This window comes from Lacerta agilis, chromosome 17 (assembly GCF_009819535.1).
Source record: "Lacerta agilis isolate rLacAgi1 chromosome 17, rLacAgi1.pri, whole genome shotgun sequence".
In the NCBI taxonomy this organism is placed as follows: domain Eukaryota; kingdom Metazoa; phylum Chordata; class Lepidosauria; order Squamata; family Lacertidae; genus Lacerta; species Lacerta agilis.
The window spans coordinates 37,180,668-37,241,615 of NC_046328.1; the positions used below are offsets into that span (position 1 = coordinate 37,180,668).

At 46.7% G+C, this 60,948-nt stretch overlaps 2 protein-coding genes across 3 annotated transcripts; one reads left to right on the plus strand and one right to left on the minus strand.

The window, feature by feature from the left end:
* Window positions 1-5,452: 5,452 nt before the first annotated feature.
* POGZ (pogo transposable element derived with ZNF domain) lies at window positions 5,453-46,373 on the plus strand. 2 transcript variants are annotated; one of them, XM_033136421.1, is made up of 19 exons: window positions 5,453-5,473; window positions 20,859-20,983; window positions 24,286-24,444; window positions 24,862-25,037; window positions 29,605-29,713; window positions 31,153-31,458; window positions 32,837-33,031; window positions 33,641-33,750; window positions 34,205-34,539; window positions 35,101-35,255; window positions 36,146-36,246; window positions 36,865-37,011; window positions 37,763-37,897; window positions 38,629-38,801; window positions 39,433-39,573; window positions 39,803-39,862; window positions 40,834-40,946; window positions 42,748-42,772; window positions 43,211-46,373. In XM_033136421.1, the coding sequence occupies exons 2-19, from the start codon at window positions 20,860-20,862 to the stop codon at window positions 44,832-44,834; spliced, it is 4,188 nt and encodes a 1,395-aa protein (XP_032992312.1). In that variant the 5' UTR covers window positions 5,453-5,473; window position 20,859; the 3' UTR covers window positions 44,835-46,373. The 2 variants fall into 2 exon arrangements, with proteins under 2 accessions (XP_032992312.1, XP_032992313.1); XM_033136422.1 differs by lacking the exon at window positions 5,453-5,473 and having other exon boundaries at window positions 20,860-20,983; window positions 31,153-31,332.
* Window positions 46,374-48,449: 2,076 nt separating this feature from the next.
* On the minus strand, window positions 48,450-54,023 carry PSMB4 (proteasome 20S subunit beta 4). Its single transcript, XM_033135765.1, has 7 exons — window positions 53,869-54,023; window positions 52,642-52,848; window positions 51,344-51,490; window positions 50,383-50,464; window positions 50,075-50,191; window positions 49,784-49,872; window positions 48,450-48,607 (listed from the first exon to the last, which is right to left on the minus strand). The coding sequence occupies exons 1-7, from the start codon at window positions 53,994-53,996 to the stop codon at window positions 48,595-48,597; spliced, it is 783 nt and encodes a 260-aa protein (XP_032991656.1). The 5' UTR covers window positions 53,997-54,023; the 3' UTR covers window positions 48,450-48,594.
* Window positions 54,024-60,948: the final 6,925 nt, after the last annotated feature.

Consider the following 60,948-nt stretch of genomic DNA (forward strand, 5'->3'; position numbering starts at 1 on the left):
AAATGTCAGGGCACAAATAAATAAATATTGCTACAATTCATCATCATCATCACAACAACAACAAGCAATACCATGAAGAAGGTCTACCAGGCTTGCATGTTGAGCACGCTGCATTATGGAAGTGAGTCATGGAACAACCCACATTAACCCCGCCGTATGGGAATCCCTTGCAGGTGATTGCAGTGCCTGGAGACAGGCAGATAGGTTGTGTAGCCACAGCAGTGACCAGAGGGGGAATGAGCACTGGGAGGCAGAGAGAAGTAACGCCAAGGTGCATCTGCAGCAGCAGCAGCAGAAGAAGAGTTTGGATTTGATATCCCACTTTTCACTACCCGAAGGAGTCTCAAAGCAGCTAACATTCTCCTTTCCCTTCCTCCCCCACAACAAACACTCTGTGAGGTGAGTGGGGCTGAGAGATTTCAGAGAAGTGTGACTAGCCCAAGGTCACCCAGCAGCTGCATGTGGAGGAGCGGAGACGTGAACCCGGTTCCCCAGATTACGAGTCTGCCGCTCTTAACCACTACACCACACTGGCTCTCAGCACAACTGGGCCCGTTCATCTGCCCTATTGGCAATAAAACATCTCTCCCCTGCATTGGTCTCTACAGCCACAGCAGGCGCTGCAACTATCCAGTTTGACTTGCCTCTTGCATTGTCTCCCACAACAGACGGATATCAGAAACAATATCACTTTCATAAATATTGTTATCTCACCTGAAGCATTCAGGAACAAAGCTGTTGTTGTTGTTGTTGTTGTTGTTGTTGTTGTTGTTTTTAAACTAAATAAATGTGTTACCCACTACAGGATATACAAATTTGGGGAACCATTTCAATAGTCAAAGCCTTCAGCTATGGGTAGCTTATTTTAATTAATTAAATAAATTTAAAATTAATTGGCTAAAAAGGTTTTCAAATTCTCTCAACCCCCAGAAGTCCTGTTACTGAAGGACAGTTTGCAACTTAAGCAAATAAATAAATATAAATTAATTGTAAAATTCTGTATAATTTATTCTGATTGTGCGTTGTTAACAATGATTTCAATTGAAGCACATTACAGGATACTGTTTCCTCTGAATTATTTTTTAGTGGCCTGTCAGGCAAAATGTTGTTTAAAATAAATTTATTATGCGTGTATCAGGGGACATATTTTGCATAACTAGCACAATGCTATCATTTTGATGGATGTGGTATGTGAGGCGGCTTATGCAACACCATCTATTGAGAGTCAAGATTGCCCCTTCATTTGAATTCATCTTGAATTCAGTTGGTCACATGACAGCAAGACAGGAGGTTGGAAACTGGCTTTTGAACTACTGTAGTATGTTTTTAAGGAACCAATATTTACCTGTTCTGATGAATACTTATTGCCTCTCCTAAAGCTGCCAATAACTTCTTGCCATTTTCATAAAGGGCTACACATATTGCAGTCAATATGATAAATAATGTTGTAATCCTGCTGCCAGCTGGCATTACCTTTGGCTGCAGTTCAGGTCTTGGCAATGCAACATCTTTATCAAAACGAGTTGTGATTCTGATCTATCTACCGGTAGTTTGAGGGGAAACCAAAGAAGCATTTCCAGATACAGTGTAACTTCTGCTTGAAACATGCTGGGAAGTTGTTGCTTTTAAATAAAACTTTGGGTATCCACTGGAATTTGCTGACTTGTTGACTTTGTTGCATTGCCCACTGGCTGTGGAAACATAATAAAACACCTTTAACACCTTTATAGTACCCAGAGCTACAGAAATTTGTTGGCCCTTCATTCATAATTTCGAACTAACAGAATCTGTTGTGGCAGAGCAGCCCAAGTAATATTGCACTAGGGGACCATTAAGTCGTTATGAGACACGGGTGTTAAGCCAGCACACTTTGCCACCTACATATCCAGCTGTAATTAGCTACTAGCTAAAGACCTTCGGCGTTAAAATGCTTAGTGAAGTAGGAGCCTCTGGGCACTTGCTCTATGTATACAACAGGAACAACTGCGTTCAGTGTCTAGTCAACAAGACAGTGGAAATTATAGGCATTAATTCAGAGGAAGAATCCCAGGAGCCACAAACTATTTACAAAGGGATGTTCCTCATTTCGATTTCTACCATCAAGTCCTATCATAAAGCATAGTGACCCCAGTTATAAGAAGACAGATTCTGGAAAAAGTCAGCCAATCGTCAACTACAGTATTTCATTTATTATATATATTCTTACTGTAGCCAGTGGCAGAACTTGGGAGTCTCAAATTTCTGAGGCACCCTGTACAATGCCAAAATTCAGTGCCCCCCCCTTGCACCTTCCATTCTACCTCATAGTTGAGGTGCCCCCAACACTCCATGCCCAGGGTGACCCTAAGTCCACCTCTGCTGTAGCAGAGGGTGCCATTTTGATTTTTTAACCAAGTAACTGGGAAGTCTTAGACCTCGGTCCATTTTGATGGCTTTAAAAATTTGGGTCAGTCCCAATGATGAAGTAAACTAATGACTGATAATTTTTTTAATCCCCCAAAACCCCACATAATCCTTCATTATAGTCAATGTTTACGTAGACATCAACTTTTTTGGCTTGATTTGATGGAGCATGGTTTTTTTCCCCTGACCACATTGTATCAAATGCTGTTCTCTTTGATAACTATGCTATTAGCATCTTCTTTTTGACTTTTAGAACACTTTTGTCTCCACCGGGCCTTTTGGACATTTAATTTATTTTTATTTTGGGGTAGGGGTGGGGGGCTGTCCAACACATGCTTTGTTTGACCCTGGTTTCAACCGGAATGATGATTTTATTGTGATCTGCAGTTTTTTTAGGCGATCCTGTTATGAAAATTTATGGATGTGAGCTGTCTTTATAAGTTCATTGAATGCAAAGGCATTATTGGAACATTATTAAATAATTATTAAATAATTAATTAAATGTCCCAATAAACAACTAGTCATCTAGAGGGGAAAACTGCCCACATAATGGGTTGAAATCCATGGAGACTTTGGTGTAGTTGAGTAATCTCAAATGCTTATATATATATATATATATATATCTGTATGTATGCATTATTTAAATAATCAGTCTTCAAAATCCCAGTGGCAGGATTATTTCTGATGGCTCGCTTCTTTTTAACGCCGGTTTGTTGGATGGAATTGTGCGGCCTTCCATGCTTCTACTTGAGTACCAATGAGTTCCCAACAGCGGAGCGAAATCAAACCGCCAGAACTTTTGCATCTGTTGGAAAAGAGAAAAAATGAAAATAAAAATCAGTAACATATTTCAGAGTAACTGCAACAATAGCTGAATATTTGGTGTCATGCGCTAACACCACAATGTCTGCTTCAATGGGGAATGGCCAACCTTGATCCCATGTTTTCCCCACCACCTGTTAAATACCTTTTAAAAAAAGGACACCCCCAAAAAACACACTGGGAGGAACCAGAGGGGAGGGGGGAAATCACCCAAAATAATTTATGCCTCAGACAAACTTCACCAGGTTGTGTTAGGGTGAGCCAGCCTGCCAGTGACGTCACTCCCCCAGCCAATCAGCCTCTCGGTTTGCGGGACGGAGGAAATGACGTCACCGTATCCATCCGCCAGCCAGGACCCCTTTTTTGTGTGTGTATGTGTGTGTGTGTTGTTCCTTCTGTATCAACCCGCAACCATTTTTTAAATTTTTTTTTTAAACCAAAAAAATAAATAAATCAGAGGTTGAGGGAGGGGTGTGTGGAAGCTCATGCAAGCCCGCTCGCGTCGCTCTTCTCTGAGGCGCCGGAGGAGGAGGAGGAGGAGGAGGAGGGGTGTGTGTGTCACTTTAAGAGAGTGTACGCGCCAAGCCTCCGAGGCTGAGGAGGGGAGACAGTAAGCACAGCAGCGGCGGCGGCGGCGGCGGCGGTAGCCGCGGCCAGAGACGGGAAGGTGAGTTGGCGCCATTCCGTTATGTAGGGGAGAGGCGGACGCAACAGAAGTCAACCCCGCTTGCGGTGGGGGAGGGGAGAGGCAGCGCAAGAGGGAAGAGAATGTGTGTGTGGTGTGTGGGGAGCGCGCGTGCGCCATGACGGCGGCGGCGCGCGGGCGCCAGCCAACGGAACGCAGGTGGCGGTTGGAAACCGTTGGAAACCGGTTCGAACCGCCCGGGTCTTTTTTTTCCCTAATTCGTCTCCCCCCACACACCGGCCCGCTTTTTTTTTTTTTTTTTTTTACCTCAGCCGCGTATTGGGGGGCGGGGGCCCAACGAGTGAGAATAGAGCGCGAGCGAGTGCGCGCGCGCCGTACACAAAGCGAGACGTTCCGTGGGGGGGAGGGGTCGCGGAGGGGGGAGGGCAGGCGAGGCGGCGCGAGGGGCGAAGCGAAAGCCGGCGATTGGAGGAGAGGTGGGGAGGGGGAGGGGCCTCGCTACCGGAGGGGGAGGAAAGGGGGCGGGGCTTCGCTCTTTCCCCTTCCCCCCCGCTAGGCGGCGGCATACCTCGGCTCTTGTTACTTTTCCCCTCCTGTCCCTCCGCCCTCCTTCGCTCTTCTCTGTGAGTGGAGCACGCGGAGTGATATCGGACTATTTCGTCCTGAGGGGCGGGACGAGAAAGAGAGGAAAAAAAGGAGTGAGGTGGCTTTGGTTCCCTCCGCCCATTCCCAGTCTTCTTTTCCCCCCTTCGTCCCTCAAACAGAACCCGTTTCTTCCTCCCTGCTAGCCTCCCTCCCCGGTCTCGTTTGAGGTGCTAAGTAAAAGCATAAATACACAGTACGCGATGTAAAATCAGAATAAACCTATGGACTCCGTGTATCTTCACACCATCCACACATACACATATATAGTACAAATTTATTAATATATTAATCTAATGCACCCATCCTTCCCAAGCTGCAACTCAGTTGCTGGGTGGGCGGCCATGTTGGGCAAAGGGATTATTTTTCTTCTCCCCCACCACTAAAGCATGAGGTGTGCTTTCTAAGGTGATTTTTAAATTCATATTGGGAGGAATAATGCTATTTTGTTGGGGTCCTCTTGAGTGGGAACTAGCTGGTTTTGAATTTCCCTCACTTTGAGGGTGGAAAAAAGAGAGAGTAAGGGAGATGCTTCACTTCAGAAATCCCTTCCCTCCGCCTCACATACACACATAATTATAATAGAGTATAAGAATATGTTCGCTTGGGGGGGGGCTTTTACTATTCTGACAACCCCCTCCATCCCCCACCCCATCAGAATTAAGAAAGGAAGCTTCATCCCTTGACCTGACTTTGTTGTCATGTCAACCACCTCAAGGCAACACAGCTCCTTTTATTCTGCATTAAATAGAATTCCGCTTAAATAGAGAGCCGTTGCCGATGTGAGTTCTGTGAGAGTTGCTGGGGGGGAACCCACCCTTTCCATACTAATTCACACTGAGGGCTGTTTTTGTTCACTGCCAAAGTCTTATGCAGGGAGTTTGCTGCCATGTGACAGTCGTGGCCGGGGCTTCCCACTTGCCCTGTGCTAACGTTCAGCTGTTGGGCTAGGAGCTACAGGTGAGGTTCCCATTAATTTTTCTCTGTGCATAATGATCGTCTGCGCAACGTAGGTAGGGAAGCCACCGTTTCCCAACTCTGCATCCTTGCAGCAAGGAAGCTGGTGGGTTGAGACCTTTATGGCTTCAGGGATATGTCACATTTGTATACAGTGGCCTGGTTTTAATAAATGGCAGGAGCATGGGGGATTAGGATATCAGTGGCTACAAGGCATGATGGCTGTGTTCTCCACTGTCAGAAGCAGTATGCCTCTTTATGCCAGAAGTGGGAAGAGTGCTGTTGTGCCCAGGTCCAGCGTGTGGGCTTTCCAGGGGCATCTGGTTGACCCCTGCATGAGTGGCATGCCTTGCTGGACAGGCCTTTGCAGGGACCTTACGTGCCTAAACTATGGTTTGTTAAACCATGGCTTAGCCTTGCATGCAAAGGCCACTTGCTTAACTGTGGTTTGTTTACTGCCCAACAGGCAGTGATCTGAAACCCTGATTTGTTGTTGGCTTGCAAAACTCGGTTTGCTTTAACCACATCTTGGGTATTATGTGTTGATTCTCTGTGAACTGCCCCTAAGGTCTTTTGATGAAGGACGGTGTATAAATTTAATAAATAATAATAATGGTTTGTTTGGCCACCCCATCCTCAGATGCTCAGTAACCCACAAAGGCACTAGGCAAGAGCAGCTGGGAAACAAACCAAACGCTGGAGAAAAGTCATGGCTTCTTTGATTGTCTGTGGGACAACTCATCACTTGTTAAACTGTGGCTTAAACGAACCAAGTTAAGTGTGAACCGGGCCATTATCTCCATGTGCTTATAACAAGACAGTAAGTTGGCCTATTTTTCTTAACTCCAAATTACAGTTACAGGTGGGTAGCCGTGTTGGTCTGCCATAGTCAAAACAAAATAAAAATAAAATATTCTTTCCAGTAGCACCTTAGAGACCAACTAAGTTTGTTCTTGGTATGAGCTTTCGTGTGCATGCTTGGTATCTGAAGAAGTGTGCATGCATACGAAAGCTCATACCAAGAACAAATTTAGTTGGTCTCTAAGGTGCTACTGGAAAGAATTTTTTTATTTTATTTTGTTCCAAATTACAGGTGAGCATTGAGACAGACATATTTGTTGCTGTTATGGCATCCAGTGAATTCATGGCAGGTGGTATAAACTTATAGCTCACAGACCACAGTGCAAATTGGCACCTGTATACATGGTGGCAAATTCTGTGAAGGAATTACCTGCTGTGTAGGGATTTTGTAAAGTGTCAAACAGTTGACCTTTTAACTTGATTGTGACGTGTAAGTCCTATTGTGGAAAGGTGATGAACGTCCCCAGATTTGATATACTAGAAGGCTCCTGTATTTCTAAGCGTTTTCCTTTTGAAGTAAATCCTAGTGTATTCTGTGGGATTTGTTCCCTAATAAGTGAGTTCAGGAGTCTTAGAAACACAGGATTTGGGCATCCTTTGTTAGTTACAAGGTCTGGGGGAGAAATCCAAGCAGTCCACTATATGAAAAATAAATAAATTTGGTGATAAATTTAGAATAATAGGTTGCATAAATTTAGGACACAATCTCTCAGTGCTCCTACCTTTATGTGCCTAGAACAAAATACTGTAGTCATTTAAGAAGGGTGTTTTTATTTTATTGCCATATATCACTGTTCCTCTAGAACTTGTTCCTGTTGTAATATCAGACACCAGCATGAGCACCATAATGGATTAAATTATCTACATGTTCAGCGGAGTTTTCAATGTCAAGGCTGTATTTTTTTTTTTTTATAAGAATTTATTGGTTTTACAACAAACAACATACAAATATAACACCCACATTAACCCACCCCCAACTAGAAATAAACAAATACACTAATACCAATAATTCTTCTTCTTATGCTGTAAAAAAAAAATTTTATTGATCGAATCTTGGTACAGACTTCCCCTGCCTTTTCACCTTCGGTTCCAATCCCAAATATTACTTTAATAACATCTTATACCATCTTGATCTTAAAGAATCCAAATATCTAAAAATTAAAATCAAAAGCTTCTTTTTAACAAATCTTGTTTCATAATAAACAATATTTTCCCATTCTTAACTTAACATAGATCAGGTCATGTTATAACTTAATATTAATTCCACACAAGATTCTGGTTCTTATCCCCTTATTTTCAAAATAAATCATAACAAATATCTTCATTCACTATAACTGCTGTTAGTAACAAAAATTTGGAGTACCTCTTTTCTTTCTCTAAAAACTTAAAGTCTTGACACACCGGTTTCAGGTTACCATAATACATTCTTTTCCTTTATACCTTAATATCATTCACCCTATCCCCCTTCTGTCCATTTTCTTTGGTCGTCTTGCTCCAGAGCTGCTCCTCGAAGTATCCTTTTTCCTTACATAACCACAGATCCAGACTAAGTCCAAAGTAGTCCTTGCATAGAACATCAGGGTGCGCACCTTTTCCCCCAGCCTCTCCGGTTCATCATCACATTCTTCTTTTATTTGTAGATATAAACATAAAGTTCTCACCTTCGCTCCCAAGCTCTCACCTCGGGAGTTAGTTATAACAATTTTCTCCGTCCTGGGTCTGCCACCCCCAAAGGACGATCCATTACTCCGGAGTAGCCATACCTTTTCATCCTGTTGTTCAATCAGCCCCTTCAGTTCTGTGCCAAGGCTCTCCTCCAATGCAGCCATTTCCTGTACAGTCTCCTCTGTGGGATATAACTTTTTTGACATATGACAGTTCAATATCTCCAATTTTCGGTTGAGCAGTTCCAGTCTCAATAAAATAGTCCTTTCTTCATGGGTCATTTCACAGTTCGTAACCAAGTCAAAAACAAAGCCGAGCATGGCAGAAGCGGGCATAGGTGTCAAATTGCAGTTTCGGTTCTCAGACTTCTCCATCTTGCCAGTAACTTTCCATTCAGTCAAAGTCTTTCACGGCCATTTTCCCCGAATCCAGGGCGCAAGAACCAAAAATTTTAAAAAGAGATACTGTCCACCAGTTTAATCCCCAAAGGGGAAAACCATAAGTCTCACTTATCAAATTTTAAATACTTTGTTGCCATCGCTGTAACAGCAGTCTCTTAAGCTGGTTATTTTCTGTCTCCCGAAGGGAAAGAGACAGGCTCCCTTTCCAAATGTCCCCCAGGTCGTCAACAAGGCACAAAAACAGATCCAATCCAATACTCACGACGCCGGGATTCTTAAACTCCAACTTTGACAGGTAGAACGTTAACGCACATCGCGGGGGCAACCGCCGCTTCGCGTCCCGGTTGGGGCTTGTCCCCTGAAGCCCGGCTCCGTTTTCCCTTCACCCCCACTCCCCCTTTACAGGGGGAGCGAGGGAAGGGTTCGGAGCCATAGTGGGCATAGCCGGGGAGCCCAGGGTGCGGGACGCTCTTCCCGCACCCTATCGGGGCCCCGCTTAGCGGTAGCGGGGCTCCAACCCCCGGGACGGGCTGGGTCGCCTCGCAGCCGAGGCAACCCACGACCGCTCCGCCATTGCGTCGCCGCCGGAAGTCGTCAAGGCTGTATTTTTTAAAAACAAACAAACAAAGCACTGTGCATAGGAAACTCATTGAGATTAGTGTTAATGTACTTGCTGCTATCTGCAGCTCCAACTGCTACTGAGGTTGTAGATTCATGGGCTCTTTCAAAAGTTGGCAATCCTACTTCCGTGTCTTCTTCAGTGACTCTGCCACATTGTTTAACAACAACAACAACAAATGAATCAATAAATAAACTGTTGAATTGGTTGGCTGGTTCTAATATACCATGCTCTGAACTATCACTTAAATTAGTCAGCATTTAATTTTGACACATTTTAAATATACCATTTCCCAAAGTGCTTAGGAAAGTGTGCACAGAGTTTACCTACTTAGTGTTCGCAACAACCCTGTAAAGAGATACTGAGAGTAGCCCAACATCACCCAGTGAATTTCTTCACTAAGCTGGGATTTGAACATCCTTTGAAGGGTGACCAACCTTCTTCAGTTCTATCTATCTATCTATCTATCTATCCATTCTATCTGAAAACACAAACAGTAAGCCCTGTTTTTCTTCCTTAATTTATGCTAAATGCACCCCATGTCTTCAGACTTTCCTCAGACTCTCTCCCTGAATATTTTCCAACTTCTTTGGGTTGCCCAAGAGATGCTTTACTGGTCCTAATAGACCAGTTCCATTGCTTCCAGAATCTTGACTATGATATTTCATTGATGCAACATCCTTCTGTATATATCATCCTATTGTTGGCTTATCTCATGTCCACTTTGTCACACTGTAATTCCTGAATCTTCTTTTCGAAGTGCGAGTAGCTAGTGAGTTTTGCCCCGCCACAAAGTTAATATATTCAGTAACCTTCTGTGTGACACTTAACTTCTACTTCCATTCAATTGCAGCTTCATTTCTCCTTAGTTTCAGATCATTTTGAATTTTTCATGTATCCTCAGAAATGGTTGCACTTCCTCCTACTTTTGTCTCATTTTCATAAGCATATATGTCAGGGGCGGGGAACCTCAAACACAGGAGGTGAAAGTGGCCCTCCAGTCCTCTCTTTCTGGCCCTCATAACCCTTCTTGAGACGCAACACCCCTCAGTAGCCCTGCTTTACACCCCCAGTGCTTTTGCTTGGCTGGAATGTGTTGTTGAAGACTGATAATGCCTCTTGCTTGTCTGGATAGAGGATACAGAATGGTGTGTTAGTGTGTGTAGAAACTTAATTTATATAGGTAAAATTGGTGTTAGTTGCTCCTCTTATTTTTACCTCTGGCCCTGCCCACTGCAGACATGTCACCCTCAAAAGCTTGCCTGAAAGGGAATGCTCGTCTCAAGCTGAAAAAGTCTCTACCCCTAGTTTATGTAATTAAGGTGGATTTTGAATAGTGCATGACCCTAGGTCTGACCTCTGCAGAATCCTGTTCTGTTTAAGGTTGCAATCTGACTGAATTTCTCTGTAAACATGCATGTAATTGAACCACGTGTAGTATCTTGTCAGTTCCTTCAAGACTAACCTTTGAGTGTGTGTTTTAAACCAGTTCTACTGTCTGTCAGGTGACTGTTTCTTCTACCCCCCTCTTCCCAGGAGTTCACCCAGGTGCCATGCTTCTTGTTGAATCAGAATCTCCTGCTAGGAAAATGGACCTTTTGAGTTGGAAAGCTTCTCTTCTCTTAACAGTACTTTGAGGAAGTCGTAGACTCTTTGGCCTGAAAAATGTGTCACGAGAAATTGGATCTGGGGCTGCTTTGTTGCATTCCAGAACCATCATGCCTTAATCCCTCTGGCCAGTATGACATTATTAACATACCCTTTAAAAAAATAATAATAATGTGTTGATGAAAATGTGAGGGGAGGAACTGCAGCTCAGTGGTAGAGCAGCTGCTTTGCATGCTGGAGATATTGTGTTCAATCCCCAGCATCTCCACCAAGGGCTGTGAAGAACTCCTGCCTAAAATCTTGGGAGAACTGCTTCCAGTCAGTGAAGATAATACTGTCTGACTCAGTATGGCAGCTTCCTATGCCCCTGTTCAAATCAGCCGATCATTCAGAATCACGAGGACTGGAACCTTGCTTTATTTTTGAGGCAAGGACCACAGCTCTGTTTTAGAACACATAGTTTGCATGTAAAAGGTCCTAGGTTCAACTGCCTGCACTTCCACAAAAGCTACTGCCAGTCAGTGTGGACAGTACTGAGCTAGATGAATCAAGGATCTGATTCAATAAGGCAGCTTTCTATGCCATGTACACCTTCAATATTCCAAGTTGCTGCTGGAGTGAGGGGAGGAAATCTTACATGTTCTTAGGTGCCATTTGTAAATTGTTGGAACCACACCATGGGACCTGCTGGTGAAGAGTAGGCAATAAATTTAACGATCACTTAATTGATTTTGGGAGCACTATAACCAAATTTGGCCACCTCATGAGAAGAGAAGACTCCCTGGAAAAGACCCTGATGTTGGGAAAGATGGAGGGCAAAAGGAGAAGGGGACGACAGAGGATGAGATGGTTGGACAGTGTTCTCGAAGCGACTAGCATGAGTTTGGCCAAACTGTGGGAGGCAGTGGAGGATAGGGGTGCCTGGCGTGCTCTGGTCCATGGGGTCACGAAGAGTTGGACACGACTGAACAGCAGGACCAGTGGCCAGGGATGATGGGACTTGTAGGCCAATTAACATTTCTTAGTGATTGCTGATCTTATGCTACTTGAGGTACCTGTTAGACCATTCATCCTTTACTGTTGACCATGCTTTCTGGGGCTGATGGGAGTTGGAGTCCAATAATACCGTATACTGGAAGGACAGATCCTGAAGCTGAGGCTCTAATACTTTGGCCACCTCGTGAGAAGAGAAGACTCCCTGGAAAAGACCCTGATGTTGGGAAAGATGGAGGGCACAAGGAGAAGGGGACGACAGAGGATGAGATGGTTGGACAGTGTTCTCGAAGTTACTAACATGAGTTTGGCCAAACTGCGGGAGGCAGTGAAGGATAGGCGTGCCTGGCATGCTCTGGTCCATGGGGTCACGAAGAGTTGGACACGACTGAACGACTGAACAACAACATAACCAAATCTGTCAGTGATGTGCAGCCTGGAAATTCCACACACCTGCCAATCCCAGGACAATACCTTCTTTTCTTCTTCTTCTGCTAAAAATTAGCTCCCTCTTTAAACACCCTGTAGCTTCAAACAGCTGAGTCCTGTGGCATCTTAAAAGACTGTCACTTCAGAAGACCACAGACCACTTGGTCAGATTTGGGAAAGTGGTCTCTAGCCCAAGAAACCTTATAGCATGAGAAACATGATAATCTTTCAGGTGACACTGGATCCTTGTTTTCTATTCTTACAAAATGTGGTCAGCCCTCTGGAATTGTAAGCCTAATTCTGTTTCAGGGATGAGTAACCTGTGGATCTCCAGATGTTGCTGAGCTACAGTTCCCACTGTCCCTGATTATTGGCCATGATGGTTAGGGCTGATGGAAGTTTGAACCAGACAGCATCGGGGGGGGGGGCAGCAAAGTTTTCCCAGCCCTGGTCTAATTCAGGCATCTCCAAACTCGCCCCTCCAGATGTTTTAGGACTACAGTCCCCATCATCCCTGACCACTGGTCCTGTTAGCTAGGGATGATGGGAGTTGTAGTCCCAAAACATTTGGAGGGCCGAGTTTGGTGATGCCTGGTCTAATTAATTGTTGGATTTCAACTAGTGGGCTAGAATGCACAACTGTGACATTACTTTCTTTTCTTCTTGGAATTTTTTTTTTAAGAGAAGGGGAAATATTGAGAAAAAGGCAGGAAGTAGAGAGAAAAGCAGGGGGAAGCAATAATAATAATGAGTGTGTGCAGGTTTTTTTTAAAAAAATGAAGCGGATTGGTCCTGTGTTGTGTGTTGGGGTTAAAGGCCTGAAAGGTTTGGTGATTGCTGCAATGCAGGTGTCTTTGGGCCCTCCAGATATCTCTAGACTCGAGTTCCCATCCTCCCTGACCATTGGCTGGCCATGCTAGGTGGGGACTGATAGCAGTTGGAGTCCAACAACTCCTGGGGGGGGGGCGGGCCCAAAGCTTTATCCACCTTTTCTGTAAACAAATTCCTTCTATCCATTGTTCTCAGGCTACCTTGCAGCATCTAGGGTTTTTACACACTTTGTATCTTTTACATACTGCTTTTCTGTCAAAATATCAGCCGTTGACTCTGTGGTTATGGCCGTGGTACCCCTTGATAACAACCTTCAGTAAACAAGCCACTCGCTGTGTTTCACCCAGGCACAATCTGTTTTCATCATCCTAACTTTTAATATGCTAAAAGCAGATTGGCACTATGTGCTCCTGGTTGGAAGAGGAAGACCAGTTTCCTAGACAGACTGGCTGGCTGGCTGGCTGCTCCTGAGTTGTTTCTTATTGGAGCACAGTCCCTGTGCACCCCCCCCCCCCATGCTTCTGTTACTGTTGATCAAGTGTGTATCCTTGCCAACCTGCGTGGGTGTTGTGAGGTCTCGGTTAAATACTGGCTGTTGAGTGCACTGGGTTTCTGAGAGATGTGACACTGTAGCAATCTCTGGGTATTTGCTTGCTAGTAGCATTGTCAATATGCATGATGATTTATGATGTACAAGAGGTCCAGTGTGAAATTTAACATGGGAGATAGTGTTGGCTCCAGGTTTCAGAGAACCCCCTCCCCATAGCGAATCTACCTGCACTCCACCATCATCACCATCTCCTTCTCTTCCTCTTCATGGCAACAGAGCTGCTTGCTTGACAAGCAGAGAATGAACAAGATACCTGAGAGTCTCATTTCTGATGCACTTTCTCACCACTTACACTTTCTCGACCAGAGTGAAGAGGCTGATAAACAAGCAAGCAGGTTGCAATGGTGGAGAGGAGGAGGAGCAGGTCTTGGGGTGTGTGGTGCTGTTGCTATTGACACACACACACACACACACACACACACGTGCGTGCGTGCGTGCTCCACCAGATTGTGGGCTCCCAGCAAATTCTCAACCATTCCAACCACTGGGGCCAACCCTGGTGGAAGAGGCAACAGAAGGAGGAGAGGAATAAAAGGAAGGGGGGGCAGAGTAACTACAGGAAGAATATGCATTTCTTTCTAGATAAAAGGCGATGTGCCTGTCCCAAGGGGACTTATATTCTAAAATTAGTCAAATGGGAAGTGTGTGTGTGTGTGTGTGTGGTGGCAAGGAGCAAAATAATATGTGTTTATTCCAGTTGCAATCATTACAATGTAATTGTAATTCTACACAGGCTTTTAAATAGCCACACATCTGATCGCCCATGGTGAAGGAGATTCACCTCCATGTGAACCTTGCTTTAAAAAAAAAAAGTTCAGGACCAAATCAATAACCTAAATATGAGTATGATGGTTTTAACCTCTCATTTTCCTCAGCAATTTTTCAGCCATTCTTTTTTTGGAGGGGTGGGGGGGAGGGCGCATTGTAACACTTGGGTATATTTCTTATATTATGTGGGCATATTAACTCTGTTAATCTTGTATGACTTGCTAACAGTGGCACACAGGGTTTGATGCTGCTGGTTGGAAAATAAAATGGAAACGCAGTTAATGAGCTTCACCTAATAGTGTAGGTGTGAAAGAAACAAGGGAGCATCAGTCAGCGTTAGATGCTTCAGGGATACGGCCCCCCCCCCCATACACACACATCCCTGACAGTTGTAAGGTGAACTGAGTCAGCCTGTGTGTCCTTCCTCTTTCAGGGTCATAGCGCCTGCCTATATTAGCAGAGTGAGATTAAGAACACATTAAAAGCCTGCTGGATCAGGCCAGTAGCCCATTTAGTCCAGGATCCCATACTCACAGGAGTAGCCAACCAGATGCCTGTGGGAAACCTGCAAGAGGGAGCTGAGCAGAACCCTCTCCCCCTCTGTGGTTTTCTAGCAACTGGTATTTGGAAGCATTACTGCCTCCAGCTGTGGAGGCAAAGCATAGCCACCAGGGCTAGTATCCATTGATAGCCTGCTCCATGGATTTGTCCAATCCATTTTGATCAACACTCCATGGCCTCCCTCCTTCAAGGGGTATAGATTAGCAGAAACCTCACCAATGTGCTATCCTCTAGATGTTTTGAACTATAACTTCCATCACCTGCAGCCGGTCCAGATCTGGAGGGTTCCAGATTGGTGAAGGCTTGGTTAGTGGGTATATCCGTCTTATCCTTTGTATTTGGGCTATAATATTATACCGTTGTGTATGAGTGCTTTATGTATGAGTGGTTGGTTGAGGTAGTGAAGGAGTGCGGTGGTTGCATGGAAGGTGAGTGGACCAAGTGAGTGGGTGTATGGACAATGTGTCTTAGCTGGTTGAAATGTTACGTTGTGCTGCCTTGTAGTGCTCCCTGATTTCATTTACATGAGTACTGTGTTTATGGATATTGTTTATATATTTGTTTTGTTTTACAAATCACTTGATAAAGGTTTTATTGTACTTACTTACTGTGCTCATATCTATCCATTGTAAATCACTTTGAGATCTCAGACAGCAACCAGTCTGTATATGTAAATAATAAACACTGTTTTCATTTTTCATGGCCCTCAGTTTGAAAATAATGGAATGATTCCTTTCCTTGTTGTAAGAAAATTTAAAACTGGTCTGGCTGCTTAAGTTAAGGAAGTGGTCTGCATTTATTATTATTATTATTATTATTATTATTATTATTTGTGCCAGGTTGTTAATCAATTAAGTACACTAAGTAACTTAATTACTTAGTGCCCACAAAGGTCTATTTTAATAGAACAAACCTCCAATATGTTCGAATCTGGTTTGGGGGGGGGGAAATATCTCGTGATATATTTAGCACATTCTGGGTCCATGTTTGCGAATGAGCATCTGCCTGTGAGGTGGCAGAAAGCAAAATGCTAGCATTATTTATCACGTGGATTAAATCATTGGATTGAATCAGGGAAGTCTTAGGGTCTCAAAATTATGTACAGCAAAGGCTTTGGGAGGAAGACTGAATGGAAGAAGAAATGGGGAAGATTTCTACTTAGTTGAACTGGTGCGTGGAAGTGGTACAAATTTGTGCTTGAGACTGGACACAGTGGCCTGCTTAGAATTTGTCTCTTTACAGTTCTTGAAGAGTTCTGGAGGTTTAAAATAATCTGCTGGGGTTTGTAGGTACCGGTAGATCAGTGAATCTTGATGCCAGGCTATGTTTGTTCTCAATCTTCAAAGATGTTGATGCAGACAACCAAGAAAATTATCAGAGCTCAATGGGACATCCCTACCAAGCAAAAAAACTCAAGTAGGCTATGAAGTGGGCGGGGTGATGCTGTGGTCTAAACCACAGAGCCTAGGGCTTGCCGATCAGAAGGTTACTGATTCAAATCCCCACGACTGGGTGAGCTCCCATTGCTCAGTCCCTACCCCTGCCAACCTAGTAGTTCAAAAGCACGTCAAAGTGCAAGTAGATAAATAGGTACCGCTCTGGCGGGAAGGTAAACGGTGTTTCTGTGCGCTGTTCTGGTTTGCCAGAAGCGGCTTAGTCATGCTGGCCACATGACCCGGAAGCTGTACATCGGCTCCCTCGGCCAGTAAAGCGAGATGAGTGCCACAACCCCAGAGTCGTCCGCGACTTGACCTAATAGTCAGGGGTCCCCTTACCCTTTACCTTTTTAGGCTATGAAGTAAGGCTGGTGGAGGTGTGTGGCCTGGAGAGAATATCGAGGGTCAGACAGAGACGCTTGGAGAGCTGTATTTGGTTTCCAGGCCTGTGGCTCCCTGCCTTTGATCAATGTGGACCCAAGGGGTTTGAAAACAGGTGTATAGCTTGAGCAGCATCCAGCTTTCCGCTCAGTGCAGACGCACTGAAATGAATGGACCTCAGTTTTTCATGGCCATTAATTTTAGTTGTACTAAGAGTGGACTGGATGCAAACCCCGGTAACAGAGGACCCACAGGGGTTGTGAGGAAAAGAGGATCAGTCATGATGGGAAGTCAAAGGGAGTAGACTTCAGTAGGTGACCAAGAAGTTGATGGCAAATAGCACAATGGACAGAGAGTAAAAGTTTAATGAGGCAGGAAATGGAATCATCCACAAGAAGGTGGAATTTAAGCCAAGAGGTGTTATCTGAATGAAGGGTTGAAAGGCAGGAGGCCGAATGGCAAAAGTCTCTGTATTCACTTTTAGTTGCTTGCTACAACATCTTTCCAACCAAGCAGCATCTGCAGTGGCGACTTCCATGTCAGTTTTGAGCTGGTTAAAAGCACATAGGAATAATAAAATGAATCATGCAAACTAACACAACCAGCTAAAATGGAACCAGTCCATTCAAATTCTCTTGCATGTTGCTTAGAGATGACTGTGATTAAGTGGTATGCAAATTGTTGAAATAATATAACAATAGAGTAGTAGACACACTGAAATTAATGGACATGACTAACTTAGGTCCATTAATTTCAGTAGGTCTATTTTAGGTGAAATTTGGTTGCAGACAGCCCATTAAAATTGAAACTACTAGGGTTACCATATTTCAAAAACAAACCAGGACGCCCCAAAAGTTGTTGAGCTTTAAAGTCTTTACTTAGAGCAGGGGTAGGCAACCTAAGGCCCGGGGGCCGCATGCGGCCCAATTGCCTTCTCGATCCGGCCCACGGACGGTCCAGGAATCAGCGTGTTTTTACATGAGTAGAATGTGTCCTTTTATTTAAAATGCGTCTCTGGGTTATTTGTGGGGCATAGGAATTCATTCATTTTTATTTCCCCCCCCCCAAAATATAGTCCGGCCCACCACATGGTCTGAGGGATGGTGGACCAGCCCCCTACTGAAAAAGCTTGCTGACCCCTGACTTCTCCAGGGCTTTGTCAAGGAGCTCGTTCAGCCAGTTCACTATCGGCCAGGGGGTCATCATTCAGGCCTGCTGCTATCATGGCATTGTCGTAGATCTGGCCAAGCAGCATATGGGTCAGATCAGGCTGGCTGGCTGGAGCAGAGCTAGTTGAGCTTCTTGATCAAAAAAACAAACAAACCCAGGAGTAAACATAAACTTTGTTTTGTAAGTGTAATGCTACGTATATGGAAGAATAGCAATAAGTGTGGCAAAACTGATCCCTTAAGAGGACATTTTTAGCTGCCTTGTGAATATAATTTTTTGTTGAAGGGTGAATGAATTACGTAATAATAATTAATAAAGCCGCCTCCTCTAGAATGGTTAGAATTGTAGCATTTGGAGAAGCTGGACATTTAACCAGTCAAATAACTCTCAAGCATTAAATTAGAGCAGCAACAACATAACATTGAATTATCAATAGGTTTAGGCTTTAGTGTTAATTACAAAAAACCCCAACAAATCTAATAACTGTTTATTGTGAAATTTTGCTTCAAACAGGCAAAATACAATTGCAGCGAATCGTTTATAACTTGGAACCATGTCAGCAAGCTTTGAATGCAGAGAGAGTTAACGAAATGGTTCTTCTTTGGCACTTTCTCTCTCTACCAATGAGAGCACCTTTTTGGATGTGGCACCTTGGTTGGGTCATTCCATATCAAGCGATCGCTTGTCATCCAATTTTCTTAATATTTTGTACACTTGTTGAATGATCAAAACAAAGTTTAAAAGCTAAAATTTTAGCTTTTTATCTCATCCCGTTTGTGAGTTATGAGGGTTTGAGATTTCAAAAAATTGACAATTTTGGACTTGTTGGAGTACACAAAAATCTTAAAAGCTCAACCCAGCGTTGAGATAAGTCAAAACTAAAACACCAATCTCTTCAGAATTTCATGGGCTTTAATATGATATGTCAAAAGATGGACTTACTTTAAATTTTAGATTTAAGTTACAAACACAAAGTAGTGTGATAGCTTGCTGTCGCGTTATAGAATCGCTTTGAAAGAATTATTGTTAGTACTTCATTTCATGAACATTACAACAAAACGCATATCAAACAAAATTGGAGTGTGTGTGTGTGTGTGTGGAAACTTTACACATGAAACGGGTCTGAAAACATTTATTCTTCCATTATTTATACTTCACACCAAATGCTTTTCAAGCATTTGTTGCACACGTTTCATTTTTTGTCAAAGTGTAAGTGCGGCCAGCTGCAGTTCTTGGTTTGACCCTTGTTAGAACTTGTGCTCACCCTACCTTAAGAGCATCCCGATTAGATGGATAAACAAATGATGATACTGGGCCTGGCAGGTGAAAGGAGGTCACAGTTCCTTCTTCACTTTCATAGCCTACCAACAGCACATAGGTCAACCACCATTTTTTATTGTATTCACAGGTCACATACCTAGTTATCTCGGCCATATCCAGAGATTTTGTACCTCCTTCAGTGTCAAACTTCTCACTCTCATTGCTAAAGGAGTACACTTCTGTCACAATTTCTGTTGGACTTGATATACAGTAGATGGAAAAAAGCAGTGAAATCCTTTTGTTTCCTTGATCACCTTCGCTCTTTCAAAGTGTCGTTTTAGGAACATTTCTTCTTTTCTGTACTGTATTTGTTGAAAATAAGAACTAGATAGAAGGAATGTTATCTTGGCACCAGTTAAAGAGTTCCCGCAGTGTCATAATTTGGTTCGATGGGTATTTTGTTGTAATATTCATGAAATGTACTAATAATAATTCTTTCAAAGCAATATAAATATGATAGTATGTATCACAGCCGACGTATAGTTACAATTTAAATGACTGAAGAAAAGCAAAGTAGCAGCAAGTGTTTAAAAAAAACAAACCAAAGCCAGTTTTTAAACTTTCAATTTAGCAGTTGTTCTAAATAGGAAGTGGGCAAATTCCTCAAGCACATTCAGCATCATGGCTTTGTGGAAGATCTGACAATATTTACTCTTTACTTTAGTTATTAAATAATATTTATAATCTGTGCTCTCATCTGTTCTCAGGTGGGGCACAGATAAAAGCAAACAAATAATAAACAACATGCTGAAATGTGCCATTGAACAATAGAGCAGGTTAAAACAACCATCAACTTTACAAAACTTGAAATGCCTGGGTGAAATGATAATGCTCTTGGAACTGGCTGTACCTGTAAGGGAAGGGCTGTCCCCATTTGGGAAGCCACCACATTGAAGGCCCTGCCATGCACTACCGCATAGCCACGTTCCCCCAGCAGTGAAATACAGAGAAGAGATCCTTCCAACAATCTTGGTACACAGGCAGGGCTGGTATTTGACCAGCCTTAGGCAGGTGTTGAACACTTCCCAGCATGATCAAGAATTGGGGGCCACTAGAATGCTAGGATGCGGGTGTAAACCACTGAGCCTTGGGCTGGCTGATCAGAAGGTTGGCAGTTTGAATCCCTGTGACAGGGTGAGCTCCCGTTGCTCGGTCCCAGCTCCTGCCCACCTAGCAGTTCGAAAGCACGCCAAAAGTGCAAGTAGATAAATAGGTACCGCTCCGGCGGGAAAGTAAACGGCGTTTCCGTGCACTGCTCTAGTTTTGCCAGAAGTGGCTTAGTCATGCTGGCCACATGACCCAGAAAAGCTGTCTACAGGCAAACGTCAGCTCTCTTGGCCAGTAAAGCAAGATGAGCATTGTAACCCCAGAGTCGTTCGCGACTGGACTTAACTGTCAGGGGTCCTTTACCTTTACTTTAGAATGCGTAAGGAATTCTGAAACCACTACTGTCAGAGGCATTATGCCTCTCAGTTGCTGGAAACGGCCCCCGTGGAAGGGGGTGGAGGGAAGAGTGTCCACCTTGCAGGCTTCTTATGTGCATCTGTTGGGCCACTGTGATGATCCAGTAGGGCTCTTATATTCATTGAATGTGGAGAATGTTCCCAGAGGGGAAGAAGTTTGAGAACCATTCCACTGGACTGATAGCATATGTTTTCCTGGCTTAGGCCTCAGTTCTTCATTTCCCCACAAAAGACAGATTGACAAATTCTCTTTTCTTCTCCCCCACCCCCAGGATGGCGGACACAGATTTATTTATGGAATGTGAGGAGGAGGAGCTGGAGCCGTGGCAGAAAATCAGCGATGTGATCGAGGACTCTGTGGTTGAAGATTACAATTTGGTTGACAAAACCGCTACAGGTAATGATCCTCTTCCTTTCCTTCTTTAAAAACAAAAACAAAACAAAACTCGTGTAAGATGATACACAAATTCTACATTACGTTGCTTGGCAGTTTTCATTTCGGGTGGTATGCCATCCATACCCAGTTTAAATAATTCACCTGCCTTCCAGTCTGATGTACTGCAGCATTCATTTTCCAAATGCTTAAAAAAATACCTTGCTTTTGGTTTTGTTTCTGTGTCTCACCCTTTTCATAATGCATGAATTGAGCCTTTATGTATGTCCCTTCCAGGTGGTTCCAAGAGTTTTCTGTGAATTTGACAATTAATTCATAAGAGAAACATGGGCAGCTGCCTTATACCCAGTCAGACAGAACTGATCCGTATAACTCAGACTCCACACTGACTCTAGTCGCTCTGCAGAGTTTCAGACGGGACATTCCCAGCCCTACCTGGAGATGCTGGGGTGGGGGTGGGGGTAGGGGGGATTGAACCTTGGGCCTTCTGCATGCAAAGCAGATGCCCTACCACTAAGCTGTGGTCCTCCCCAAATTATCCTTATTACTAGCAAAAGGTTTGTCAAGTCTTGACGGAGCAGAGAGTTCCAGTACTCCTCTCTGACCGTACTTCCTGGCAAGTAAGCTCCCTCGCTTTTTACTAAATGTTAGCAGTTCTATTAATTTCAACAGTGATGTGGTTTTTGGGGTTTGGGGAGTTATCATCTTTCTACTGCTGACAGATTTTAATGTTGTTTATGAGAACCCCTTTTCGCACAGCTTTGTAAAATGGCTGTTGATATTCCTATGTGGTTGTATTTATGGATTTTTAAATTGAATTTCCTATTTTGTATCTTGTAAGTCACCTTAAAGACTTTGGTGGGAGCAACACACACAGTTAATAAATACCGTAATAACCATAGCCAGGTGCCCTTGAGAAGCCCACAAGCAGCACCTGAATGTGACAGCACCTCTGCTCACTTCCAACAGCTGGTATTCAAAGGCATCCTGTCTTCCAGCAGTGGAGGGTAGTTGTACAAAGCTGTTGTGGTTAGCGGGCTTTTGATAGCATTATTCTTCCATGAATTTGGCCAGTCCCCTTTTAAAGCTGTCTAAGTTGGTGGCCATCATGCCTTCTTGTGGTAGTGAGCGCCACTATGCGCTGTTTGAAGAAGTCGTTCCTTTTGTCTGTCCTTAATCTCCCCCAATGCGGCTTCCTTGCATGGCCCTGAGTTTCAGTATTATGAGATAGCAAGAAAAACTCACCCTTATCCACTTTCTCCAGAGCATGTATCATTTTGTGCAGCTCTGTCACGCCCCCTATTCACCCTTTCTCTCAAAAAGCCTTAAATGTTGTAAACTTTCCTTGAAAGAGAGTTGGTCCAGTATTGCACACATATTCTTGGTCATTTTGCTTGCCCTTTTCTGGCTCTACAATATCCTTTTGGAGGTGCTGTAACTAACCAGAACTGTTTCACAGTGTTCCCAGTGTGGTTCCACTATAGATTTGTATAAGAATGCTATGATATTGGTAGTTTTATTTTTTACCAATGATCCCTAACATAGAATTCAGTCTTGGTTCTTTAGTCTTACATGCAGAGATACAGGGGAAAAACCCATTATTCCTTCCCTAGCTATTAATATCCTTGTGGGTGTAACAGATTGGCACATTTAATAGCTTCCCTTCTTGTCTGGCTGTTCTGATTTGCTCCTTCCCTGCCTTCTGGCTGATATAAAGAATAGCTTCAATTTGAGATTGATATGTGAGACTTGGGTCTTAGATTCTGAGAAGCAGCTGATAAGGTGTTCGATCTTTTTCTGGGCTGTATGATTGCAGGTACATAAGAACAGTCCTGCTGGATCAGGCCAATGGCCCATCTAGGCCAGCATCCTGGTCTCACGGTGCCTAACCGGATTCCTGTGGGAAACCCACAAGCAAGACTCAAACACAAGAGTCCTCTCCCCTCCTGTGGCTTCCAGGAACTGGTATTCAGAAGCATTGCTGCTTCCGTCTGTGGAGGCAGAGCCTAGCCATTGTGGCTGGTAACCATTGATGTCCTTTTCCTTCAAAAATTTGTCCAGACTTCTCTTAAAGCCATCCAAGTTGGTGGCCATCACTGCCTCCTTTGGGAGTGAGTTCCATAGTCTATGCACTGCATGACGAAGTACTTTCTTTTATCTGTCCTGAACCTTCCGGTGTTCAAATTTATTGGATATCCCCAAGTTCTAAGGTTATGAGAGAGAGAGAGAGAGAGAGAGAGAGAGAGAAGAGCTAAGCTATTCTCTAAACCTTTGGGCTCATCTATCATCTACACTGACTGTTTCAGTTCTCCAGAGTTTCAGACAATATGTTTTTCCCAGCCCTACCTGAACATGCTGAAGTTTGAACTTTCTGCATGCAAAGCAGATGACCCACCACCAAGCTATGGACCGTCCCTTAAAAATAATAGCAAACTTGCAATCCCCATGGTTCTGGAGAGGTCAATAGGAAGCTGCCCTAAACCAAGCCAGACCATTTGTCCATCTAGCTTAGCATTATCTACGCCAACTGGCAACAGCTCTCCAGAGTTTCAGGTAAGGACATTCCCAGCCTGCTTCTACACAGGAAACCAAATACGTTCCTGCATGTAGAAAGCTATCACTTTTCACCCTCAGCCATGACATGTTAATTTTCTCTGCGCTGGGATTATTAGTTTGTTTATTTTCAGTGGAGGATCACTCTTCATGCTGAAGGTGGGAATTCATTCATCTGATTGGATTCTCCTCTAATAAAGAATGAATCCTTGCATATAGACAACTAGTATAGCAGGGTGAGATAAGGCTCCATCACATACTGATTTTCTGTCTGCAGGGATTTTTATTTTATTTTCAGTAAATTTATTTATTTATTTATTTAGGTGTGGAGGACCATTCTATCCTGTTAGTTCCCTTGCAGTGCTGCTGCACTGATTTTTCAGATCCAGAGCCTTTCATTGTTGGCAAATACTTACTCTTTTCACAAAATTTATGTACTGCTTCATTGTAAGAAAGAACAAAAAATCTCAAAGTGGTTTACAGAAATAATAAAACAATGAAATTATCAGTAATAATAGTTAAAGGGAACTGTTTAAAACAATGATTAGAATCAATGACGAGCTAAATACCAGATGTCTAGATAGGCTTTGCCTAAGCAAAAAAATTTTTTTAGTAGGTGCGGTGCTGAAAGGAATAGAGTGAAGGTGCCTTCCTGGTGTCAGTTAGTCACTGCATGAGGAGCTAAGCCATGTGGATGTCCTCTCTGTTCGTGCCTGCAGGCAGTAAACCATTTTGAATTTCCTTCCCGGCAGTTTCGGTGAGCGTGCAGCCAGTTGCCACCCCAATGCCAATCGTCGCTCACGCATCCATTGGTGGCGGCCTCACAACCTCCACATCTGTCAGCGGCAGCGGTGGACCCAATAGTGACAGCACAAAGAAGACGCTGGTGACGCTCTTTGCAAACAACAGCGGTAAGGGGAGAGGCTTTGGATGGGAGGATCTTGGTTTGGGGGCGAGTGTTAGGATCTGCAGGCCACACACTTCACATATTTCACTCACTCAAATACTTTGCCAAGGAAAATGGGATTCTGTGGCCAGTACGAATCCCGTCAATTAAGTAAATGACCCACTTCCCCATTTGCCACATTCATGCTACGATGCCACCTTAAGCAGTTGCATTTCCCCTCAAATAATCCTGGGAATCCCGGTGTATATGCAGTAGATAATTTGCCCCACCCTGCTGGAGCGCCATTTTGCATCTGACTCCACCACCAGTCCTCCAAGCCTCTGTTTGGCCCTGAAGTGACAAAGTTGATCCCGCAAGAGTTGGAAGTTGTAGGGCAGGTGACAGTGATGATTTTGCCCCCTTGTCCTTCTCTTTTGTCCAGCTGGGACTCCTCTCGTTCAGCAAGGCGGGCAGCCTCTGATCCTCACGCAGAACCCAGGCTCTGGCCTCAGCACGGTGGTGACCCAACCAGTCCTCCGGCCTGTGCAGGTCATGCAGAATGCCAACCACGTGACCAATTCCCCAGTGACCAGTCAACCCATCTTCATCACGACTCAGGTGAGGGAGGGGCAGCACCTCTTCTACCTCTGGATACCAGTTGCTGGGGAGAGGGCAGTCAACAGGGTATGCCCCCCCTTCTTGCCCAGCTTATGGGTTTTCTGAAGGCATCTCATTGGCCCTTGCAGGAAATACAGGGAGGCCTCAAAGTAGGTGTCAGGGAACTGTCCCTGGCGCAGTGCAAGGTGGTGGAAAGGCTCTCAGGATGCTACAGAGAGCCCCGGCCCCACCTGACCAGCAGCACCTCCTCTGGCAATAGAGGAAGCAGCGAGGCTTCCAGCAGGGAGGGGCATGCAATTCAGGGTATGGAGGGAAGAGGCTCTGAGGATGCTGGAGAGACCCTGCACTTCCCTAGTTCAAGGGGCAATAAAGGAGACATGCAGCTTCCAGCGCCCCAAAGGTGTTGAGGGGTGAAACGAAAGGATGGGAGGCAGAGTTTCTTTATACCAAAACTCTTTTGTTGGGGTCAGACCCAGAAGGGGCCATTCCCGGATTCTGTCGACGCTTGATACAGACATGAACTTATTAGCTCTGCACTGTACATAGTTTGCACAATAAAACTATTAAAGGAAACTTGGAGTTTTGCCTGCTTACTCATGAGCAACTAACCGAGGACCTTACAGTAGGTATACAGTGAATCAGTGAAATTCATCACAAAAGATTATATGGGTACACATCACTGACTCACAACAAAATGGCAGTTAAATTTCAGGCTGCCGCTGGAAGGAATAGTGGAGTCAGATAAAATAATTATTATACTGATATTGTGAATGATGACAGCGAACTTGAGTCAACAACAAAGAAAGTGGATTCTAAAGCAGTATCCCTTCATGGATCACTGCCTTGTCGTGGCGAAGGGGCTTGAATTACTCAGGAAGCTATGGACAGGTCAAGATGGACAGGTCATAGTGGAGAGTTTGGACCAAACGTGATCCACCTGGAGTAGGAACTGGCAAGCCACTCCAGTATCCCTGCCAAGAAAACTCCATGGACAAAGACAACAGGCATATAAAAGATATGACGCTGGAAGATGAGCCCCTCAGGTCGGAAGGCGTCCAACATGCTACTGGGGAAGAGCGGAGGACAAGTACAAGTAGATCCAGAGCTGATGAAGCGGCTGGGCCAAAGCCGAAAGGACGCACAGTTGCTGATATGCCTGGAAGCGAAAGGAAAGTCCAATGCTGTAAAGAAAAGTATTGCATAGGAACCTGGAATGTAAGAACCATGAACCTTGGAAAGCTGGATGTGGTAAAAAATGAGATGGCAAGAATAAACATTGACATCCTAGGCATCAGTGAACTAAAATGGACAGGAATGGGCGAATTCAGTTCGGATGACTATCATATCTACTACTGTGGGCAGGAATCCCGTAAAAGAAATGGAGTGGCCCTCATAGTCAACAAAAGAGTGGCGAAAGCTGTACTGGGATGCAATTTCAAAAATGATAGAATGATCTCGATACGAATCCAAGGCAGACCTTTTAACATCACAGTAATCCAAGTTTATGCACCAACTACCAGTGCTGAAGAAACTGAAATTGATCAATTCTATGAAGACTTACAACACCTTATAGAAATGACACCAAAGAAGGATGTTCTTCTCATTATAGGGGATTGGAATGCTAAAGTAGGGAGTCAAGAGATAAAAGGAACAACTGGCAAGTTTGGCCTTGGAGTTCAAAATGAAGCAGGGCAAAGGCTAATAGAGTTCTGTCAAGAGAACAAGCTGGTCATCACAAACACTCTTTTCCAACAACACAAGAGACGACTCTACACATGGACATCACCAGATGGGCAACATCGAAATCAGATTGATTATATTCTCTGCAGCCAAAGATGGAGAAGCTCTATACACTCAGCAAAAACAAGACCTGGAGCTGACTGTGGCTCAGATCATCAGCTTCTTATAGCAAAATTCCAGCTTAAACTGAAGAAAGTAGGAAAAACCACTGGGCCAGTAAGATACAATCTAAATCAAATTCCTTATGAATACACAGTTGAAGTGAAGAACAGGTTTAAGGATTTAGATTTGGTGGATAGAGTGCCTGAAGAACTGTGGATGGAGGCTCGTAACATTATACAGGAGACAGCAACGAAAACCATCCCAATGAAAAAGAAATGCAAGAAAGCAAAGTGGCTGTCCAATGAGGCCTTACAAATAGCGGGGGAGAGAAGGCAAGCAAAATGCGAGGGAGATCGTGAAAGATACAGGAAATTGAATGCAGATTTCCAAAGAATAGCAAGGAGAGACAAGAGGGCCTTTCTAAACGAGCAATGCAAAGAAATCGAGGAAAATAACAGAATGGGAAAAACCAGAGATTTGTTCAAGAAAATTGGAGATATGAAAGGAAGATTTCGTACAAAGATTACCACAATTAAGGACAAAAGTGGAAAGGACCTAACAGAAGCAGAAGACATCAAGAAGAGGTGGCAAGAATACACAGAGGAATTATACCAGAAAGATATGGAGGTCTCATACACCCCAGGTAATGTGGTTGCTGACCTTGAGCCAGACATCCTGGAGAGTGAAGTCAAATGGGCCTTAGAAAGCCTCGCTAACAACAAGGCCAGTGGAAGTGATGATATTCCAGCTGAACTATTTAAAATTTTAAAAGATGATGCTGTTAAGGTGCTACACTCAATATGCCAGCAAATTTGGAAAACTCAGCAGTGGCCAGAGGATTGGAGAAGATCAGTCTACATCCCAATCCCAAAGAAGGGCAGTGCCAAAGAATGCTCCAACCACCGCACAATTGCACTCATTTCACACGCTAGCAAGGTTATGCTTAAAATTCTACAAGGCAGGCTTAAGCAGTATGTGGACCGAGAACTCCCAGAAGTGCAAGCTGGATTTCGAAGGGGCAGAGGAACCAGAGACCAAATTGCAAACATGCGCTGGATTATGGAGAAAGCTAGAGAGTTCCAGAAAAACATCTACTTCTGCTTCATTGACTACGCAAAAGCATTTGACTGTGTCGACCACAGCAAACTATGGCAAGTTCTTAAAGAAATGGGAGTGCCGGATCACCTCATTTGTCTCCTGAGAAATCTCTATGTGGGACAAGAAGCTACAGTTAGAACTGGATATGGAACAACTGATTGGTTCAAAATTGGGAAAGGAGTACGACAAGGCTGTATATTGTCTCCCTGCTTATTTAACTTATATGCAGAATTCATCATGCGAAAGGCTGGACTGGATGAATCCCCAACCGGAATTAAGATTGCCGGAAAAAATATCAACAACCTCAGATATGCTGATGATACTACCCTGATGGCAGAAAGTGAGGAGGAATTAAAGAACCTTTTAATGAGGGTGAAAGAGGAGAGCGCTAAATATGGTCTGAAGCTCAACATCAAAAAAACTAAGATCATGGCCACTGGTCCCATCACCTCCTGGCAAATAGAAGGGGAAGAAATGGAGGCAGTGAGAGATTTCACTTTCTTGGGTTCCATGATCACTGCAGATGGTGACAGCAGTCACGAAATTAGAAGACGCCTGCTTCTTGGGAGAAAAGCAATGACAAACCTAGACAACATCTTAAAAAGCAAAGACATCACCTTGCCGACAAAGGTCCGTATAGTTAAAGCTATGGTTTTCCCAGTAGTAATGTACGGAAGTGAGAGCTGGACCATAAAGAAGGCTGATCGCCGAAGAATTGATGCTTTTGAATTATGGTGCTGGAGGAGACTCTTGAGAGTCCCATGGACTGCAAGAAGATCAAACCTATCCATTCTCAAAGAAATCAGCCCTGAGTGCTCACTAGAAGGACAGATCCTGAAGTTGAGGCTCCAGTACTTTGGCCACCTCATGAGAAGAGAAGACTCCCTAGAAAAGACCCTGATGTTGGGAAAGATGGAGGGCACAAGGAGAAGGGGACGACAGAGGATGAGATGGTTGGACAGTGTTCTCGAAGCTACTAACATGAGTTTGGCCAAACTGCGGGAGGCAGTGAAGGATAGGTGTGCCTGGCGTGCTCTGGTCCATGGGGTCACAAAGAGTCGGACACGACTGAACGACTGAACAACAACAAAGCAGTATACTTTTGGACCACTCTGTATGTTGCCACATTGAGGATCCGAAAGAGCTGCTCTTCTGTTGATAACTCTTTATGAGTACCTGGCCTGTTCCTGGTTTGTTTATATGCAGGTGTGTAATTCATTTATTTCTTTTTCACATTGGAGTTGGTGGATGGTACCATTGGCCTGTCACTGTGTTCCATGGCAGACTTTGACTGGGCCAGCAGGGTGACACCTTGATCAATGAGCTGACTGAAATGTTAAGAGAAGCCACTCATCCCCAGAGCTGTGTACACCTTTTTACAATAATTCAAAAACCTCTATAATATGGCGCTAGTCTGCACAATTCTATGTAAACAAATTCCGCACTATTAATTTATTTGTACAATTTGTATTCCATTTAACTGCTAAAAACATTTGTGTTTAGACAAGCCTACCCAGGTCCCTTAGTTCCTGTGGAATTGCAGAATGCAGCAGTCCTCATTGTCTGCTCCCAGGCCTGCTGTTGAGATAAGCCTGCTAAAGCCACTTCTTTTTGCTGCACATTGCAGGGTTTCCCCGTGCGAAACGTCCGGCCTGTGCAGAATGCGATGAACCAGGTTGGGATTGTCCTGAATGTACAGCAAGGTCAGACAGTGCGGCCCATTACCCTTGTCCCAGGTAAGGCAGAGGCTGGAACTGTGAAAGTGAGGAGGGGTCAGGCTGCTGGGCCAGTAGGTGTCAAAAGGGAAGAAAAGAGGCCCAGGAAATTTCCCTCCAGCGCCAGAGTATGGGCTGCAGAGGCAGGGCTGTGCGAAAAGCTTCACGTTTTTGCTGTCACCTTCAGTGGGAGGGGCTTCCACAGTCCCAGCCCCACCTCTTTTCAAAGTACAGAGCTCCTATGCACCTGTGTCTCTTTAGCCAAAGAAAGTGTGATGAATATATTACCTTCATATATAAAATCCTAGAGGTTCGCTTATCTATCATCTTTCTGCCTCATTTGGGTTTACAAAAAATGCAGCGTGAGGGCAGGCTTATCAAAGGCGGGACAAAAAGTACAGGAGTAGAAAGAGGATAAGAGGAGGTGGAGGAGAGTGGGGGCCGCACCAGGTCTCAGCCACAAAACCAGTTGGCACTGCATGGTAAACCAGGATTCATGGCTTACTGAAGTCTGCAGGGGGTTTTTCCCTGTGTACTTCTGTTAAAAGCAAGAGAAAAGAGAGAGTGCATTTTCCATGCTGAGGGTAGGGAAGACTGCCTTCTTTTGGATTATGGGTGGGGAACATCTGTGGCCCTCCAAATGTTGCTGGAATCCCAACCCCTCATCCCTGCCCAATGGTCGTTCTAACTGCTGGGGCTGCTGGGAGTTGTGGTCCAGCAGCAATTAGAGGACCACAGGCAATCTTCCCCCACCCCTGGTTTCAGCCTGTGCAGTTTGTGTAATAAAGACATTAAAAATAAGATCATTAAAATCCGTTTTTAAATCTATCAAACATCAACAGCCCAATATGTAATTGTTTTAGAGAATTGTACAAATTATATATATGCAAATATGAGCAAGATGTTTTAAACTGTTTTTAATATTGTGTTTTAGTGTTGTAATCCGCCCTTGGACCTTAGGGTGAAGGGCAGGTAATAAATGTCTTCCAGGCTTAATATTTCCTAGATTCCTGTTGCAATGATCTGTGAGGTATGGCCACCTCTCAACCAGTGTCTGTAACGTTTAATTGGATTGAGGATGATGTGTTTGCAGGATAGATGTATTTAGTAAAAAAAAAAAAACACCAAAAAAACACAAAACAAAAACCCTGGTTAATTGCAGCCAGAAATTGAGAGACTTTCCTGTTCCATCTATGTGGAGATGGCTCTAAAGTGCCTTGAGTTAGCATAAATGGGCAGGTTGACTGATTTGCCCCATAAGTGGAAGGGCACTTACTTATAGCAGCAGTAATAATTTTTCCAGGAGAGTCTCATGGACTGATTAGAATTTCTAGAATTAACGGAAATGAACAAGCTGACTGATTTGATCCGTCAGAGGAATGGCACCTCCTTAATAATTTTGTTTTAGGAGAGTCTCAAGGACCGACGGGACGGTAACTGTGCCCTCCTTTCCTTTGCAGCCCCAGGCACCCAGTTTGTGAAGCCTGCAGTCGGCGTCCCTCAGGTTTTCTCCCAAATGGCCCAGGTGAGACCTGGTCCGGCCATGCCGGTCCGGCCATCTTCCAACACGTTCACGACGGTCATTCCAGCCACCCTTACCATCCGGAGCACGGTACCGCAGTCCCAGGCCCAACCGCAAAGTAAGTCCTCTCCCAGCACCTCCTCCTCCACCACCACCACTCCTACTCCAGCACAGCCAACCGCACTGGGACAGTTAACTGTACAGCAGCCAGGGCAGTCCACTCAAGCTACTAACCCCAAATTAGGTAAGACTTCCCATGGAGAGGGAAACTAAAAATGAAAGAAAAAGAAAAATGGTATTACTTTGGTCCTCATTTGTCTGGAGGAGCTGGGAAACATTGTGAACCCTGGGTTTTGCTGCAGTCTCTGCATTATGTGGGGATCACGGCACAGCAAATGTTCCCCGTTTGTCCTTCTGATTGGGAGGTGGGCTAAGGAAAAACACTCCCGCTCTACTTCCAGGGAAGGGCAAAATGTGAAAGTATGCAAAGATAAGAAAAACAGCTTATGTCGATTGATGATTAATTTTAACCAGTGCATTACAAGACTATTTGTTAATTACATTTTTTTTAATTATTCAAAGCATCTATGCATTTACTCTTCAGTTGGAACAGGTGACAATTAAAAAAAAAGCCACAATCCCTGCCTCTTAGGTTTACAGTCTGAAAAGGCATGGCACAAAAGGAAAAAGGGATGGGGAGGGAAGATGAAAACCTTCCACTAAAGAACTCAGGATAGCATACATGATCCCACTGCCACCATTTCATCCCTCACACAAGAAACCTGGGAGATTGTTCAAGCTGAGAAAAGATTGGCCCAAGGTCACCCAGTAAACAGGGATTTGAACCTGGGGCACCCCAGCCCAGTAGCTCCTGCTTATTAAATGATACGTTCTCTGACATTGTCCTTGCAACATCCCTGTTAATAACACCTCGCTTACATATATACAAAAGGTACTTAAGTCAATCCATCCAAAGGCCGATGGCCAATGGGCTCAGTGCTCTTCAGTTGCTTATTACTAGTCCTTAGATGTCAAGTCAAAGGAGGGAAATAAAGTGATATTAAAATCCAGGCTACAAGAGGGAAGGGATAGACCACGGCTTTCCTGTCCCTGACATTTCCAGCAGGCTTACAGGATATGTGTCTCACTCTTGCAAGCCTTTATCTGTCTTTCATTCCAAGAAACTTAGGATACTGCTTTATATCAAGTCAGACCTTTGCTCCATCTATCTCAGAATTGTCTACACTGACTGGCAGCAGCTCTCCAGGGTTTCAGATGGGAGTCCTTTTCCCAGCTCAGCCTGGAGATGCCTGGGGTTGAACCTGGGACCTTCTGCATGCAAAGCAGATGCTCTGCCTACTGATTCATCTCTTTTGAAAGGGTGTGTGTGTGTGGAAGGAATGCACTTCCTGCATTTTGTTACCAAAACGCAGAAATTGCTTGGGTCTATATTTCCAAAGGGAATATAGTTAATGTTTTTCTATTAACTGCTTTGTCTGCCCTATAACTTACCTTGAAAGCTTGCCAGCCCTCTCCTGTTTTCTCCATCTAACAATAATAATAAAAATATTCTGCTCCATCTCCCTGTTCTTCAACTTTAAAAATGCTTGTTTCCCTGACAGTGAGCATTGCAAGTTTCGTAACGGTGAAAAGGCCGGGGGTGACGGGGGAGAACAGCAACGAGGTGGCAAAGCTGGTGAACACCTTGAACACGGTCCCTTCCCTTGGCCAGAGCTCGGGCCCCATTGTGGTCTCCAACAACAGCCCGGCCCATGTCTCTCAGAGAGCAGGAATCTCGGAGTCTTCGTCGCAGAAAGGTAACCTCTGCCAGCAGCCTGGGCTTGGGCAGATTCCGACTGTAACTTTGTCCCAAATCACAGCATCAAGCTTCACTTCTGCCCATTGCACAGAAAACAGGAATTCCCTAGTGATGGAGGAGGGTATCAGGTGGGTGACTCCTCCCACTCACTCTGGAAGTGGTGCCATGCAAATATGCCCTCCCCATTCCACTCCTATGTGCATGAAAGAGATAGGGGTGCACTATGGGAGGGTTGGCGGCGCAGCCTGGACAGCTCTTTCCTCCATTGCTACGTAGGGTATTTGCTGGCGCAAGCGGAACTTCCGTTGTGGTGGTGTTGCTTTTGCCCATCTGTGCCCATGTCAGCAGACTTGGGTCCCTGATTTATGTCGCACCAGAGGTTGAGGGATCTTCACAGTGTGACAGCTAGAAGGAGACGATCCAGCTGGGGGCTAGCCAGCTGGCCGTTCGACCCCCCAGATGCCGACATAGGGTAGGAAGGGAGGTCCAGAGGAAAGGAAAAGAAAAATGTGACCAGCCCAAGCAAGAAGTCCAAAAAGGCAGTGGGGAGTTGCAGGGCTTCTGGATGCCAGTCATGACCTTTTCTCCTTTTTTCTTCCCATTACAGTCAGCTCCTCCCCCATCCCCGCCTTCGACCTGCAGGACAGCGGGCGGAAAGTCTGTCCCCGGTGCAATGCCCAGTTTAGAGTCACTGAAGCTTTAAGAGGCCATATGTGTGTAAGTAACCCCCTTCCCGGATTATGAGATCAAGGCATTGCAGTGTTACACCCTGGTAGCAGCTGAAAATAAAAGAGTCAAAGGACTAGGGTGTCTGCCCAGAGCAGAAGCTCAAGTAGATGGCTGTTCCTAAAAAACTGGCAGCTCAGGGAGCGGGGTGGTGGTGATGTCACCCTGAAAAGTTGATAGGCAGGGAGATTCAGGACTGAAAGGAGAAAGGATCTTTGTTTAAGCAAATTCACAGTTGGAGGCAGGGATGCTTCTGAATGCTATTTGCTGGAATGGATGGGAGTGTGCTCTCGTACTCAGATCCCTCTCACAGGTTTCCTGTCGTCTGGTTGGCAACTGTGAGAACAGGATGCTGGGCTGGGCAGGCCAGTGGCCTGATCCAGTAGCTCTCTTCTTACATTCCTATATTAACCTTAACTCAAGGACCTCCTTCTTCTTTCCTCAGTACTGCTGCCCTGAAATGGTGGAGTTCCTGAAGAAAGGGAAGCCCCTGGAGTCTGAACCAAATATCCAAGCCCCCAAGCCCCCTTCCCCAGAGAAAGCAGCTGCTGTCGCTTCGCCCCCCTCCTCCACCCCCATCCCCACCCTCTCGCCGCCAGCCAAAGTCTCTGAGCACAGCGATGGCACGGGCGACGGGGTGCAGAGCAAGCTGATAATGCTGGTGGACGACTTCTACTACGGCCGGGACGGCGGGAAGGTGAACCAGCTGCTCAACTTCCCCAAGGTGCCAACGTCCTTCCGCTGCCCGCACTGCACCAAGAGGCTCAAGAACAACATCCGGTAAAAGAGCGATGGGTGAAGCGTTGTCAGGGAGGGGAGGAAGGAAGGGCTGCGGCAAAGCCAGCCAGAGGAGGAGGTGTGGCTCTCCAGAAGATGCTGGGGGTGGTGGGACTTTTGCAGGCCAGCATCAGCTGGAGAGCCACAGACTCCCCAGAAGGTTTATCTGTTGTGTTTGGCTGCTAGCCTGGATGGCCATGCTCTGTCTCCACAGACAGAGCCAGTAATGTTTCTAGATTCCAGTTGCTGGGAACTGCAGGAGGGAATAAGGCTTTTGTGCTCGGGTCCCGTTTGAGGATTTGCAAAGGCCAAAGGGGACCCATCTCCTTCCAGCATCCCCTTTCCCACAGTGGCCAACCAGGGTGCCTCTTCTGGAAAGCCGACGAGCAGGACACAAGCCCAATGCCACCATTCCCCAAAAACCAATATTCAGAGAGGCACACTTCGCACTCGGAGCTGCTGCCTGCAGTGAGCAGCAAGGGGAAACAGGCAGGAAGAGATTTCTCCCCCCCCCCACCCTGAAGTAACCACAGAAACGTCTGCTCCTTTCCCCCACCCCTCCAGGTTTATGAACCACATGAAGCACCACGTCGAGCTGGATCAGCAGAACGGTGAGGTGGACGTCCACACCATCTGCCAGCATTGTTACCGACAGTTTTCTACGCCCTTCCAGCTCCAGTGCCACTTGGAGAATGTACACAGCCCCTACGAATCAACCAGTAAGCTCTGCCCCAAAGTGTTTCCCCCTGTCTGTCCGTCCGTCCATCCGTCCCACAAAACATCTGAGCAGGGGGAGATGGGAAGGGTCTCCACGATGGTCACAGGCTCCACTGGAAAAAGGCTTCTTTCAGAGGTTCCCTTTTGCTTTGGTGCAGAGGAGGACTGTCCGCTCTGCTCACCAGGGACAGGGCAGGAAACAGTGGCATTATTTACAGGGCGTCCATTTGACTTTGCAGAGTACCAGGGGCTACTCCCTGCCCCAAGGGGGTTGCAGGATGCAATAGGGGAAAGGGGAAGGATTTGCATTTTTGAGCTGCATGTAATTAGGCAGGGACGCAGGTGGTGCTGTGGGTTAAACCACAGAACCTAGGGCTTGCCGATCAGAAGGTCGGCGGTTCAAATCCCCGTGACGGGGTGAGCTCCTGTTGCTTGGTCCCTGCTCCTGTCAACCTAGCAGTTCGAAAGTGCAAGTAGATAAATAGGTACCGCTCCGGCGGGAAGGTAAATCCAGTTTCTATGCGCTGCTCTGGTTCACCAGAAGCAGCTTAATCATGCTGGCCACATGACCCGGAAGCTGTATGCTGGCTCCCTCGGTCAATAAAGCGAGATGAGTGCCGCAACCCCAGAGTCGTCCGCGACTGGACCTAATGGTCAGTCCAGGTGAATGGGAAGCTAAAGCTAAATATAAATTACTTTGCAGACCCATTTCTCCTTTGCCTGATTTTGTCTCATGACCAACAGGGAACCTTAATGGGGTATGGGGATAGTTATCTGAGGTTCAATCCAGACTTTGTTCCCGGGCCAGGCTCTGCAAGCCTTCTGCAGTTTGGGGTGGCACCTGAATCCTCCTGGCGTTCCCCTTTTTGACAGACTCCCTCTTGCGTTACAGCAAAATGCAAGATCTGTGAATGGGCTTTCGAGAGCGAGCCCATGTTCCTGCAGCACATGAAGGACACTCACAAGCCAGGGGAGATGCCCTACGTTTGCCAGGTATGGAGAACAACCCCCCCCCCAAAAAAAAACCCAGTTTGCTTCAACAAACTGAGAATGCACACTGGGTCTGGCCAGCCTGCTCTCCCTTTTGTTAGCTACAAAGTAGTAGGAATGGAACTTCCATGCACAGAGGCAGTACACCCCTGAATACCAGTTTCTGATGTATGGGAGTTTCTGTGCAGGGGGAGAAAGTGATATGGGAGAGCCCATGGCCTTCACACACTCCTTATTTATTTATATATATCACTTAATTTTTTTTTAATTTTTAAAACAGCCTCAAAGTTGTTTATGAAAATAATTATGAGCTTCCCACATTAAGCCATTGCTGAAGGCAAAATGCCAGACAAGAAAGGTCCAACCCTTCTCTTGAGAGTTCACAGCCTCCAGCTACCCATGCTGGAATTTGGAGGGCTTGTATCAGATAGTTGCTTTACTCATTGCTCACCTGATTTTAATGCTTATCACTTCTTTCCAAAAACATACTGTAACAGTGACATATGAGAAATCTGTGACTTCTTTTTGGTGTTGCTGGTTTTTTTTATTTTTACTGTACTGCAATTTGCAAAAGAAAACAAAAACATCTATCCGTGCTTCTGTCCTCATGGCTCCCTCCAGGTCTGCCAGTACCGCTCCTCACTCTATTCCGAAGTAGACAGCCACTTCCGAATGGTCCACGAGGACACACGGCACCTCCTCTGCCCTTACTGCCTCAAGGTCTTCAAGAACGGCAACGCCTTCCAGCAGCATTTCATGAGGCACCAGGTAAATTGGCCTTGCAGGTGAAGCGCTCGCCTGGTCCCCTTGGTGACTAGGAATGGCATGCAGGCCAGCTAAATTCCCTGGCCCTCCCCTGCGCCCTCCTCCTTCTCAGCTCAACCCCTGAGGCCATAGAGGTCTCCGGAACATTTCCCAGAGGTGCCTTGCAACTCTGTATCTGGTTTCAACTTCCCTTTTAAGGGGTAGTTGGAGAATGTTACAGAAAGTAAAAACCAGGGGGCCAGTCCACTGTCCCTCATACCTTGTGGGGGGCCGGACTATGTTTTTTTTTGGGGGGGGATGAACAAATTCGTATGCCCCACAAATAACCCAGAGATGGATTTTAAATAAAAGGACACATTCTACTCATGTAAAAACACACTGATTTCTGGACCATCTGCGGGCTGGATTGAGAAGGCGATTGGGCTAGATCCGGCCCCCGGGCCTTAGGTTGCCTACCCATGGGTTAGAGTGTCAACCTAGGACCTGGAAGAGACCAGGGTTCAAATCCCTGCTTGGCCACATGGTGCTCCCTGTGGGTGACCTTGGGCCAGTCACTGCCTCTTCGCCTAACCTACCTCACAGGATTGTTGTGGGTATATAATAGTGGGTAAGAACACCAGCCAAGTTGTGACCACACTGGCCATGTCAGCGACATCTGGAGTGGCCGCGGGTTCCCCACCCTCCCTTTACGACAAAAGCCACTGCCTGCTGCTGTGTCAACGCCGCTTCCATGCCTCTCCAATTCCTCCCGCAGAAGAAGAGCATCTATCACTGCAACAAGTGCCGGCTCCAGTTCCTCTTTGCCAAGGACAAGATTGAGCACAAGCTGCAGCACCACAAAACCTTCCGCAAGCCCAAGCAGCTGGAGGGGCTAAAACCAGGCACCAAGGTATGAATAGGGACACCTGAGGGGTGCAGGGGGGGGCAGAAGCAGCTGCGCCTCTCTTTTAAATCAAACCAGGCCTCGGAAACAGACAGGCAGTTCTCACTGTGCAATCTAGCAGGCAGACAATACTAAATTTCCCTGTCTATGTGGTTCCCCATGCCACTTTCTTTTTTAAGGCACAAAGTGACAGGCAAGCTGGTTGAAATGTTTGTGGACCAAAAACTTGAGTGGACTTGTTTGCATAGTTTCCCTGGGCTCCCCACCTGCCTTTGGTGGGTAGAGCGCTGGAATTGGTCCTGAGAGAGAGCAGGATTCCAATCCTCTCCCTCTCCCACCCCCACATCAGCCATGAAGCTCACTAGATGTGATCCTGGCCTGTCTTTCAGCCTAGCCTACCTCACAGGGCAGTTGTGAGGATAACATGGGGAGGAGATGTATGTAGGCCACCTTGAGCTTCTTGGAGGAAAGGTGGGATATAAATATAAGACATGAATAAAATACATTTCCAGCTAGTTCCTCTGTCCCCATCTTTAATGCTGATCGATTTCTGGCTTCCCCTCAGCTGGTGAGGAAGGTTACTTGGGAGTGGGTAACCCCTCCCACTTTTCCCAGGGGTGGAGCTATGCAAATGAGGTGCAGGCATCATTTGGGGATTTTTTTCTTTTTGAAACCCCATCTGTATCTGTATAGCGCTCGAGTGTTTTCATTGCAGTCTCTTCTCCTCTGTGCCACAGGTCACCATCAGGGCCTCCCGAGGTCAGCCGCGGACGGTGCCCTTGTCTGCCAACGACATGCCCCCAGGCCTCCTACAAGACACCACCTTGCTCTCAGCCTCAGCAGACCCCCAGCCCAACTTCCTGTGCCCACCTTACCAGAGGAACATCCAGAAGAAAGCCGTCAGGAAGATGTCAGAGCTCATTACTAAATTTCCCACTAAATTATCCCTTAGAAATAATAATAATCTGTGGTGGGTGGGTGGGGAGAACTGTACAGTTCAGTGGTTCAGATTCTGCAGCTTCCTCCTTACATTTGACAGCTGTTGCTTTGCATCACTTTTGTGAGGAAAGTGAGTTGACATGGAGGCAGGGGCAGATTGGAAAGAACGGCTTGCTGGAGAGAGTTTTGGGAGCCACATTTGGCCCTTCGGCCTGAGGTTCCTCCCAGCCCTGGTATAGATGCATCCCTGCACTGTCCCAGCCAGGGCAGCAGGGAGGAAGCCTTCTCTGCTATGAGCCAAACACCTGGCTAGTTGTGGGATTCCAGCTACTAAATCCAAATCCTGCTCATTTAATTTGGTGGTGTTGTGTGTGTGTGTGTGTGTGTGTGTGTGTACACACACACACACACACACACAACTCCATTTTCAAGGTTTTTCTCTTAATGCAAGTGTCTGGTCCTTATGGCTTTAGGCAATACAGGACAACATGCCAGGAAGGAGTCCACAGTTGCGGCACTAGGCCTCTTGCAACCCTCTTAGCAAAACCCACATCCTTTGTTGGAACCCAGCCCCTGACCGGCTGCCCCCTTTCTCTCTGTAGGAGCGTCCTTGGCCGGCAAACGTGTCTGGAGTGCAGCTTCGAAATCCCGGATTTCCCAAACCACTTCCCCACCTATGTCCACTGCTCGCTATGCCGTTACAGCACCTGCTGCTCCCGCGCCTATGCCAACCACATGATCAAGTAAGTCGGGCCAAGCGGTTTTCTCTTCTTCCTCCTCTGATCTTTTGGTGCAGTGGCTAACTCTTCCCCTTCCGGCTGTGCCTGCTCTTCTCTTTCTGTGACCTGTGCACCCACTTTTGGTGGGCCAAAGTGTTTGCTGGACCTCGTTAAGGAGGTGGGTGGCTTCTGGGAGTCCATAAGAATTGCTCTCTTTCCTCATTTGTGTGTTTGCTTGCTCTCTTTTTACCAGCAACCACGTTCCTCGCAAGAGTCCGAAGTACTTGGCCTTGTTCAAAAACTACACTGCTTGGTAAGGCAGAAATTTCCCTGGAACAATAATGTCCTTTCTTTACCTGCTAGCTAGCACCTTTTTATGTTCTGGTGTGTTGTTCGTCTACACTATGGACCTAAACCTGCCTTAATAATCCTTCTCTCACACCTAATATTTGTAACTCTCTGGCCAACTTGGGGGTAGTCAAGCCAAGAGTGCATTCTTAGCAACCTACAGTTCCCAGAATGCCTTGCAGGATGGTTGGAGCTATGACAATTAAAACGAGAGGGATTTGGTTCATGTGCAAGGTTAACTCCGCTATGTTAAAGAAAGCGGTGGCAATGAGAATAAGGACTTTGCTCCTCCCACATGCTTGTGTTTGTTTGGAGAGAAGCAAACCATGAATCAGTAAGACACCTGAAGCCTCAGCTGGAGGGCCTTGGGTTGGGAAACGACTTGTATTTTTGTAGTGTAGATTTGCCTCATGAGCTTTCTTGTGTGCGATTTCTCTAATTGCTTTTGTGCTAATCCCAAATGGCGGTTCCTGGGTCTGGAGAATGAATGCTGCAGAACCTCAGCTCACAATGTGTTCACTTGACTCCAGCCTTAGTGGAGAGAGCACTTGGGGGGGGGGGGTTAGATCTTCAAACATTGAATTAATAACTTTTTAAATCAGCCCTCCAAGGTCTGTGGTTGTTTTAAAAACCTTGTTTTCTGACATGCTTCATCAGTGAGGCTTTGACAGTTTTCCTGTGTGTTTGTGTGTAATGAATGTGTTGGAATTCTCAGCACTTATAACAAGATCCCCAAAGGTTCACATCAAGGGGCTTCAAGTTCCCCACCCTGATTTGATTTGAGCAGCTAAATCAAGATGTGTATTGCCAGGGTAGAGGAGTGGTTGTTGTTGTTTGTCTACAAGGGAAGATGTTTGGGAATCAAATATGCTTGCTGGTGGCAAGATCCTCCTACCACAAGGGATGACCTTCCTCCTTTTCATTTCTCCCTCACAGTGGGGTGCGACTGGCTTGCTCGGCTTGTCTCTTTGCCACATCAGAAGGCGACGCAATGGCCAAGCACCTTGTCTTCAACCCCTCGCACGAATTCAGCAACGTACTCCTACGAGGTGAGGGCTGGAGGGGGCAGGTGGAAACCGGGTGATGCAGCATGGCTCCCCCCGAATCCTCCATTCCCAGCATTTGTGCATTCAGACAGAGTTCCTCGCCAAAAAGAATCACCATCACCACATGTGAATAGAATCGGAATCAGAATAAAGTTTATTGTGAGGACTAAGCCTTTACAGTGGTACCCTGTGTTACGCACGCGATCCGTTCCAGATTGCGCTACATAACATGGGCGTGCTTAACACGAACGCCCCCCCCCCCAGAAAAAAAACCTGGAGGTAGCGCGATTTGAGTGCTTCTGCACATGCACGAAGTGTGCAGAAGCGTTCTGCGCATCCGGGGGTCGCGCACGCACCAGAAAGGCTTCCGGGTTGCGGGCGTTCTTAACTTGAATGTCCGCAACCCGAGGGGTGTGCAACCTGGGGTATGACTGTACACATATATCTGCATAATAGTATTAAAATTTATTACATGTAGCCTTAACAATGGCATTGTCAAATAAAAAAAGATACATTGTAGACAGATTATGGAGACGAAAAAGGGACCTTATCCTTGTCGGCCAATAATCTTTCCCTGGCTTTCATAGCCTTCATCAGGTAAACCGCTGCCCCATGAGAAATCTGAGGATTGGCATCAGCTAATAAAAATTTTACACGATCTTCAGGGTTGCTTATTGAGTTGGGTATAATTTGCAGAATTCCACCTCTAAAGCTTGAATAAAGAGGACAATGAAGAAAGTAGTGTATAAGGTCCTCTTTGGTTCTCATGGAGCAAGGACACAAACGGTGCTCTAATGGGGTTCTGGCAAATCTGCCGGCCAGGTATGCTGTAGGTATTGTTTGGAACCGAGCCATAGTAAAAGCTCTCCGAAGAGAGAGACCCCACACCACCACATGTGTCTTATGACCTAGGAAACTGACTTATACTGGTCCATCTCAGTATTGCCCACACTGACTAGTAGCAGCTTCCCATGGTTTCAAACTGAGACTCTCTTCTGAGAGAGAGAGAGAGGCATTTCCTCTCTCTGTTTTATTGCAAGCCTGTTTGAACACTTCACTCTTGCCCTTGCTGCAGTTCTACTCCCTCTCCCGACCCCACCATTCCCGCTGCCGTGATACTTCCAGCCTTTTTGTTCTTCCTTTCCCAACAAGCTTGGAGACTGTGATGGAAGTCCTTGGGGGCAGCTGCCAAGGAGACTCTGGGTTCAAAGAGCAATGGATCTGGGTTTAATGCTCAGAACGTGTCCACAGAACTTGTCCTTGAGACACACACATTGGGGTATCAACAAGGGATGAGGGAAGGCAATGGTGTCGCCCACTACATAAGTACAAAAGGTCCAGGACTCTTCCAGTAAGATCACCAGGCCACAGCGGCGCTTGACTGAGGGGCAAGACAGATTTGCAGGCTTGAACAGGAGGGTGCCATCAGGAGAGCAAGGCCAGTTTTAGGAAGGCAGAATAGGCAGGGAGAGGATGGGGGAGCTAGTCTGGTGCGTAAGGGAGCCAGGGAGGGGCAAAGCATGGCATGGTGTCTGTGAGCTGCTTGCAGCAGGTTCTCGGTCGCCTTCCTAAGAGGCAGTTTATATGCTGATGGGAAAGGGTAGTGATGGATTGCTGTGCAGACTCAGGGTATGGCTAATAGTTCCCAGAATGCCCCTGGATTTTCCTCTGCCCTTGTGCTGTGAATCCTCCTGTTGCCAGTGACCCTGGCTGGCTGTCCAGTCCCTTTGTGTTCCCCTTATTAACAAGCCGCCTGGTGCAAGCCCAGCCTCTCAATACTTTTATTTCCTTTTTTTTCTAACAGGTTCCACCTGGAGTTCGCATTCAAGGTAAAATTCTCCCAATTTTCCTCCCATCTGGGCAGATTCTCTTCTTCTGCCCCTCATCCCCTGTGTGAGGGATCTTTCTCTTTCTTTTGCTGCAAAACTGGCCCTGTTACATCATACCAATTCCACATTTGTGGGAAATATTTTATTGTGGCAGCACCCACACTCTCAGACTCCCTGTGTATTGACAGGGAAGGTGACTTCACTGAACTCTTCTTGCTGCCTGCTAAAAACATTTTTGTTCAGCCTCCCCAGACGTGCAGAATGTAGATGCATGTTTTAATCTGCTTTTAGTTAATTGCTGTGATTTTTCTCTTTTGATTCGTCTTGAGAGTTGTTTTGTACTTAAGCAGTGTGTAAACTTGATGAGATAAAGAAAGAAAGAAAGAAATACTCAAGGACCTTCTCGGTCTTCCTTTCTCTTTTTCTCCCACCCTTCAGGCCTGCCCAGCCCTTTGACAGAGGCGTGAAGGCCCCCAGCTCCACCTACCCGCCAGTCAAAGCTACTACCGTGAACACGGCCTCACCTCTACCTGAGGACGAGAAAGAGAAGGAGGCGCCTGAAGCCAGCAACAGACCGCCTGTCGTCGCTCCCACTCCAGCTCCTACCACTATCCAGGAGGATGAAGATGAGTGCTTGAACGTGGAAGATGAGGACGAGGAGCCGCCGGTGAAGGAAGCGCCTGAGCCGGCAAGCCGAAAGGAGCAGCTCTCGGTGAAGAAGCTACGGGTGGTCCTCTTCGCTCTGTGCTGCAACACGGAGCAGGCGGCGGAGCACTTCAAGAACCCCCCGCGGCGGATCCGGCGCTGGCTTCGGCGGTTCCAGGCTTTCCAGGAGGAGAATGTGGCCTCCCTGTCGGAGGGGAAGTACCTGAGCTTTGAGGCGGAGGAGAAGCTGGCGGAGTGGGTGCTCACCCAGCGGGAGCAGCAGCTGCCGGTCAACGAGGAGACCCTCTTCCAGAAGGCCACGAAGATTGGGCGGTCCTTGGAAGGCGGCTTCAAGATCTCCTACGAGTGGGCTGTCCGCTTCATGCTCCGGCACAACCTCAGCACGCACAACCGCCGAGCGGTGGCCCACCCTCTCCCCAAGGATGTCGAGGGCAGTGCCAGCTGCTTCATTGAGTTTGTGCAGCGGCAGATCCACACCCAGGACCTGCCTCTATCCATGATCGCCGCCATCGACGAGATCTCTCTCTTCCTGGACGTGGAAGTGCTCTGCAGCGACGACCGGAAGGAGAACGCCTTGCAGACGGTGGGGACGGGGGAGCCCTGGTGTGACGTTGTCCTGGCCATCTTGGCTGACGGGAGCGTGCTGCCCACCCTCGTCTTCTACCGGGGCCGGGTGGAGCAGGCCGCCAACGTCCCGGAGACGATCGTCCTGGAGGTGAAGGAGAGCGGCTACAGCGACGATGAGATCATGGAGTCGTGGTCCTCCACGGTATGGCACAAGCACATAAAGAGCCAGAACAGCAAAGGCATGCTGGTCCTGGATTGCCACCGGACGCACCTCTCAGAAGAGGTCCTCTCTGTGCTGAGCTCCTCCAACACGCTGCCGGCTGTCGTCCCCGCCGGCTGCAGCTCCAAAAACCAGCCGCTGGACGTTTGCATCAAAAGGACCGTGAAAAACTTCTTGCACAAAAAGTGGAAGGAGCAGGCCAAGGAGATGGCTGACTCCACGTGTGACTCGGACATCCTTCTCCAGCTGGTCCTGTGCTGGCTGGCCGAGGCGCTCGAGGTCATCAGCGACTGCCCCGAACTGGTCCAGCAGTCCTTCCTGGTGGCCAGTGTGCTGCCGGGCCCTGATGGCACGGCCAACACACCCACCCGCAATGCCGACATGCAGGAGGAGCTCATTGCCTCGCTGGAGGAGCAGCTGAAGCTCAACAACGAGCCACAGGAGGAGGAGGAGGAGGAGGAAGAGGCAGAGCTGCAGGATGGGGCATCGGTTGCGCCAGCCGAGGAATCCGCCAACCCCGAGGTCCTCCACCAGCTCTTTGAAGGGGAGAGCGAGACAGAATCGTTCTACGGCTTTGAGGATGCTGACTTGGATTTGATGGAAGTCTGAGTGCTTTCCCACTTGATCCAGAGAAAGAGTTCTTTTCCTCTCTCTTTTATATATATAGATATATATAGATACATATATATATATAGATATATATATAAAAGAAAATCAATGTTGGATGAGACCATTTTCACTTCCCTGTGGATCTGTGGGTACAGGAGATTAGTAGGTGAACACGCAGACTAATAGCCATTTTATGCTGTCTGTTCATTTCTTTAAAAAGAAAAAATGTGCTTAATTTTTGTTTTTTCTTAAATCACTGTGTTGCTATTTTCTGAAGATATATTGTGGGTGAATTATTTTTTGCTTTTCATTTTCTTTACCTCACTGTATTATAGTTTCTGGGTTGTGTTTGTTTTATACTGTGCAAAAAAAGGTTTTTAATTAAACCACATCATCAATGTGACCTTTTTTCTTTTGGAAAAACCAAGGAACACCAATATGTAGCTAAAGAATGAAAATCTCTACACCCCACCCCCACTTCTTTAAAAATTTGTCATAACACAGACCTCCCCCCCCCTCCCCATTTTAACACTTGGATCCAGAAATGTTGATTTCTAGGTGATAACATCTTTTCTTTCTTTTAAGGTATGAATGTTTCCTTTAACACATTGAACGTTCTATAGCCACCCTTTGAAAATTTGAGGTTTCCTTATTAACAAAGAGGACAGAAAGTAAAGGCTGACATCATTGTTTAGGGACAGGAAAGGGGTTGATCCCGCCTGTTGGTCACCAGCAAATGGATCTTTATAGACATAGAAGTGCCATGCCTTGGGTTGACCGATGATCCACTTTGTTCGAGAGTTACCTGGACTTCCAGGCAGCTGCCGTAACTTCCTCACTTTCTCGCCCGTTGGCTAAACTACTGGGCTCCTGCTCCTTCTGATTCCTGACAAGAGTATAAACTGTGGGAGCTTCAAGCCTTTTGACGACTCCGTTCAGGTTGGCAACATCCTTTCCGGTTGGCTCGTTGGTTGCAAGCTAATCCTCTCCTGGACCATTGACTTTAAACCTTCTGAAAACTATCGATAGCTACTGAATCCTGCTTTCTCTGACGGCGCCAAGACACACTACGTACCCCGAATTTGCTACTTCAGTTGAACCCAGCTGCACACACAAAAACAAGGGAGAACTTGTTTTTATTTTTCACTGCCAGCGTAAAAAAAAAAACAGAGACAAAAGAAAGACAAAAAGAGGTGTTTTTTCTACTGTTTGCATGTTTGAGAGTTTTTTAAAAATCGTAACGTATTATGGTCTGAACAATGAAAAGCATTTTGACATGACGAAAAAACGTGGGAGCCTCCTCCCTCCCCCACCCTCCATGCCACTTCTGGTTTTACTTTTTTCCGTTGAAGTTTTAAGACTCGCCTCTGTGGCCGACGCCTTCCCTCCCTTTCCCGAAGCCCCCAATATGCCCACCCCACTCCCCACCCCAGTGACTCAAGGGAAGAAGGAAACAGGGTGGGCTGACCTGTAAATGATTAATCTCTAAAATGTACATATGTGGAACGTTTAATAAAGCCAGGGAAATGGATTTATAAACACTGTGTTTTTATTACGGAGAACGACAGCTGGACAGGGCAGTGAGAAGTTTTGTGCGTGTTGTAAATTAACAGGAGCTTCAGGCAGGATGCCCGATACAACCTTATGTCCTCCCATCCAGGTGTTTTGTACTTCATCTTCCATCAGCCCAAGGCAGCACAGCTGTATGATGCTGAGGTCAGCTGTATGATGCTGAGGGAGCCTAAAGCAGCTGTGGTGAAGCAAGTTGGTGAAGGGGGCACTCAGCTGTGTTTTCAGTTGTGGGGTCCAGAGGAAAGATATTTGGGCCAGATCCCCAAAGAGAGTCTTGTCTCTTCTGTGTATTTGGAATACTGTGTACAGTTCTGGTTGCCACATCTCAAAAAGGATATTGCAGTCGGAAGAGGTTCAGAAAAGGTCCACCAAGAGGGGACCTTGTAGACAAGCATAAAATTAGCATGGTCTGGAGCAGGGGTAAACAACCTAAGGCCCGTGGGCCGGATGCGGCCGAATCGCCTTCTCAATCTGGCCCGTGGATGGTCCGGGAATCAGTGTTTTTACATGAGTAGAATGTGTCCAGAGGACGAAATGGTTGGACAGTGTTCTCGAAGCTACCAACATGAGTCTGACTGAACTGCGGGAGGTAGTGGAAGACAGGAGTGCCTGGCGTGCTCTGATCCATGGGGTCACGAAGAGTCGGACATGACTAAACAACAGAATGTGTCCTTTTATTTAAAATGCATCTCTGGGTTATTTGTGGGGCCTGCATGGTGTTTTTACATGAGTAGAATGTGTGCTTTAATTTAAAATGAATATCTGCGTTATTTGTGGGGCATAGGAATTCTTTCATTCTTTTTTTTCAAAATATAGTCTGGCCAAAAGATAGATAGATAGATAGATAGATAGATAGTCTGGCCCACCACATGGTCTGAGGGACAGTGGACTGGCCCACGGCTGAAAAAGGTTGCTGACCCCTGGTCTGGAGCAACTGGATCGTTTTTTTCTCCGTTATACAACACTAGAATCCCTTCCTTCCTTCCTTGGATGCAGAGATTACCACCCCAGCCCCTGCACAAAGTGGATCTTGCCATCCCATCATCTTTTCCCTTTCCAGTCCAAGGGGCTCATCTTCCGCCTCCTCCCCATCCCAGTACCAACCATTTTAGCTGACGTTTCTTCCTCTCTTGCTCTTCCTTCTTCTCTGCACTGTCATGCCCCCTTATCCCGCCCTCCCCTCAAGACTAAGCAGCTCTCAAACTTGGTGCCGGGTGCTTTGAAAATTAGATAGCCAACATGGTGCTTGCTCAGATGTTTTGAACGCCTCTCAGTGGTCCCATGTGCTGGCAGTTTTACTGGCTGCTCCTGAGCTCATCAGGGGTTTAAGAATGAGATTGGCAACAGCAGGGCTGTCGGGTGCACCAAGGGCAGGGGTGGCAAACTCTGAGCCTGTACCTGCCTGTCAAATTGCAGAAAGTGGGCTGCCAATCTCTGCCACTTTTTTCTTCTCATCTACTTGGCAAGCGAAGTGTCCATATGCATTCTCTGGATCTGTGTTGGAACTGAACCACACAGGCCCAAACAGCACCATTCATTAGCGACTGCGTTAATTCCCTCCTAAAGGACGGACCCATTCACATACTCACTAACAACTGCATGACTGATATGCCACATTCAGTTCAGCCCTCAGCCCCAGAGTCTGATCAATTACCCTTACATCAAATAATACATTCCCCTGGTGGTAGAAAATCATAGTGTCAAGAAAGGCTGGACTGCAGGCTTCTTCCTTGATGTGTCAGCTTTCTACAATGCAGTGAATTTTCTGGGAGCTTTCAGTAGATGGAGAAGCATTTATTTTTTTTAAATGCACCCCCCCCCACTCTCTTTAATTATAAATGTCAGTCCCACCCCCCGACACACAAACAGCCTCGCCACAAGATTAGTCTGACAAGCTCAGAAAGGGAAGAAGCCAGCAATGCTTTAAGATGACACAGTATCAGGAATGCCCGATTCAGGTCAACAGGGAGCTTATAACAGAGAAAACTGGAAAGTTACAGTGAATGTTTCAAATATAAGAATCATGACATGTACATACAGGCAAAGAGTCTAAACCTCATTTATTCTGCTTACAAAAAAAGAAAACGTGGTCTGAGGAGCTGCCGAAACGTTAGGCATCAAACAGCATTGCAAGGGATTTGGGATTATCTCTAGACAGGAACAGAGACCGCCCACGAGCTCTTGAGCTTCATTCAAAACCGCTGCGGAGAGGGGAGGAATGGGGAAAAATTAGGTTGGCAGTACCCAAATTAGCAGGAGGCAAGAGTTGCACGATGTCTAGAAATGGTTGCAGAACAGTAAATCGTTTTTAAGACAAAATGAAGCACAGTATTTAGGGTATGAATATGGAATTACTATAGCCTTTGGGCCCAGGGATACTAGATACGGACATTTAACCATGTTCAGAACATCGCTACGAGAAGGTTTGGTAAGTCTGGTCGCAGAGATGTGCGTGCCTCTTGCTAGGAGCCAGTCATTCCCTCTAAAAACCTGCATATTCCTTTCAAGGTTCATATATAAACACCCCAAACCTAGCTAATCTGGGACATTTTATACACCGAGGGCCACATTCCCTTGTGGGGAGCTTTAGGGGGGCCATGGATAAGATGCACACCCTTCTATAGGCATCACTGCAGTTCAGGGATGGCTTTTGGCCAGGAAAACACACTTGAAGGCACAGGCAAGAAGCTAAGAAGAGGTTGCTGGATCAGGCCAATGGCCCATCTAGCCAAGTGTGTGCTCTCACGGGCCAAACAAAAATGAAACATCTTGGCTGGTAATGGGCATAGCATGCCGAAGAGGTGTGACCTGGGGCTGGATGGCTCCCTGGGCAAGAAGAGGAAAATCCAGTGGCCTTTTCAGCTCCTTTTCCCAGTGGGACCATGTGAGGTGAGCCGAGCCAAGAAAATGTGAGCAGAACAAAGAGTTCTGGGATGCTCTCAGAGATGTTATTCATTTGGTTTATTTCCCCATCTTTCATGCTAAGGTCCCAGGGCAGGTAACCGCAATTTAAAAACACATGACTCAAAACAGTCCAAAACATGTGACAATCACAAAAATAGACCCTAAAAATGCACATCTCAAGCATGATGTATAGCCGGCCTCGCCTCTGTGGGAAGCGGGTTCCACAACTTAGGGGAACAAAGGAAGACCCTCTTCTGAGCTGCTATGAACCCCCAAACTTCTGAGGGAGGTGGAACTTCCACGAGGACCCTCTCTGATGTTCTTGACAGCCGAGGGGGTTTCTGTGAGGGTGTCCAGGCAGTGGAGGGTCCCAAAATGCCACCTTTCCGGAGATCAGGGTAGATTGGGAGTTTTCCTGCCAGCCGCAAACTGCTTCATCTGAAAGAGGGTCCAAAGGAAGGAGGTGTGCTTACCTGACCAGGTGTGCTATTTCCCAGTTGGTCTCGGAGGAGATGGGCCCTTCTACTTCCACGCCTTTCTCCGTCACCGTCGTGAGCTCGTACTGAGAGAAAGAACAGCGGGAGGTTAGACTGGCCTCTTGCCAGATGTGCCTGCCTTTAACGGGACCTCCGGATGCCGTCTCCCAGCATCGGCTCTGACCATTTTGCCAGGGCTGGTGGGAGACCCAAATCCCGGCATCCGGAAGGCCGCAAGGTCCCACCGTTCCACTGTTCTAATGCCAAGATGCACAGTGGGAGACTTACCCTGTTGAACGAGCGGGCGTCTCTGTAGTAGAGGATTTTCATGCAGCGTTCAAGGAGGCTTCTGGCCTCCTGCTTAGACAGGACGGGCTTTTTTTCCAAGGCTTCCCTCATCAGTGGCTGTGACAGAGCAGGATAAATTAAAATATTTGGCTGTGCAGCCGCAAGCAATGGGAGCTAAGAAGGCAAGAAGAGTCCTGCCCATCGAGCACCCTGGTCTCACAGTGGCCAACCAAAAGCAGCTGAGCACAGACCGGATCTTTGGCACCTTTAACATGAGACCGTGTGTCTCCTCCGCCTGAGACGCTTACCTGTGCCACGTAAGAACCGTATCCCGTCGCCAGAGAAGCGGCTTCATACGCCACCCCAAGCATGTCAACGTAACCTAGGAAACTGAGAAGGGGGGGGGAGCTTTAGTTATAGAATCACAGAGCCGGAAGGGACCACAATGGTCACATAGTCCAAGCCCCTGTGATGTAGAATTATTTCGCCCAATATGGGGCTCGAACCCACAACCGAGATTAAGAGAATCATGCTGTAACAACTGAGCTACAGCAGGAAAAGAGGGAAATCGCCCCAAGGCGGCTCCGCAGTCCTTTTTCTGCACCTCTAAATTGTTGAATGCTTATCGCTTGCAGGAAGGGGAGAGAATTTCCAGACGTGCAGATGCAGAAAGGTAAAGAGAGCCTGCTGGATGAGGCCAATGGCCCATCTAGGCCAGCATCCTGTTCTCAACAGCGGCCAACCAGAAGAAGATCAGAGCTCTGTCCCCTCCCGTGGTTTCAAGCAACTGGTATACAGAAGCATTGCTGAACACAGCCATCACGGGTAACAGCCCTCGACAGCCCTCTCCTTCGTGAATATTTTCCAACCCTCTTTCAAAGCCATCCAGGTTCGAGGTTCCATAGGAATGTCGGGAGAACCCTCTAGCTGGATCAGGCCAGGCACATAGTGCAGCACCCTCTTGTCACAGTGGCCACCCAATTGCCTCAGTGGGAAACACACACGCGGGACTCCGGCACAAGAGCCTTCTCCCCTCCTGCGGTTTCCAGCAACTGGCGTTCAGAAGCGCTGCTGCTTCTAGCAGGGAGACAGAGCATAGCCAACAGGAGGAGCAGCCAATGAAAGCTTCATCTTCCATGATTAACCCTCTCCCCATAAAAAGACAGGCAGGCAGAGCACTAGCTAGGAGTCTCTCATCCCATCCTATCTGAATGCTGATTCCAAAAGCACTCCCAACCTTTCCGCCTATCCCACCCCAGGGTGACTAACCTTTCTCCGTTGCTGAAGCCGCCTATCACCACGGTGTTCCAGAGGGGGTTCATCTTGGAGCGGCGGCTGTACATGGCTCGGGTGAGCCAGGAGTGAATGGCCTTTGGGCTGTAGTTGTGGCCATCTCCCAGGAGCTCCTCATCAATCCTGCAGGGCAGAAGCCAGATTAGATGCAGCACCTGATGCTTTACGGCAAGGAGTGGGCAACCTCAAGCTCGGGGGGGGGGGGCTGAATGGGGACCCCCATTTTGATGCCTGAATCCAGCAGCAACCCAGACACACAGTTGCAGACTACATAAGGGCCAGCTAAAGAACCAGGCCAAGTTCATGTCGGCGCACTATGCCAATCATTTGGGGCTCCTTTTTTCAGTCCGCAGACACCCAGAAAGTCTTCCAAGCCCTTCTTTCTTGTTTCAGCTCATCTGTTGGTGAATTCCCATGCGGGAATAAACACCTCATCCATTCCTGTTCTACTTAAAGTATTTGCAGAAGAATTAACATTACAGTGGTACCTCTAGTTACGAACTTAATTCGTTCCGGAGGTCCGTTCTTAACCTGAAACTGTTCTTAACTAGAGGCGTGCTTTCGCTAATGGGGCCTCTTGCTGCCGCTGTGCCGCCGGCACACGATTTCCGTTCTCATCCTGGGGCAAAGTTCTCAACTCGAGGTAACTCTTCCAGGTTAGCAGAGTTGTAACCTGAAGCGTTTGTAACCTGAGGCGTTTGTAATTCGAGGTACCACTGTACAACTTATGCAACTACTGGTCTAAGAAAAACAATGTAAACTATATACACAGAATCATTCCATCTCTCTGCTCTTCAACCATGTGGACAGAGTAACAGCCACTATCAGAGCACGTCTAATATAGAAGTCTGTTGCTAAGGAAACCCTGTTGCTGAGAGGCAAAACTATGCAAGAATCATTTCAAGCCTAATTTTAGATTACACTAACAGTTCAGGGCTCTGAGCTGGCTGCTGGATATCGGAGGAACACAGAGGCTGGCAGACAGAAGCCCCCAGAATAACCTCCCGGACCCCCAGGGCAAGAGCTGGGACTCTCATAGGTGCCTCTGCCAGTCCAGCAGTGCAGGAGGTGTACCAGGAGGTAGGCTATGGGACAGAGGAGGAGGAGGAGTGTCTGTCTTCAGGTTTGTTCTTTAAGGCTCTACATTTCTCCAGGAAAGGGTGGAGCCTGGAGGAGGTGAACTGAAGACAGAGGCTTAAAAGGCCTCCATCTGCTCCCAGCTCTTGCTGGAGGAAACTGCTCCCTGCCGTTGGTTTGGAGAACTTCAGACTTACACCATCTGCTCAATGACTTGCTTGAGGTACTGGAAATCAGCATAGTCGCCCGAAGCCCCCAGCACGGTGCTGTCGTTGACCTTCATAATCCTGGAGATGTTGCGGAAGCGGGCGAGCGACCCATAGGAGCCCAGCATGTCGGCCGCAATCATCACCCCGCCGTTGAACTTCACCCCCAGGACTGAGGTGCCTGTCACCATGGGGCTCCTTTGAAGGGAACAAGAAGCATCAGAGGGTCGGCTTGCAGCTTCCCCTTCTCTGCGGGGAATAACCTGAGTTGGAAGAAATGGCAAAGCGGCCCCACATGTCCTGCTGCGCGAGCGCCTCTTCCTACTTGACTCCTTATTGGGGGAAAGGTTTGTAGCTCAGTGGTAGAGCATTTGCTTTGCATATAGAGGTTCCCACGTTTAATTCCTGGCATCTTCAGGCAGGGCTAGGAATGTCCCCTGCCTGAAACTCTGGAGAGCTGCTGCCAGTCAGTGTGGACAGCACTGAACTAAATAGACTGAATTGGTATAAGTCAGCCTCCTGCGCTAACGTTTTCTATTCTGTCCCTTTGAGGCAGTCAAATCTAACCCCACAAAATGCTGCTTGTTCACACAACACCTGTTTCCAGCTCTGCCCCCCCCCCACCTTGGCACAGACACACCACCCCAGGCAGAGCTAACAAGTCCCCCCTAACAAATAATACCAAACTACTGATGTAGATGAGAAAGAGCCTCTTGTTGGGTATTATTTTCTATTAGGCTTCTTAGCTGCTTATTACCTGAAAGTCTACCAAGTGACTAACAACACATGTAGCTCACAATACCTATATCTAAAACCTTCATAAATAGCTGCATCATATCTCTATACCCTCATCCCCGCCAGATCAGGATACGGCCTGTGAATTTGGTCCATTTATTTAGATGATGATGGGCTAAATGGGGAAATCGGGATATAATTGGACCCTTGTTCATTGGTTGGGGGGTGTGTGTTGGGAGTTCGAGTCCATCAACATCGGGATGGAGCCACAGAGGACCCCAATTCTGAAATAAGTAAATGCCCATTTAAACAATATATAACTTGTCTAATTTAGCCATTCTTTTCTCCCAACCCTTCCTCCCCTAACCCAGAGACATCAGCAACGTGGCGTGACGTCAACAACGTGACATCACAGGCGCATTCTCTCCCCCTCCCCCCTTTTAGGCCTAACTGGGGGCGCTCTGCCTCCCCCAGCCCCCTTACAGAGTCCTGGTGACGCCCTCGGCCTGGACCCCGGATGCGTTTCCTGGACAGGACGGTGAGTAAAGCGCCCCGGGAGCGGGACCTCCGGCCCAAAACGGCGGCAGCGAGAACGACGCCGGAACCTCCATCTTTCCCCGAAGAGCCGCAGCTTAGTCACTGAACAGGAAGAGGGGCCGGCATTCTGCGCATGCGCGGCGCTCGGGGATTCGTTTTGTCCTCGGTGGCGAACCGTACAGGAAACCGAAGACCGTGAGAAGCCGCCATTTTGTGTGTGGCGGAACTGAAGCATCTCTTTTAACTTTTTAAAAAGGCAATATAGCATACGTCCTAGCTAGCGCAGACCGCAGAGAGTTACAAAAGTACTTTTTAATACTGGGAAGTTGTGGTGCGAAGGGGGCCGCACGGGCGGTATAATTTAAGAGGGTATGTCCCGCCCCTACCCGGTGTCGCCATCTTGAGTGTTGCTCAAAACTTAGCTAGAGCCCGTAGACAAAACCGGCCTAGAGTGACAAGCGCCGTCGCAGACTTTATGAGCACTTCCGCTATCTCCAAAGGAACTGCTGTAGTTTCCCGCGCTTGTTTTTAACGCAAAGGATTACGGGAGGGCTTCCATCATAGAGAGGCGAACGGCTAGAGCAACTGCTGCTGCCTACGTTCACATTTTGCCGGAAGTTTCAGCTAAGTGTGTCGCTCTAGCCTTATGAAACCTCTATGGGCTAAGCTGAGCACGAGTTTATGAAGCTTTCTTTCCTCGAGGGGGCGCTCTTTCCCTGTTACTTGAATGGAGAAGCGCCATCTTGAGTGTGGCATCAGTTAACGCCACACCTCTCTTACCCATTACTGTAGTATTTAAGTGTATGTTCTGTAATTATTATTATTCCAATAATTTGCTCATTTTATAGTAATGAATATATACATTCTCTCCCTCTCCCCCTCTCTCTCTCTCTCTCAAATTGTATGTCATTCCTTGCATTATGCACCTTTTTATTTATTAGAATACAAATATTTTTTAAGAACGTAAGGAAAGGTTATTTATGATGCCACTACGGCGGCCCGTGTTTTGTTAGCCCAAAAACGGAAAACGAGCAAGGTCCCAACTAAAGAACGGCAACTTAAGCTGACGGAATATGCACAACTCACAGACATAACATATAGAATAAGAGAACAAGAAGAATCTATGTTTAGAGAAGGTTGGAAAACGTTTATTGAATACAGTATATTGGGGGGCGGGTTGTATACACTTGAAAACATCAGCATTAAGATAAATTCAACAGTGTAAATAAATTTTGATGGATGTAATAAGGGAATACTGAATGGTTCAGTTTATATAAAATATTCATATAATTTATTATTATTTATAAAATAAAATATTTATTTACAGGTTGGTAGCCGTGTTGGTCTGCCATAGTCAAAACAAAATAAAAAAATTCTTTCCAGTAGCACCTTAGAGACCAACTAAGTTTGTTCTTGGTATGAGCTTTCGTGTGCATGCTGGAAGTGTGCATGCACACGAAAGCTCATACCAAGAACAAACTTAGTTGGTCTCTAAGGTGCTACTGGAGAGAATTTTTTATTTTGTTTTGATTCGGGGATTTATGTTATGCAAAATGAACCATGGAAAGAGAAGAAGGGAAGTCATTGATATTTTAAATGAATTTTCTAAATTGTAAAACAGAAAATTTAATTTTATATATATATATATAGAGAGAGAGAGAGAGAGAGTGCATGTCCAGTTGGATGAGGCCATTGACCCACCTAGTCCGAGTTCCTGTTCACACTGTGGCCAAATGCCCCTAAGAACCTAGTAATCAAGGTAGACTGCTATTGAACGTGGAGGTTCCATGGGAACATCAGAAGAGCCCTCTAACTAGATCAGGCCAGAGGCCCAAGTAGTTCAGCATCCTCTTCTCACAGTGGGCGCAGAGATGCCTCAGTGGGAAACCCTCAGGATTCAACCACAAGAGCCCTCTCCCCTCCTGTCTTTTCCTTCAACTGGTATTCAGAAGCATTCCTGTCTCTGATTGCAGAGGCAGAACCCTGCCGTCACGGCTAGTCATCACTGATAACTTGATCCTCCAGGAATTTGTCTAATCCTCTTTCAAACCACCCAAGGTGGTAGCCATCACTGCATCCTGAACTGAGGAGGAAGCCATAGTAACATTTTGCTTGCCCTTTAAAAAAATAATTTCCCAAAACTACAATATCCTTTATGGGGAGAGGTGACTAGAACTAAAGGAACGGAAGATAGGGGATGACCGAAGGATTAGAGGCAATGCCAGGATTATTGGGAACAGCAGACATTTCTCATAAATTACGACGTAATTGTAAACGGGAAATTAAAATGTGTCTTGCAGTGTAGTTAAGTGCAAGCTTAACTCTGTCAAAACCAATACAGCTTACTTCAGTCAAATAGAAAGCATATTTGTAAATCAGGAGCCTCAATGAGAAAAATAGTTTTATTTCTTTTTTCAGAAATCTAATGAGGGACAAAACCTGTGTTCCTCCTTGCTGCTGCCGACACCTGACCTCTGCTGGGCTTCCCTCTCTCCCCACACACTGAAAATGAAGTCTCTTCAAATCTCTCCTAGATATGGGAGACTTCATTTCCCTTTTTAACCTTTAAAGATAAGAGGTGACTTGTCTCGGAGCTTCTTTCTGCTTATCCCTCTTTTGGAATGTGAGTGGAATGAAACCATCTTGAATTTTTTTTTAAGCATTCCAAATATGCAAAATATACAGTACTTTATTGTAATAAAGAAATGAGAAATAGCTTTCTCCTAGTAAAGGTGATTGTATACAACTAAGTTATGCTCATTGGAATGAAAAGATGCACGTTAGTAACACCATAAAAAATTCTTTCCAGTAGCACCTTAGAGACCAACTGAGTTTGTTCTTGGTATGAGCTTTCGTGTGCATGCACACGAAAGCTCATACCAAGAACAAACTCAGTTGGTCTCTAAGGTGCTACTGGAAAGAATTTTTTATTTTGTTTCGCCTATGGCAGACCAACACGGCTACCACCTGTTAGTAACACCCTTTGTTTTCAACGGGGTCTGCTACTCTGAGGAGGACTAACAACGGATGCAATCTAGAATGTTTAAATTGTTTTTGTGTGTGTGTGTTGCAGAGTATAGAGATAAGTGCTTTTTCTCTGTCTCATAATACTAGAACCGCAAGGCGTTCCAAATGAGATTCAGGACAGACAAGAAGATGTCTTGTTTCACAGTCAAAGTCTGGAATTTGCTTGCAGTTGCATTTTAAATGGCTTTAAAACGCGGATTAGATAAGTAAATTCACAGAGGATAAGGCTATCAATAGCTGCAAATCAATGGTTGCTTTACTATTAACTCCAGTGTCAGGAGGATGTCCCTGAATACCAGTTGGCTGGGGACTGTGAGTGACAAGAGTGTTGTTGCACTCATGTTCTCTTTGCAATTTCCCCCTTGGGGCATCTGGGTGGCCGCTGTGAGAACAGGATCCTGGACTAGATGGGCCCCCTTTGGCCTGATCCAGCCGCAGCGTTCTGTGATGTCCTTGTGGAACCTCCAGGTCCAGAGGCAGTCTACCTGGGATTCCAAGCATCTTAGGGGTATTTGGTCACTGTGAGAACAGGTTGACGAACTAGATGAGCCTGCTCCTGTTTTTAGTCCTCTCTGCAACATTTAATACTAGGTGGCCTAGTTTTAAGCAGCGTTCACACCTGATAAATAACCATAGCAGAATAATGCACCTGTAAAGCGAACCGAGGAAGAAGCCCTGCTAGCAAGATTGTATCTCCACCCCGCCTATTTCCCACTTACTTTTCATTCCACATTTTGCAACGCCCATAAAGGTGGCCAGGACACATTCTTATCTGCAGTTGTGATTTTGTCCTTCCTCGGCCAAGGGGGTGGGTAGGGCCCTGTGGAAGCAACTGGAGGAACCTGACTCTAACATTTTGTTTCACTTTCCCCTATTGACAGGTAGGCAAAGGATATAATTAACTTCCCCTTCTACGTTGCATCCCCGATCTTTATTTATTTGTTTGTTTTTAAAGGCCAACAGCGGTATTGCAGATATCATGCTTACGGCCATAAGGAGACCAATTCATCTTTCTTTCTAGCTATTAATCAGACAAAAGACTTACATATTTTCCTTAATAGGCACCAGCGAGCAGAATCTGCTTGGTCGCTAGGTTTTGGGTGGCTCCTAGCCAACCACCTCGGGTAAGGCTTGGAAACAGCTTGTCGCTTGGAAGGCATCCAGAGAGAGAAAGAGGTACAGATTTCTGCAGCTGGCTCCGACAGCATGCTGTTTTCCTGGAGGGGGAAACTGGCAAAAGTGCGTCAGGAGAGCTTTGCTGGGTCTGACCAGAGGCCCACCTGGTCCAGCAGCCTAATTTCACCGGGGCCAGTCAGATTTCCACAGGCAAGAGCCCTCCTTCATCAGAACAGAAAACAGCATCCTGGATCAGGCCAAACGCCCATCTAAGTCCCCCTATACTTTTCTAACAGTGGCCAGCCTGCAAGCAGGAATGCGACTCTTGAGTACAGTACTTTTTGCACACCAGTGATGTCCCTGGGGCTGTTTGCTCCTTGCTGTTGAACTTAGAGGCACTTATATGTAAGAAGGCAGAGAGGACTCTCCACTGTTGGAAGCAGGGTGCCTCTGAACACCACACGCTGGAAACCGCAGAAGGGGAGAGTTGCCGATGCGCTCAGCTCTTGCGAGTGGGCTTCCCACAGGGGCATCCACTGGCATGCGGTGAAATTTTTCATAGGGGGACAGGACCAGATGCGCCAGCTTGCGAGGGCGATGTCACGCATTTGAGCTGGTCAGAAGCTTCCTGGGCTTTGGGAAGAAGGCCCCAGCGAAACATTTAGGAGACTATATTATTTCCCCAGTGCACTGACGGCACACCAATGGGGACATCGGGCTGTGAGAACAGGATGATGGACAGGATGGGCCTGATCCCGCAGGGCTCTTCAAATGACCCTATGTATAGGAAAATGGATCGTAGCAGACGCTTCAAAATGCCGTCACTGCACAGAGAAGTGGAAAAAGCATAATGCAGCGTTGTTCCTCTTTTGCCGTTTCTGCACAGCTGATGCCTGCCACCCCTCGGGGTGTCTCCCGTTGAACTTCCCCTGCTTCCAATTAGAGGATTGGCCTTCGCCATGCCGAGAAAAAGCTGGCAGTGTCGCACGGAGGCGTTTTCGGGAGTGATGGCGCCAAACATTTGTGCTTGGACCGTTTCCCCCCCCCCCATCCCCGCCGTCTTACACAGGCAGAAAAGAAAGTGACAGTGCAGTGATATGATTAAGGTTAACGAGCTGCTGATTACCCAGCGCAGAGCATAATTTGGGTGACAAGGTTTTTGGAATGATGCGCTGCAGCAAATCGCTTGTGGGGCTGCTGCGGAAGAATGGGAGCTGGCTGGCTTCCACCCTTTACCCTCCAGGAGCGTCGTTCCAAACTGGTGTGGTTTGGTACGAGATTCCCACAGCCTGAAGGGGAAAAGTTCGCTGCCATTTGATTGCTGCAGGCAGATGTTGTCAGTGCAGGATGGTTTTGACCCTAAAAGTGCAGATGCTATATTTTCTATTCCTTGTTTATTTGTCTGTTATGTGACACAAGAAAATCTTTAATAACATCTTCTTTTTTAAGCCAATTGAACAGGGTGGTGTATCCGAAGAAGAGATTGACGTTCCACACTCCGGCGATTCACATACAGTTTGTAAATTAAACGAATTGCACTTGCAACAGAAATGTGGGCGGTGCTGAGGCTCTTGGGCCTGCCGATCGGAAGGTTGGCAGTCCAGCTTCTGCCAACCTAGCAGTTCGAAAGCATCCCAGTGCGAGTAGATAAATAGGTTCCGCTGCAGCGGGAAGGAAAATGGCATTTCCGTGTGCTCTGGCGCTTGTCATGGTGTCCCGTTGCTCCAGAAGCAGTTTAATCATGCTGGCCCCATGACCCGGAAAAGCTATCTGTGGACAAAAGCTAGCTCCCTCGGCCTGAAGCGAGATCAGCACCACACCCATTAGTCGAATTTGACTGGACTTAACTGTCTAGGGGTCCTTTACCTTTTACCTGTTTCCACGATTGCTTTGTTCTGACTTCACTGTCGAAGGAAGTATGCCTTTGAATACCAGCTGCTGGGAATTGCAAATCTCAGGTCCTGTTTGCAGGTTTCAACCTACTTGGCTACTGCAAGAGAAGGATAACAGAATCGTAGAATTGTCTAGCTGAAGGGGTCCCAATCCCAAGGGTCATCCAGTCCAACTCTCTGCAGTGCAGGAATCATAGCTAAATAATCTCTGCCAGATGGCCATCCAACCTCTGCTTTAAAAACTCTAGATGGACCTTTGTCTTGATCCGGCAGGACTTTTCTTGTGTTCTTGGTGCATAAGCAGGGGCGTAGCAAGGGGGGGCGGAGGGGGCGGGTGGCCATGGGCAGCGCCCCTGCTGGGGGTGACACATTGGGGGGTGCCCTGCCCCCTGGGCTTTTATTATTATTATTTTATTATTTTTTCTTTTTAGGCTATTTTTGGCACTGCCGGGGTGGAGCCACAGGGGCGGCCAGCGAGGAGGGGTGTGGCTGCCCTTGCGGCTCCACCCCGGCAGCGCCGAAAATAGCCCCCCCTTCCAGCGGCGGAACTCGGCATGGAGGCAAGGGGCAGGCCAGCGAGGTGGGGTGCCACCCCCTCCTTGCTGACCCGCCCCTTGCCTCTATGCATAGCTCCGCTGCTGGCTGGCTTGCCCCTTGCCTCCTCGCTGGCCCGTCCCTCTCCCTGCCCCGACTTGCGCTCTGCCAATGGAGCCCGGGCAGCGGATACGGGAGTCTTTGCAGTCCGCAGAGACTCCCGAATCCGCTGACCGGCACCCCTTCGTGCAGCGGCTGCTCACGCAGGGACAAGCAGCCGTGGCATGAAGGGGTGCTGCCGCCCGGCACCCCTGGGGGCGGGGCATCGTGTGCGTCATGACGTCATGACGCACGCACCGCGATGCCCCGCCCCCAGGGGTGCCTCTTGGCTTCCCGCCCCGGGCAGCCAAGGGGCTAAGAACGCGCCTGTGCATAAGTGTATTTGTATGTAGTAGGA

Coding starts and splice junctions, on each gene's coding strand:
- PSMB4 (XM_033135765.1), bottom strand. CDS start 53,996: ATGGAGGTTCCGGCGTCGTTCTCGCTGCCGCCGTTTTGGGCCGGAGGT. Junction 52,849..53,868: donor GAGGGCGTCACCAGGACTCT/GTAAGGGGGCTG, acceptor TTCCCTTCAAAG/GAGCCCCATGGTGACAGGCA. Junction 50,192..50,382: donor ACGGTTCTTACGTGGCACAG/GTAAGCGTCTCA, acceptor GCTCTGTCACAG/CCACTGATGAGGGAAGCCTT.
- POGZ (XM_033136421.1), top strand. CDS start 20,860: ATGGCGGACACAGATTTATTTATGGAATGTGAGGAGGAGGAGCTGGAG. Junction 25,038..29,604: donor CCATCTTCATCACGACTCAG/GTGAGGGAGGGG, acceptor TGCACATTGCAG/GGTTTCCCCGTGCGAAACGT. Junction 35,256..36,145: donor CAGCCCCTACGAATCAACCA/GTAAGCTCTGCC, acceptor CTTGCGTTACAG/CAAAATGCAAGATCTGTGAA.